This window comes from Panicum virgatum, chromosome 5K (assembly GCF_016808335.1).
Source record: "Panicum virgatum strain AP13 chromosome 5K, P.virgatum_v5, whole genome shotgun sequence".
Classification (NCBI taxonomy): Eukaryota; Viridiplantae; Streptophyta; class Magnoliopsida; order Poales; family Poaceae; genus Panicum; species Panicum virgatum.
The window spans coordinates 35,575,796-35,644,315 of record NC_053140.1 but is presented as its reverse complement, the minus strand read 5'-3'; the positions used below and the strand labels follow the sequence as shown (position 1 = coordinate 35,644,315).

The 68,520-nt window shown below is 46.5% G+C and overlaps 6 protein-coding genes and 1 long non-coding RNA gene across 20 annotated transcripts; 2 read left to right on the top strand and 5 right to left on the bottom strand.

Moving 5' to 3' along the window:
• Window positions 1–13,305: 13,305 nt before the first annotated feature.
• LOC120707167 (protein indeterminate-domain 7-like) lies at window positions 13,306–17,352 on the bottom strand. 2 transcript variants are annotated; one of them, XM_039991987.1, is made up of 4 exons: window positions 16,624–17,352; window positions 16,421–16,591; window positions 15,869–16,271; window positions 13,306–14,994 (listed from the first exon to the last, which is right to left on the bottom strand). In XM_039991987.1, the coding sequence occupies exons 2-4, from the start codon at window positions 16,515–16,517 to the stop codon at window positions 14,100–14,102; spliced, it is 1,395 nt and encodes a 464-aa protein (XP_039847921.1). In that variant the 5' UTR covers window positions 16,518–16,591; window positions 16,624–17,352; the 3' UTR covers window positions 13,306–14,099. The 2 variants fall into 2 exon arrangements, with proteins under 2 accessions (XP_039847921.1, XP_039847920.1); XM_039991986.1 differs by having other exon boundaries at window positions 16,421–17,352.
• Window positions 17,353–28,542: 11,190 nt separating this feature from the next.
• LOC120707165 (zinc finger CCCH domain-containing protein 7-like) lies at window positions 28,543–39,002 on the bottom strand. Of its 4 annotated transcripts, XR_005688846.1 has the most exons (10): window positions 38,567–39,000; window positions 37,257–38,430; window positions 36,830–36,892; window positions 36,602–36,724; window positions 36,258–36,308; window positions 31,211–31,351; window positions 30,551–31,117; window positions 30,178–30,285; window positions 29,242–30,005; window positions 28,543–29,119 (listed from the first exon to the last, which is right to left on the bottom strand). XR_005688846.1 is itself a non-coding variant. In XM_039991984.1 (8 exons), the coding sequence occupies exons 2-7, from the start codon at window positions 38,337–38,339 to the stop codon at window positions 30,557–30,559; spliced, it is 2,022 nt and encodes a 673-aa protein (XP_039847918.1). In that variant the 5' UTR covers window positions 38,340–38,430; window positions 38,567–39,002; the 3' UTR covers window positions 30,306–30,458; window positions 30,551–30,556. The 4 variants fall into 4 exon arrangements, 1 of the variants encoding a protein (XP_039847918.1); XR_005688845.1 differs by having other exon boundaries at window positions 28,645–30,005; window positions 37,257–38,481; XR_005688844.1 differs by having other exon boundaries at window positions 28,645–30,005.
• LOC120707166 lies at window positions 32,028–35,470 on the top strand. 4 transcript variants are annotated; one of them, XR_005688850.1, is made up of 6 exons: window positions 32,029–32,563; window positions 33,015–33,120; window positions 33,672–34,260; window positions 34,341–34,442; window positions 34,640–34,704; window positions 35,050–35,470. It is a non-coding gene; the product is annotated as an uncharacterized LOC120707166 (long non-coding RNA). The 4 variants fall into 4 exon arrangements; XR_005688849.1 differs by having other exon boundaries at window positions 34,341–34,704; XR_005688848.1 differs by having other exon boundaries at window positions 32,028–32,563; window positions 33,026–33,120; window positions 33,672–34,704.
• Window positions 39,003–43,181: 4,179 nt separating the features above from the next.
• LOC120709882 (heat stress transcription factor A-6a-like) lies at window positions 43,182–46,507 on the bottom strand. Its single transcript, XM_039995517.1, has 3 exons — window positions 46,504–46,507; window positions 45,581–46,092; window positions 43,182–44,254 (listed from the first exon to the last, which is right to left on the bottom strand). The coding sequence occupies exons 1-3, from the start codon at window positions 46,505–46,507 to the stop codon at window positions 43,517–43,519; spliced, it is 1,254 nt and encodes a 417-aa protein (XP_039851451.1). The 3' UTR covers window positions 43,182–43,516.
• Window positions 46,508–47,658: 1,151 nt separating this feature from the next.
• On the bottom strand, window positions 47,659–50,132 carry LOC120707164. Of its 2 annotated transcripts, none has more exons than XM_039991982.1 (3): window positions 49,767–50,132; window positions 48,208–48,304; window positions 47,659–47,939 (listed from the first exon to the last, which is right to left on the bottom strand). In XM_039991982.1, the coding sequence occupies exons 1-3, from the start codon at window positions 50,023–50,025 to the stop codon at window positions 47,867–47,869; spliced, it is 429 nt and encodes a 142-aa protein (XP_039847916.1). In that variant the 5' UTR covers window positions 50,026–50,132; the 3' UTR covers window positions 47,659–47,866. The 2 variants fall into 2 exon arrangements, with proteins under 2 accessions (XP_039847916.1, XP_039847917.1); XM_039991983.1 differs by having other exon boundaries at window positions 49,776–50,122.
• Window positions 50,133–57,767: 7,635 nt separating this feature from the next.
• LOC120709607 (zinc metalloprotease ZmpB-like) lies at window positions 57,768–62,581 on the top strand. Of its 4 annotated transcripts, XM_039995288.1 has the most exons (4): window positions 57,768–57,914; window positions 58,737–58,844; window positions 61,676–61,834; window positions 61,947–62,581. In XM_039995288.1, the coding sequence occupies exons 2-4, from the start codon at window positions 58,757–58,759 to the stop codon at window positions 62,300–62,302; spliced, it is 603 nt and encodes a 200-aa protein (XP_039851222.1). In that variant the 5' UTR covers window positions 57,768–57,914; window positions 58,737–58,756; the 3' UTR covers window positions 62,303–62,581. The 4 variants fall into 4 exon arrangements, with proteins under 4 accessions (XP_039851222.1, XP_039851225.1, XP_039851224.1 ...); XM_039995291.1 differs by lacking the exons at window positions 57,768–57,914; window positions 58,737–58,844 and adding an exon at window positions 60,771–61,093 and having other exon boundaries at window positions 61,656–61,834; XM_039995290.1 differs by lacking the exons at window positions 57,768–57,914; window positions 58,737–58,844 and adding an exon at window positions 60,771–61,098.
• A 342-nt stretch (window positions 62,582–62,923) lies between these two features.
• On the bottom strand, window positions 62,924–66,275 carry LOC120709605 (mitochondrial carrier protein CoAc1). Of its 3 annotated transcripts, none has more exons than XM_039995285.1 (7): window positions 65,119–66,275; window positions 64,929–65,014; window positions 64,622–64,832; window positions 64,282–64,411; window positions 63,741–63,925; window positions 63,515–63,646; window positions 62,924–63,291 (listed from the first exon to the last, which is right to left on the bottom strand). In XM_039995285.1, the coding sequence occupies exons 1-7, from the start codon at window positions 65,290–65,292 to the stop codon at window positions 63,187–63,189; spliced, it is 1,023 nt and encodes a 340-aa protein (XP_039851219.1). In that variant the 5' UTR covers window positions 65,293–66,275; the 3' UTR covers window positions 62,924–63,186. The 3 variants fall into 3 exon arrangements, with proteins under 3 accessions (XP_039851219.1, XP_039851220.1, XP_039851221.1); XM_039995286.1 differs by having other exon boundaries at window positions 63,741–63,868; XM_039995287.1 differs by lacking the exon at window positions 65,119–66,275 and having other exon boundaries at window positions 64,622–64,847; window positions 64,929–65,002.
• Window positions 66,276–68,520: the final 2,245 nt, after the last annotated feature.

Here is a 68,520-nt window from a genome sequence, read left to right as displayed (position 1 = left end):
CGGCATCAAGTGCCTCGACGTGCGCGGCGACTCGAAGCTCGTCATCGATCAAGTGATGAAGGAGTCCAGCTGTCACGACTCGAAGATGGAGGTGTACTGCAACGCAGTGCGCCGCCTCGACGATAGGTTTGAAGGCCTAGAACTCAACCATGTCTCGCGCAAGTACAACGAGGATGCGGACGAGCTGGCTAAGATTGCGTCCAGGTGGACCACCGTCCCCCCGAACATCTTTGCTCACGACATCACCAAACCCTCCGTCGATTTCAAGGATCCAGACGAGCCGGGCCCCTCGACTACCGAGCCCTCCGACGGGAACCCCTCGGCAGACGAGACCGAGCCCATAGAGACGGAAACCGAGACCTCCTCGGCAGACGAGGGTGAGGCCATGCAGATTGATGAGGCTCCGCTTTTGCAAGACTAGCGCGACCAGTACCTTGACTGGATCAACCGAGGGGTGCTACCCTCGGATCATGCTCAGGCATGACGCGTCGCCAGGCGGGCCAAGTCTTTTGTTGTGATCGATAGGGAGCTATACAAGTGTAGCTCCTCGGGAGTTCTGCAGCGTAGCATTTCTATTCCCGAGGGCAGGGAGTTGCTTCGGGACAACCATGCCAAAATTTGCGGTCATCATGCGGCGCCACGCACCCTCGTGGGCAATGCGTTTAGGCAGCGTTTCTACTGGCCCACGGCTGTCGCTGACGCCACAGAGGTCGTGCGAACGTGCGAAGGCTGCCAGTTCTACGCTTGTCAAATGCACCACCCGGCTCATGCTCTGCAGACCATCCCCATCACATGGCCTTTCACTGTGTGGGGATTGGACCTCGTCGGGCCGCTGCAGAGAGCGCCCGGGGGCTACACCCACTTGCTGGTGGCAATCGACAAATTTTCCAAGTGGATCGAAGCTCGACCCATTGCCAAGATCAAATCCGAGCAAGCCATGCAGTTCTTTACCGACATTGTCTACAGGTTCGGGGTTTCGAATTCAATCATCACGAACAATGGCACCCAGTTCACAGGCAAGAAGTTCTTGAGGTTTTGCGACGACTTCCACATACGTGTGGATTGGTCGGCTGTGGCACACCCACAAACGAACAGCCAAGTAGAACGTGCCAATGGCATGATCCTACAAGGCCTCACGCCAAGGATCTTCAACAAGCTGAACGGGTTTGGCCCGAAGTGGCTCATGGAGTTACCCTCGGTCATCTGGAGCCTGAGAATGACCCCGAGTCGAGCCACGGTTTTAGCCCGTTTTTCCTAGTTTATGGCGCCGAGGCCATCCTCCCTACTGACTTGGAATACGGGTCCCCGAGGCTCAAGGCCTACCAGGAACACCAGAACCAGCAAGCCCGAGAGGACTTGCTGGATCAGGTGGACGAGGCTCGAAATGTGGCGCTTCTACACTCAGCACGTTATCAGCAGTCTTTGCGACGGTACCAGGCGCAGAGGGTTCAACGCCGAGACCTCAATAAGGGAGACCTAGTGTTGAGGCTTCAGCAAGATAGCCGAGGGCGCCACAAGTTTACACCACCATAGGAAGGCCCGTTCATCGTCACGGAAGTTCTTAAGCCCGACACCTACAAGCTAGCTAACGAGAAAGGCAAAGTCTTCACCAACGCTTGGAATATCCAGCAGCTACGTCGCTTCTACCCTTAAAATTCCAAGTTGTTTGTACATATTTTGTACTCGTATCTTAAAATTCTCATGGTAATAAAAGAACTATGTTCTACTTACAAATTTCTCAGGAGTCATTCGAACCGTTGGGGGCTCGGACGCGCGCGCACCACTGAGTGAGCCTCTGTTTTGCCCACGGCAAAGCCGAGCCTCCCTCATGGGCTACAACGGGGGGAACCCCCGAACATCCCCAAAAGGCCACATTCTTTTCGGAAAAAAAATTGCATCCAAGTCTCCCGAACACTTAGAAAAACGGACGCAAGGCGTAAACAACTATGGCACGGGATCGGCCGAGCCGCGGGACCGCATACGCCTCCAGGATATGGCATTTCCACTCACCTCCCTGTGCCTAGGCAGTTTACGAACATGACAATCCCTGCAGAAGTTTATCTAAGCCACACGCGTGAGAGCGCGAAAAAATAAATAGAGTAAAAACAACACTCGAATACGCGCAAAGGCCTCAAACGACCACTCTGTTAAGATATTGTCTTTTTACAGCAAAACAAAAGTAAGGCAAAATCCTAACTTATCTACTTGGGCTTCAAAGCCCAAGCCATTTATAGACTGTCGCCCGCTCCCTTACGACGCTCTCCCTCGTCCTCGTCATCCGCGGCATCGGGGAGGAGGTCACATTCAAAGAGTCCGGTAAAGGTGGTGGCGGCACCCTCTGCACCGGCATCGGCCTGCTTCATAGCCTGGATCTTGGCGTCATCGTCGCCATCGGGGATGATGTAGCCAGTCGCCAGGTGCTCGAAGTCGACGATGTAGTGCGTCGAGACCACACCGAGGGCCTTCTGCACGCTGAGGCGGAGGGCGCCCTTGAGGCGCTCGGACACCCGATCGCCCAAGGACCTCAGACGACTCGCCAGCGAGCTGCCTGATGCGTCGCCCTCACCCACGGCCGCTTGGCACGCAGCCACTTCGGTTACCTCCAGGTCTTCGTAGTCCTTTTGAACGGACGTGCACACGGCCTGGAGGGCCTCTTTCACCGCGGTCTCGTCCGCCACCTCCTTCCGCAGCTCTGAGCAGAAACAAAAGATGAGTCTCGACAAAGCCAAGTAAACTAAATCAAGTCTCAGTACGTACCCTCGACGCGCTTCCTCCCCTGGTCTATCTCCGCCCGCGCGGCCTTGAGAGCAATCTCCGCCCGAAGGATGGCTGCTCCCTGTCCCTCGGCGAGGGCATTCGCCTGTGTGAGGCTGATAGTCTGCACCTTGAGGAGCTCCTCCTGTTGCTGCCGTTGAGCAGTGAGCACCCCCACCTGTTCGCGTAGAGCGGCTACCTGCAGCTCAGCCTCTCTGGCCCACTGCTCGGCTGCCGCCCTCTGCGCGTTATGTACAGTGTTGACGCAGGCGAGCTCGCGCCCCAGATCATAGGCGCGCACCTCCATCCGAGATGCCTGGGTCGTGGCCTCGTTCAGCCGCAAGCCCATGCTGGCGCCGTACTCGAGCCAGTCCACTCGAGAGTATAGCTGCGCCAGCTTGACGGTCTTGTCCCTCGACAACGCCATCAGCTACTGCGAACAAGGGACATGAGCAAACAGCTTACAAACGCAACAAGAAGTGAGTGGGAGCAGAAAGGGCTCCTACCCGGTTGACATTGTACGCCTCCTGCTGGTGGCGTTGCACGACACGCTGGAGGTCGGCGTCCGTCGCTGCGCCAAGGTCTAGCTACTCTTACCAGATCTCCTCCTCCTAATGCTCGGTGCGGATGAACTCCTCAGGGACGCCTCACTGGACGACCGCCCAGCTCACCCCTTCGACGGGCAGCCCGGACGAAATGGCCCCAAGACCGCCACCAGGGGCAGCCGCAACCTGGTCGCTGGCACTGGCCTCGCCATGCATGATGCTTGGCGCAACCACGCCGGAGCCCCCGTGCCACTCCGGCACCGCCGTCTCCAGCACCTCCACTACCGCCTGCACTGGCACCACCACCGGTTGCGCCGGCTCCACCACCGGCTCCGTTGGCAGCGTCTCCACCACCGTCGTTATGACCCCGACGTTCCCGGCCTCCATGGGCCCCGGGACGGGGCCTGTTCTTTTCACCTGACCGACACTGCTCCGGTGCAGCCCCGTCGGCCCTCTCCACTCCACCAGTGTCCGACCGGGCGACATCCTTCTTGCCGCCTCGGCCGGTCTCCCCCTCGGCACCTTGGCCGGTTTCCTCCTCGGCACTTGGCCAGATGGCGTTCCCCGCGCCACACTGACCGGCATCATCCGCGCCCAATTGCGCGCGGGCCGATGCGACCCCCTGCCATCGCCTCCCGGTACTCTTCGGCGACCTCCTTCGCCGTCCGAGGCCCCTCGGTTGGGGGGGCATGGTGCCGTGCTCGATGGTGCGGACCTCCCCGATCTGAGAGCCTTGGTGGGTGCCAGCGGGGGGGGAGGGGGGCGGAGCCGTGCCAACCTTCAAGCTAAGCCAAGAAGAAGGGAGTTCAGAACTGATGAGGAGCAGAGACGTCAGATTAAAACAAAACATGAACTAAAGGGAAACTTACCCCGAGGTAGCACCCAACTTACGCTTCCTCGAGCCGCCCTTCGGGGCCTGTGCCGACCCGCTGGCTCCCACCGCTCGATCACCAGGCGCCGTGCCTGGGCCCGTCTGAGGCCTCAGCGGCGACACCCGTTAGAGGGTCCACGTGTCTGGCCGCGCGGGCGACCTCCCCTCCAGATACCACGCGCGGGTCCCCGCCCTCGGTCTGTGCCAGGGGCTCGGTGCCGGCTCCCCGCTGGCCCGGCAATTGGCCTCTGGCCCTTTCTGTGCCGGGGTCGGGCAGCATGGAGTAGTCAACTACGCCCTCCACCGAGGACAAGGACTCCGGCTCCGGTGTGGTGTCGGGTGATGGAAGCGGCGACTAGCCCTCCTTCTCCCTCGCCCGGTTCTCCTTCTCCCTCGCCTCTCTCTCGTCCCTCTTCCGGTCGCACCGCCGCTTCTCCGCGTCCTTCCGCTCCTTTTTCTTTTCCGCGAACTCGTGGTTTGCGGCCCGGACTTCGGGGAGCGGGGGGTCCAAGGTGTACCCCTGGCCGCGCACCCCCTGCGAGTAGGGCTCGGATTAGGAAAGGAAACAATATTTTTACCGAGGCTCAGAATGGGACTTACCACATGGATGTACCCCTCGTCGGGGCGCATCACGGCCCTCCAAAAGTCCCCGAGGTTGGTTGGGGGCTGGGACACCACCCGTATCGCCCACTGAGCAGCCGCCTCATCGGACAGCGGCTCCGCCATCATCTGGGTACCCTCGGCCGGCCCCCCTCCGTTATCTTGAAGAGGGGAAGCACCCTCTCCATGAGGGGAAGCACCCTCCGACGGTTGAAGTTGGCGATGATGATGGCCGTTGTCAGCCCCTTATCCGCCAGGCGCTGGAGCGCGTTGGTGAACACCTTCAGCCTGGCTTGGCGCCCGAGGGGCGATACCCTATACCCCCAACCATCCGGCTTCTCCATCAAGATCTTGCCGGTATATGCCGGGAGCCACCCGCCATCGTTGCGAAGATAGAACCATGCTCGATCCCACTCGCGGTTGTTCGACGTCATCGTACAGGGGATGTAGAGGTCTTTCCTCGATCCCCGTAGCTACAACGTTAGGCCACCGATGCGGATGGGCCTCCTCACCCCCGGCGAGACAGACTCGGTGTAGAGTTCGCCCTGAAAGAAGTGCCTCCACAGGTCCTAGTGGACAGGGATCCCCAAGTAGCCCTCGCAGACGGCGACGAAGACCGCAGCCTGCGAGATGGCGTTGGGGGCAAAGTTATGAAGCTCCACCCCGTAATGGTGGCAGAGCGTGCAGATGAACGCGCCGGTAGGAACGCCGAAGCCCCGTTTGTGCAGCCGCGCTAGGCTGACGATGTAGCCGCTCGGGGGCATTGGCACAGTCTCCGACCTCGGCGGAATCCACACCGGGCACGCCGGATCGGTGTTGGGCGGCAACTGCCCGGCGGCGACCAGCGACTCCAGATACGGCCGGTCCGCGATGGACCTGCCCCAGGGCACCGAGTCGACTAGCTGCACTGGCTTCACCATCGCAACGGCGGAGGAAAATGAGGAGAGAAGGCTAGAACAAGGGGAAGGTGCTCTCTCTCTCTCTCTCTCTCTCTCTCTCTCGTCTGCTTGTTCGAACGAAGGACGGTGAAAGGAGGGAGAAATCAATGGCGAAGGTAAGCCAAACGGACTCAGCATGCCTCCTTATTTAACCGCAGTAACGGGCGGATTCGCCACGGCGGTTTGATATCTACCGCATTCAATGCGGTAGATACCGCTGTCACTGACAGCTGGGTCCCGTCGCCCTGCGGCCGCCCACGCCGTTTTGTCTGCCCAAGGATGCCGCCTCAAAAGGCGCGCCCACTCCGCACATGCCGGCCCACGTCAGGAAGCGACCCAACGGCTCTGCCCCTCGCGCCGAAGACCATGGCAGAATATTCCCCCGCGGGGCGGAGGTTTCTTACTAACTAAGGAACCGCCCCTCCGAGCCCTACTAATTAGGGGTTCGAAGGCTGGCCCGCCGAGGGTTCGACAGCTGCCCTAGATCGACCGAGTCAGGGGCAACCCAGGCATGCTCATACAAAGCCTAAGCCTCGAACGCGAGTTTGAGATGCCCGACGTTGTGTTCGAGGCCGGACAGAGGCGGCTAGAACGAGGGATCCCATCGAGGGAGAGCATCGAGCCCTCGGACCCAATCGAACGGATCCGAGCCCTGCCTAGCGAACCTTTGCAGGCGCTTCGTGGAACGTGTCTCCGGACCACGAGCCGACCCTTACCGAACGGGGCACGGACGTTTACTCGAACTACCCGCTAACAGTTTACCGAAGCATCATGACTCGCGGCCCGGGCAAGGGTAGCATAGTTTGTTTCACCCCTCCTCCTTGCGAAAAAGCAGATCGAGGGTCATAACAATAAGCCAAGAGTTCCCTTTGATCGCCCTCACATGGGCTAGGGCTCGGGGGCTCCGCACACGACTCGGCAAGAGCCACACCCTCGAACAAACTGGCTATCGCCCGATAGTGAAGCCCTACGTGTCAGATACACCCCCTTGCATGCTCAGTGAGCTGTTTGAATTGGTTCATAAGGGACGAAGGTCGCTCTACTAGCTGAAAGAATGCCGATGCCGGCTGGAATAATGCCGAGGCCAACTGAAACAAATGTTGTGTGGCCCTGCTACCCAATCAACCATACAAACACAATGCTCACAGCACTTGAACGAGTGTTTCCACTCCTCCAAGGCCTCGAGGACTACACCCGAGGGTGCCCTGACACACCCCAACGGAAAGAGCTTCACAAGTTCGAGGAACCAACCCCTGGTAAACAAGCAAGAAGCAAAACCACACCAAAGAAGTAAAGACTTCATTGCTTTTTGCGCACAAAGGTTACAAAGGGTTACCGGCTCAAAGCCGTCAAAAAATACAAACACGTTGCCACTTACGTGGCAATCTTTACTGTCTTGGGGAGGAATGGCCGCCTATAAAGGACACCAAGCCCTTGGCCGACATTTTGGCCGGGCTACAAGGAAAGCACGAGAAGCAATCTCCAGACCATGCAGGTCCAAAGGGATGCCCTTCTCGCAAGCTTTCTTCTAGCTTCTCCTCCACCAAAGACCGTGCAGGGGATCAAGCTGGCAGACAGCACCCTCGACACCACCTCTCTGAGAGCAACCTTGTCGCCGACGGGGACGGTGCGAAGAATGGCGACAAAACCTGACGCCACCACCACGCCCGAGACGCCTCGCCATCCCTACAGGCTGGGGGACATCACAGAAGCAGACCCTCCACGGGCCTGATGTTCTTCTGCTGATCCTACTGAAGCTGAGGGATGTCCAGCACGCCCTCTCCAGCTATCACCCGCCGCTCGCAAGCATTCTTCTAGCCTCAAGACCTAAGGAAGACAAACCCCCCAGTTTGGGGGTCGGCCACGGAAGAAGGGAGGAAACATTACGAGCTAAAGGGAGGTTAGGAGCGAGAGCAGGTAGGCTGGAGAAGCAAGGGAGTCCCTGGGCCCCTATTTATAGCCAAAGAAGGGCATCGAGCTCGACCTATTGCGGAAGCCATAGCTGGGGGCACCTGTGAAAAACACAGCGCAAGGGATGCCCTAGGATAGTGCGCCATGATGGAACGAGACGGGCAAGGCTGAGCCCCCGACTGCCGAGCAGCATAGTGACATCACTGCCCGCTGCCCTCGGTCAGTGAGTTGCGATGCGACCACACGGGGCAAAGCCAAGCCCCTGCCCGCTGGACAGTGTGATGTAGGCACTGGTCGCGGGGCAGCAAGCGCCATCATAACTCTGCCCCGCCCAGCGCGCTGACGGGTTCCGCCGCTAAAGAAAAAACAAAAAGGGGGGCACGCACCCCGGGGTACCTCTCCAGCGAAGCGCACCTCCCCCTACACGGATTGTCAAAATCATGCACAGGCTCGGGGGCTACACCCGTTGGACCACCTGCATGCAGCTGACAGAGAAGACCGCGTCGACTGGTTATTCTGAGTAGCAGTTACCCGACGGTCTGATCCTTTGATCGAGCCTCTGATTCGACCAAAGGCTCGGGGGCTACTGTCAGGTACTATAATTAGGGGCACCCTGGTTATGGACTAAGACACCCCTAGATAACGCAAATCACAATCAAATAATTCGGCCCAAGTCCTATCCCAGTGCGGGCGGCCCGAATATGCGCTGGGCCCCCAGCCCAGCACCATGGTACGGCCCCTCCGAGGCTCCTCCGGCCAAGGGGCAGCCTCCGACTCGCTCGAGGGTCGCCCGCCGAGGCCCCTCGATGCGAGGATGGACTCCGCCTCGCTCGAGGCCCCCCCGGCCGAGACCTCCGCATGGCCTCGGCACGGGCGCAACCTCCGCCTCATTCGAAAGCACCCTCGGTGGGCTGGGGCTGCATCCCAACCACTCGACAAGACAGGCGCAGTAATTGCACAACCACTCCACGGTATTGGGGGGGAGTCAGACGGTGTCAGGCGGCGTCAGCTGGCATCAGCCACCATGTTGCAATAGCAGATATGACCGGCGTCCCGTCAGCCTACGCCCGCCACTGTGCCGCTATTTCCGGCGCGGGGTAGGCTAGCGGCGCCCAGTGCGGACTTGCCTGACACCGCCCACCACTGTGCCGCCTACCCTTGTACTTTTCTCCCCTGCAGGACCCTCGGCGGGCATGGGCGGCGACCCTCGAACACAGTACGGCCTTTGACCGGGGCAAGACCGGAGTCTTCAACACCCTCGATGCCCCACCTCATCCGACGCAAGGCACTAAGCACTCAGCAGTCTTGCCACGTCATCGACTAGCGTCACAGGATAAGGACGCGCTCCGGGTATGGGCAGTAGGATTCGCAAGGACGACGACCACGCTCAACGCCATGCTCCGCAGCGCCCGGCAACAGGAGCGACCAACTATACTCCCCCAGATCGGGGGAAGAGGAGATGGCCCTGTAAACGTCCAACACGTGTAGCTTCCCCCTCCTTGGTCTATAAAAGGAGAAGGAGGGCCCCTTAGCACGGGGGACAGGCAACGACGACAAGAACTCACGCTCTCTCGACATTGGCACTCGCCTCAATCACCCCTAGCACACCCAGGGACTCTCTCTCGCTTAAGCTTGTATCCCCTACTACAAGCATCCGGTGCAAGTAATATACAATGCCTCCCTTTCTGCTGGACGTACGGCCTCCTTGGTCGGAACCAGGATAAATTCGGTGTCATTGTATTCCTCTTGCATCAACCATCTGGAGACAGGGACGCGCAGCACATTTACTAGTTGGTGCTAGACCGCGAGGTCCGGACACCGACGCTTATAATCATATAGTAAAATATATTTAATTATGAATCAATGCAATTATATAAAGTTTATATTATAAAAATAAAAATAAATAGTCAGATTATTGGTCAAAGATTGTAAAGTTTCAATCTTAATATACATGTACGCCTTATAAAAGTAGATGGATGGAATACCTCCACCTCCAATTCTAATTGGCTAGGTTAACCCTAACAACATCTTAAAGGGACGTGCAATTCCGGTAGCACTGCACGCAGCTGAGTCAAACAGGATTTTTTTTTTCTTTTCGCATGACAGTGTGAGGCTCCAACTTAGTCACTTAGATCATCAACTTCTTTCTATACGATAATGTACCTCCACATCGACTCAAACCAAATAAAGATCTAGAGTATCTGCCACCGTGCCAACTACAAGAACTAAGAGGGTGTTTGGATCACGTTGCTAATTTTTAGCCAACTACGAATTAGCATTAGCAGATCCAAACATGTTGCTAAAATATGGGTTAATTTTTAGGAAAATTACCTGCTACTCCCTCCATTCTCAAATATATGATGTTTAGGACAACAAAATTAGTTCATTTTGAACTAAATAACTTGTCCTAAACGTCATATATTTGAAAATGGAGGGAGTAATTGTTAGCACATTAATTGATTGAGGGTTACTAGTATGGACTAATAGATTTCCTGCAATCTATCAGCAATTTATTAGTCTTTTATCCAAACAACATGTGGCTAATTTTTAGCAAACTAATATCTAGCTCTAACTAAAAATTAATCTTAAACCTATCCAAACAAAGTTAAGTATAGTATTTGCTTACTTCCACTGCACCACTGAGTTGGTGATGGAGAGGAAGGAGGGAGAAAGCTCTATTGAAGTCTCAAAGCTAACCATTATTATTGCCTTCTAGGATCCTAATAAGACACTCTTAAAAAGAAATCTATTATATTTCTGAATGCGTGGTCATGAAAGAGTGCCATGCATATTGACTGATATGTAGTCAAACTATTTAGATTTTAACCTCGATATCTCCAGGGCCGGATTCAGTGTGCCATGTACCTCATGCAGCGCCCACGGAGCACAATCGCTCGATTTCACAAAGCAAAACACATTTTATCGTAGTCTCTCCGTTCCAAAATAAGTGTTCGTTTATTATAGAGTTTTAGAATTCAGACACACATTACCAATAGTGAGAAATGACCATGTTACAGCTAATGAATTATAGCTGTTGTGATTGAAAAACCACACTGTTTATTTGATTCCTTAGATCCTCAATAAATGCAAATATATTAGAAATAGAAAATTAGTAGCCTTTGTTTAAGCATTTGATTGGCTCCATATTCTTCTCTACATAATTTTTTCTTGATATTTGATATTGCTTTAATTAGATGGACTTCACTGTAATCTAAAATAACATTCTTTGTGGGACAAAACTTAAATAAATACTAAAGGAACAGTTATTGTGATACACAGGAAGTATTTTTAAATAATATAATCTACTACGAAGGTAATGTGTAACGATAACATTGTAATAAGCACATGATATATACTTTTACCGTCACACTCGTTGGGAGCCCTGAAATAAAAGGGCTACACTACTGGCGTGCTAGCTGTGATGGGTGCTCTTTGTCATGTCACCTTCGCGCCCTAACATGATCGACCTGTGCAAACTTAATTAGTGCCCATGTACCAGGGTTATTGTTTTCACTAAGAAACAAAATTCATACTGCGCACACATTTATTTAACTACCCCCGGCCCTTCGTAAAACAGAAGAAAGCGTGCGGTTAAGAGTTATCTATTTTTGACTATTTTGAAGTTTTTATTAAAACATTTAATTGATGAGAGAGTCTCATCAATATATATGGTTATCATTTAATTGATGCGTTGCATATAAGGCCCATGTTGATGTACAAAGTATCATAATTTACAAAGATATTATGATGAATAAGACATTATTAGAATCTCCAGGCACGACTTTACCATGCATAAAATTTTACAAATTGTGTCATACGTTACAAAGTTTGATTATTTTTTCCAAACTCTAATACGTCCTACATAAAGAAAAGGACAGAGTAACTACCAACGGGGTTCTCTCAAAAAAATTTTGAGATTAGTCTAATCATTGTTGGCCCGCGCAAAAGGGCGTGCGGCCGGGGCGGCCTTCTTCTGTAAAATTTTTCCGCGGCCTACATATCATGATCGAGCCCATTAATGAAATAATTACTAATCAGCTTCTATGTTGTTCATAACCGGCTAGCCCAATGTAAGTATGTAACTGACAGACACTGGACTCACGCTCTTGGCCAAAAGGTCAACAGTCTGCTAGCTTGCCCAATTGCCCTCGAGTCTTGCCAGTTGATGATTCATCCTCATGGAACCACACTGCGAGGACTCACACGCTCGAAGTCTACAAATGGCAGCGGTGGCTAGCAATGACGGCCGAGACACCAGGGCAGGCAGTAGGCTACGATCACGACAAGGCGCGGCAGCCGAGCCACGCGGCACCATGGCAGGCAGACGACGCTTTGAGGGGCATTCTGCAACTGCAAGCAATTGTCAATTAGGCTAAAGAGACAGCGGCTCAAGGACTCAAGGTAATTAAATATATAAGTTATTCTCCAAATATACCGATCTACTTTGTATCCTCTAAATCTTTAATAGTTCAAATTTTGTTCTTTTCATCTTTTGTGCCATAAAGATTCATTGGAGTCACGTTTTTTGCAAATCGATCTAGAAAATATGATTTTGGCAAATTCCACTTAATGATTTGTCCATGATAGCACTTGAGAGTGACATGTTGGAGGAGATGGATTGTGTATCATTGAAGATTTTATTTGAAGAACACAACAAGAATAAAGTTGTTTAAGTAAATATTATGCAACTAAGATTAAATAGGTACTATTATTCTTGATATGTTTCCTTTCCTATATAATATAACATATTATATCTAATATTTGATTGTTCTTTTTTTCGCTAGTCTATTAGACCTCACTTTAGAGTTTAGTTTTGCACAAGACCCCGGTTTATGCCAGCATGGCCCTGATTGTTGATGGAGAATTCTATCCTTAACTCAATGAAGAGAGTAAAATTTCCACCAGTATAGAGTAGCTAGAGATAAAAAAGACAAGAATTAAGGAACGGGGAAACACATCAAAGTGACTTTGATTTTCATTACATGTGGTACTAATAAGTTGCACTAGCATGGTAAAACCAACACCAAAAAATATGGAAAAAATATTTAAAACTATATACAGGTAAAAAGGCTCACGAATCGCAGACTGTCAAACCCCGACCCCCAAAGTACCCCAAAGTAAGGCTGTGTTTAGTTCGCGAAAAAATTTCAATTTTAGTACTGTAGCACATTTTGTTGTTATTAGATGATTAATGTCCAATCATGAACTAATTAGATTTAAAAAATTCATCTCGTATGAAACAATTATATTATGTAATTAGTTATTTTTTCAACTGCATTTAGTGCTCCATATATGTGTTCAAAGATTCGATCTTACTGGTATTGTAGGATTTTTTTTTTTTGAAAACTAAACAATGGCCTATGACCAACAACTTTGTTTTCTGAAATTTTGTTGCAGGAAATTTCAGCTCGTATCAAAAGATTGCAATAAAAACTTTTAGAATATTGGCTACAGTTGCTAAAGATTTCTCTGAAAGGTAGCTAAAGTTGCAAGCAACAAAGCACCATACTTTTCCAATATTCTTTCTCATTCCATCCGGCATCCAGAGCATGGAATAATGCGTGCCCATGACCAATAGGTCCAATACCAACAAAACCATGTCACGGGCGAACAGTAGCCGGCACTGCCCAGTACGTGGGCTGATTGCACGACACAGTACGCAGTACATATCAACAAAACAAAAAAATAAATAAAAATCTATCACGGCCAAGTAGGCCACATTTGTCTTGTAGACAATGCACACCTACTGGTAGTCTGGTGGTCTACAGTCTACACTACACACAAGGACTCCAGACTCCAGTTCATTCACAATCACACAACCTCTACTATACTCTCTCAAGTCATGTCACCAAATAAACATTGGTCTTCTTATAAAGAAAAATCATCTCAAAAAGTTTACTATTTACTCCATTCCAAATTATAAGATGGTTTTAACCTTTCTAAGTTCATACAGTAGCTTATTGCTATGTATCTAAAAAGGCTAAAATAATCTGCAATTTGGAACTAATGGAGACCGAGAGAGTATGTTTTGCTTAGACATGTAGAAATGTAATATGGATGCAATGAAAAACAAAAGAGAAGAGAGATGGATGCATGATTACTGTCACATAGCTATGGTTTCCCTTGATTCGAGCTTAGTTTACAGTTGATCGATCTCCTCCCCAACCACCCCAAACCCACCCCCCCCCCCCCCCCAAAAAAATACAGATTCCCTGCGTGCTGCTGTGCTGTCGTCGTCCATCCAGAGTATGGAAGGTTGATCGCTTGCATTTGCATGATCAGGTTGCAAGATCATGAGCTGACACCATGAACAGAAGCAAAAAGAGGAGCTTAGCGAGCTCAAAAGGCATGGTGCGCTGGCCCTTGCTACTGAATTGCAGCTGCGATAAGATACGGGCTAGAGGATGGTGGCTGATGACGACTGGTGAAAGGAAGAAGAAAGCAGCCGGCCGCCGTGGTAGCTTAAGCTAGCAAGGGAGCTTAGCTATGGCTGCCCATGCCGCCGTGCCATGGCTCGTTGCTGCTTTGTTGCTGCTGCTGCTGCTGCTGCTGCTGCTCCGCCTGCGCATGTTGCTGCGGCTCGTAGCAGGTCATGTTGGCGTTGGCGGCGATGGCGCCCATGCACGAGGAGTCGAAGCCGGCGAGGTCGAGGATGTCGCGGTGGGAGAAGGCGCGCAGGCCCAGGAAGTCCCTCGTCATGCCGTCGGCGCCCCCGCCGCCGGCGCCGCCGCCGGCGTCCTCGCCGCTGCGGCCACGGGAGGCGGTTCTCGCGAGGCCACCCATGACGCCGCCATCCACCGGCTGCTGCTGCGCGCTCAGGCCAGGGAGGCCGAGCCCGAAGGTGGCGCCGCCGGGCGCGCTCGCCGCGGGGCCCGCCATCTGGGAGTAGTGCGCGCCGGCGCCGGCGCCCGCGCCGCCGATGGTGGCGCCCATCTGCGCCGCCTTCTGCAGCAGCGCCGTGGCCGAGAGGTGAGCCGACGCGGCGGGCGGCGGCGGCGCGGACGTGGCCGAGCTCTGCGCGGCTCCGGCGGCGGCGTTGCATAGCGGCTGCAGCAGCGGGTGGGCGTGATGGTCGTACGCCATCGCCGGCCACGGCGGCATCTCCGTCTTCATGGCGTAGTTGCAGTGCTGCTGCTGCTGCTGCTGCGCTTGCGGCGGCTGCATGACCTGGCTGTGGTGGTGGTGGGGGTTCTCCTGCAGCGCGGCGAGGTCCTGGACCTGGTGCTGTATGACCTGCGGCGGCGGAGGGGAGAAGAGCAGCGGGTGGTGGTGCGCCGGCGCGGCGGCGGCGGCCATGGCGCCGAGGCCGATGGCCTTGGCGCTCTCCTCGGTGAGCGCGTCGCAGAAGGCGCGGTGCGTGATGAAGCTGTCCCGCCTACAGCATGCGATGCAAAAGAAAAAGAGATCAGAGCTGCTGGAGGAATGCTGCGGCGGATCAGAGCTCGATCAGAAGCAAAAAGGAAAAGAGAAAGCTAAAAGCAAAAGCTGCCCCCCCCCCACCCGGCCGTTTCATCTCATTCACCACCTGCCATGGCTATGCTATGCTGCCGTGTGTGACTGGTGTGAGGGCATTGGAAGAAGGGACAAGACAGGAGAGAGAAAAACAGTACTCGATCTAGTCATGCAGCTAGCTAGCTAGCTAGCTCTAGGCAATTAGGCACTGGAGGAATGGGTAGTAGCGTAGCATTGGGGCGGGTGATGGAGATGGTAAGGCACCCTAGGCATCGAGATTCACATGTCTGATGGAGAGGGGTTTCCTCCTCCCCTCCTCTAGCTCCTTGTCATCGAGGATCTCTTTCCGTGTCCTATGCGCCATAGCTTGGCTGTTTGTTTGCTTGCACTCTCTCTCCCCCCTGAAAGAAGAGAAATATTCACACGCTCACGATACCGACACGCGCATGCGCGCAAGCTGAGCAACCAGTAGGCAGCAGTAGCTCAACCCTGTTCGCCATAGGGTTCTGCACCATGCAGCTTCCGAATCCTCATCATCCATGGCCGCTGCCCCGAACAAAAAGAAAAGATCAAAGGGCTCAGAAAGTGGTCCATCTTTTATGGCAAGATCATCCCCGAACTGCTACCTGGCTGCACGTCTTCACCCAATATCATCCCCAAGAATTTTATGGCAAGAACTGAACCGCAATTAGAATAGCTAGTACTAGAACTTGAAGCTGTGAGAGCACACATGCATGATGATGTGCAGCAGCCTTGATCTTGATCGAGATGGGCAGAGAGAAGGAAGTCGGTCGGACCTGGAGAAGATGGTGCCGCAGTCGCACTTGTACTCCCTGGTGCCGCAGATCTTGGCGTGCGCCTTCCAGTCTGAGTGGACGGCGTACTTCTTGGAGCACTTGTCGCACTTCCACTTCTTCTCGCCGTGCTTGCGGAAGAAGTGCTTCTTGATGCCGGTGAGGTCGCCGAGCGCGCGGGCGGGGTCGTGGTGCACGCACGACGCCTCCGGGCACACGTACACCTTCTTCCGCTGCGCCTCCTTGCCGGCGGCCCGCTGCTTGAGCTTCCACGGCAGGTTGTGCCCGCGCCGGTGGAGCTGCAGGTTCTGGTCGCGCTGGAACCCCTTGCCGCAGATCTCGCACACGAACCGGTTCGTCGCCATCAGCGTCGCCGGCGACAGCGCCACAACCTCCGCGTCGGGGTCTTTTTTTTTGTTTTGATTCGGTTTATTTCCAGCACCAGAAAGAACAAGACACGAGAGAGACTAATGATCAGTCTACTAATCGGTTTCATCTTTCATGGATGAAGCAAGAAAAGAATTTACAAGGGAATTGAAAGCAGCCACCACCTACCGGGGTTTCCTGGGAGGCTCCGCTTGCGCTTGTTGCCGGCGGCCGGCGCCGCGTTTGGCCCGCCGGAGGCGGAGGAGGTGAGGTTGGAGCTGGACATGCTGCTGCTGCTCTCCTGATCCGCGGCTTCCGCTTGATCCTGTGACTGTCTGGTGGCGGCGGTGGTGACGAACACATAAGTGAGCGGAACCCAGCCCAAGTGGACAGGGGGCTTAGCTTTGCCTGATCTCGCCCTTGCACCTTGCTTGTATATATATAACGCTATCTAGCCATGGAATCTACCTATGCTGCTGAAACTGGAGGAGGAGCGAGCGAGTAGCAATAACTCATCGAGAATGGCGGAGGCGGAGGAGGATGGGGGCCGGACAAGGGGTATGTATCCGATCGCTCGAGCAGGCTCCTACCCAGGACCAGGAGGCCAGGCACAGGCTCTCAGGGAATAACGAGGAACAGCAAGCAACACAGGAATCAAGGAGGCGCTGCGCAGGGGACAAAACGAGGGGGGAAACTGAAACTGGGTGGTCAATGACTGGAAAGCAATTGCAGATTCTTTCTTTCTCTCCCTCCCTCCCTCCCTCTCTCTCTTCTCTCCTGCTGGCTTCTTGCTTTCTCTCTCTCTCCCCCACTCCTCTGTGCTGCTGTGCAGTCGATCAGCGGCAGGAGCGGATGGCCATAGCTGTCTATCTAGAGCTGGCAGCTGACGTGCAGCGCGCAGGGAGGGCTAGACCGCTAGAGACGGGGACGGGGACGGGGACGGGGACGAGGCAGCTAGCAGCAGCAGCAGCAGTCATGGCCAGACATGGGGGAGGGGGGAAGAGGAACAGTGTCAGCGGAGAAGCAAAGGGGATGGAAGGAAGGAAGGAAGGAGGCCAGCCGCTCGATCGCTTTGGGCCGGGAGAGAGAGAGAAGAGAGGCTGCTGCCACAAAAGATAAAAAGGCTCGGCAGCTTACCCCTCCTTCCATGCTTGTCCTCTCAAGGCAATAAAGTGAAAAAAAATACAGACAGGAAAGAGAACTTTTCTTTCTACGGAGCAGCTCATTTTTTCCTCTCTTTAAGGCTTATATTTTCGGAGAATGGTAGTTAGTACAAACAAATCAGTGACGGCGCAAATTAAATTTTCTTTTGGGAACAGAAACTAGTACAAGTTGATTGAATCAGCAGCATGAAGATTGAGGAGGAGCGAGAAATGGATAATAGGTGATGGCCACTACTCGTAGCTGTGTATTGCAGTAGAGTAGTATACACAGTAAGTAGCTCAGAGATTATGAGGAGGACACAGCACAAGCAAGTGTGCACTTGTCCAGCCGTTTCTATTCTACCACCGTACACACACATGCCACGGGAGGAGAGGTAGCAAATGGCAATGCTACACTGACGCTGAGCTTCCTTGTCTTTTCCCTTGTCTCCTCCACCCTCTCTCTGATCAACTCCTTTTTCTTTATGTACCCGGTTGGTACAATGGTACACCATAGATATACATACATCAACCCTCTCTCTCTCTCTCCACACACATGCATGGAAAATACACAGACTTTATCACTGACTTGTTTCCTCACATTATATTTTTAGAATTATTCCCAGGCCTGCCTGCATGATAATATAGCCCCTTTCCTACATTATATGATGTGGTGCGTGTACCTACCAATGCATAGTGTGCATGCATGTCACCCTGCATGTATTGTTCAGATATTTGCATACCATGTGAGTTATCTGCGCCTTCTTTTGGCAAACTTATTTCCCTTGATGAGTCACCTCGGGCCCACCCGTATCGTATCATGTTTGGCCCTAATTCAAAAATGGAATCCCTATCTTGCTTGTCATGAAACAGTGTGGGGGTTGGGTGGGTCTGCAGTTGATCCTACATAGGGATGTAAGTCCCATTTTTTTGGGTCACTAGGTCGACCTAAAATTTGATAAAATAAACTAAAATGACATGCTACGTAATTATTTTGAAAAAAAAATAAATTAAAACGAGAAAACCAAAAACACCAATGAGTACCCACTTGTATTCCTAATCCTACAGTAACGGCTGGCTCACCGTGCAAGCTCGGTCCAGTTCTCAATTTCCCTTTTCTCATTAGGGCAAGCACATGAGGTGAACAAAGCATTAAATAAGAAGTTAAAAACCCTCCTTTTCTGCTCCGTTACAGATGAGCAAGTACATCTCAGAATCATGAGGTTTCAAATTGCCTGCAGGACTCCGGAAACCGACCTAGGGAGGGCACAGCAAATCTTCATAGGGTTACATGTGGATACTTATTTATATATAGCAACCACAAAACACATGGAAAATCCTCTTCTACATGGGGGGGGGAGTTTTTGAAGAACTGTGATGATTTCAGCTTTCAAAGTTTTCTTTTCCTTTTTTTCTCTTTTGCTTTGCTTGTGCAATCACAGGTCATGTAACAGTGCCGTCTATGTACACACCAACAGTACAGTAGCAACAGTATCCAGAGGAGGCGAGGCCTGAGAGTTTTGTTACCTCAAAAAGATACATGCGTATTTTCCAAAGTTAGCCGGTGGCTGCCAGGAGCCTACCTCTCCCTAGGTGGAAGCTGTGCCGTCTACCTGTGCTGTGTGTTAGATCCGTGGAAAATGGGTAGAAAAGGTCACATCGGACACTGCAACGCACTGTAGCACTTTTCGTTTTTTTTAAATACTGTCCTACCATGACCTAACTAGACTCAAAAGATTCGTCTCGCAACGTACATCAAAACTATGCAATTAGTTTTTTTATTTAACTACATTTAGTACTTCATACATGGGTCATTTGGTATATTTAATGTTTCGATGTGATTTTGATGTAATGGAAAATTTGGATAAGTTTTGGGATCTAAACTACTCTCATGTGAGTTGTGACGACACAGGAGAAACGAAAACGCATAATAATGCCAGGTGTACCTTTTTACTGCAGGTAAAAACTTGGGTGTCGGTGTCCAACTGTCCCCAGCATGAACATCCTCCATTGCAAGGCACAGCACCACCACCAGCTGCCTGCAAGATCTTCAGAAGAGAATCAAGAAAGCTTGTTGGAGTGGTACTTCCACACTGCAGGGGCGTTGTGCAGTCAATCGAGCTCTGCCTCTCCTTTTTAAATTTTTTTGGCCTTGTGATCTTGGTCACCTTGATAACACCAAAGATTCATGGACATGCATGATTTGCTCACACTGAGCACTCCGGTCTGTCCCGAGAGACTGTTTGGGAGCTTCCCAAGGAAAAGATAATGATTTCATCATGGATACTAAAATATTGGTTGGTTCATAGGGTTTTCATTTTTTTCTCTCTCTAGATTCACTAAAATATGTAAGAGTCTCAAGAGTCAAGGCACACAAGAAAAGGTACATATATACCGTGCTTAAATTAAGCAACGTGAACACAGGGAGTAGGATTTTTCACCTTGATAAGAAATTTACCGGGCGGCCACTTTATGCATGCTACTGTTTTGGGTGTCAGTCGTGTGATGCTGCAAAATGCGCCATACAAACAGTGACACTGTTTCACCTCTTTTCGAGCCATGGTGTGCCGTGCGGTGCGGTGCATTCACGCGTAGACGGGAATCTCTCGGAAAGGCCAAATAGACTGCTCCTTGATGGGTCTACAGTGCACGGAGGGCTGCACACACACCATTTTTTTTCCTCAGCTCTTGATTTAACTATTTTCTCTTCATGTTAATTTTAGTTCTGAGCCTTCAACGACAAATGTTCGAGTGTGTAGCCCAAAAAGGGTATTTTTGAAGGAACTACATGCAAATACTGTGCAGAGTGTAGTTTGTCATGCTGGTCTAGTCTTCAGAGTTAACTTTAACGATTGTATCTTGTATTCGTGTATCCCTAAAAAGCAATTGTATCTTATAAAATATATTTTAAGCTACAAACTGAATAAGTCATTGTAAAATGCGAGTGTAGTGGTATGAGTTAATGCACTAGATGTGCTTATGTTTGGCTAAATTACGATTTGAATAAAATGTGTACAAATTGACTTTTTATTCAGAGACACTTGTGGGACATGGCCAATTCACTTGTGATACTGGCGGTATGGTGAAGGACACCACGATGGGCACGATGACGCCGATACGAATTCAGAGATGAACTAGAAACATAGGCGCGGCTTTGCCGCGCCCATAGTGGAGCTGACCAGCTCATAGTGTATACCTTATGATCCAAATGGATTACAAACCCCGTATATACTATTATTCGTCTTTAATAATAGTAGTTTTTTATTCATATTAATAATGGTAGGCTGGTAGCACATATTTCATCTTTTGCATACTTTTTATGCTACCTATTTTGGGTTTTAAGGGGAGAACAGCAAGCATCATGCAGTACTGTTTTGCTCATGGACGTGCCTTCTAAATCTAATCTTGTAATCTCTCCCTTGTTTGGATATGTCTTTCAAATCTGATAACAAGACGTGAAAACTATCTAACAACCAATGTTCCCTAATAATCTTTCCTTATTACTTTTAGTTGCTCAAAAAAAATATTTCCTTACTTTGTGAAACTATCTGCATGCTTTCCTTGGACGTACTTTCCAATTCTAAAAATAAAAAAGTGAGAAGAAAATGAAGACATCAAATGTTGGCTGAAACCTCATAGCTCCTAGGTGATGTTGCCCCGACACAATCTTATGTACTATAATACAAAATCTAAATAAATAACATGCCACCAAGCAGATAGATAAACTTTTCTTAAAATTTTAATCTATTCAGACTGAGAACATTGAGGTGATTTATTTATCAGAAGATAGCTGATGAGTATATATATGAATTTGGCAAGCACAGTTCATTATTATTACAAGATCTAAAGAAGTAGCATGCCAGTATGCCACCAAGCAGGTAATCTATTTTGAAAATTCTAGTGATTGGTAACAAAATATTTCTGACCAATAATAAGAAAAGAAAATTTCATCCTCATCAATGCTAGTGATTAGTAACAAAGTATCAATTAAGCCTACTTGCAAGAACAACAAAATTAAACAACGGTATAGAACATAGTCACATAGAGCTGCGGAAGAATCATATTCTAATTTATGGTGTTAGGATGAATTCATGTAACATATATTGTGATAGTGCCATAATGGTAATAATACTCAAATCACTCAATGCAAGCGTGGTGGTTCTTATTAGTTTGTATTGAGCATCTTGTACACAGCAGTTTGCTTTCTTCACCAACCAGAACTGAGCACGTATACGTATATATGGTGAAGGTTATTAACTTGCAGTGCATACTAATAGAGGAAACATGGGTAATTTTGGACTCTAAGAAGAGGGCGAGGCAAGTAAGCAACAGGACTACAGGAGGCGAGTGAGTTCATGCAGATTAAATTCTTCGTGTGGCTGTTACACGGACATTGCTGACTGGACGAACCGACGTTCTGTTTCGTGCGGGAGAGGAGGGTAGCCAGGTGCCCAGGTGGAGGTCTGGAGGAGGACGCGCGGCAGCAGTAACGATGGAGGAGTGGGGGTGCCGTGCGTCGTGCTGGCATGTCGATGGCCGCTAGCTGGAGCACTGCACGAGACAGGGAAACAGACCGCGCTCGAAACGGGCTAGTGAAGGCTCTGGAAACAACTGCAGTTGCCGTGCCCTTTTTCGGACGGTCCGATCAAGATCACATGGCGGAGAATACGAGACGATGTGGCCGAATGAGTGGCGAGAGCTGATGGAGATGATTTCGTTATGTAGAGATAAGACGCTAGCAAAACTGATGGATGGAGTCCCACGCCTAGAGCGGGTACGGTGGACGATGTCATAGTCAGTGGCGGAGCCAGCAAAAAAAAATTTAAGAGGGCCGGAAGACCAAGGAACCATGCCGTGATGGCAACGACGACGGTGCGGGCGCAGCTCCTATTAAAATAGCTCCGGTTGCAATTTTTTTGATGAAGTTAAAACTGAAGCTATTTTAAAAAAAATATTTAGTAAAATGACTTCAGTCGCTTAGGATCACGGTAGCCGCAGACGTTATAATTTTTTGCTTCAGTCGCGTAGACAAAGCCATTTTACGGCTTATTCAAGGTCCTCACAATGAAACTATTTTGAAAATAGCACTTTGACCGTGGTAAAGCTGATGAGAAAATTATGTCAAATAGGCTCTCAGAACGTTACTTCTTGTTTGCTTGTAGTTTTTACCTCTTGAGCTATCTGCTGGACCTTAATTGAAAGTGCAACATGAGCGATTAGACATTAAGTTTGTTGTTTGTATAATTATATTTGCCTGCAAAGAAGAGGAAAGATTAAAAAAAATTGCCCCCCTCCCCCCGGCTCCGCCGTTGGAACAGATGAATGCCAAGCATTCTTGTCACAAGAAAAAGATAAATTTAAAATATGGTTAACAAATAGTTTAAGGGATAGAGAGAGAGGCGGGACAGACCTCAGATCATATGTTTTAGGATTGAGACAACAGCGAATGAAATTGTCACTCCGCCGACGCATACTATTATTTTTTCAGTACATGCTTTCCAGTACAGACGACAAGTAGTAGTCCAGCGCATACTATTATTTTTTCAACAAGCGTTGGAACGTGCTTCTTGCGAAACTTTGCTATCCAAACCGCGCAACTACTTTCTTTTCCACGGAAAAAAAATGTAAAGGGGCACTAGCGCCAGTAATCCAGCAACTGCAAAGGAAATGGTGCAGACATACCCTATAATCTCCGGGTTTGTCATGCTGGTGGTGTCTGCTGGCTGCTGGCAGCTGTGGCAAGTGACGGAGGAGCCAGCAAAAATTCTAAGGGGAGCCAGAAGACCAAGGAAAGACGAGGCGATAGCCATGCTGCAACGGCGACGGCGACGACGTGGGCACGCGTGACGTCCCTGCCTCCGTACGCGGCACGCCTGGCATCGCCCTTCGCGACCGTCCAACTCCCTATTCCCGGGACCTTCTTCAATCTGCGGCTCCTATTAAAATAGCTTTGGTTGCAGTTTTTTTGATGAAGTTTAAGTTGAAACTATTTAAAAAATGTTTAGTAAAACAGTTTCAGTTGCTTAGGATCATGGTAGCCGCAGAAGCTACAATTTTTTACTTCAGTCGCATAGGCAAAGTCATTTTACGGCTTATTCATGGCCCCTACAATGAAACAATTTTGAAAATGTCACTTTGACAGTGGTGAAGCTGGTGAAGAAACTATACCAAATAGGCTCTCAAAACGTTACTTCTTGCTTGCTTGTAGTTACTACCTCTTAAGCTATCAGCTGGACTTTAAGTGGAAGTGCAACATAAGCGATTAGACATTAAATTTATTGTAGAGTTACTTGTATAATTATATTTGCTCTAAAGAAGAGGAGAAATTAAAAGATTTTTTTTTTGCATAGTTAGGGGAGGGGGGGGGGGCGTGGCTCCTACTAGCCCTCCCCCCTCCGCCGAGCTGTACTGTAAAGTAGGATTGTCTCATAAGGATCGGATTTGTATGCCCGATACAGATGCCACCATATAATATACTCCCTCCGTTCCATAAAAAGTGCAATCCTGAGTTTGAAAAAAATCTCACAAAAAGTGCAATTCTAGAGATTGAATCTCAATTACCTGCCTAATTAAGTGGTCAGATTTGAATTGCATGCCAAAACTAACAGTATGTGGCCAGTGGCGGATGCAGGATTGGAGGCAAGGGGGGCTGAAACAATAGAGATGTTGATTTGTGTGAAGATTTAATGGTGATTTGGAGGTCTTGCTACAGTGTTTTACGTGTAATTAGGGGAGCTTAGGGGGGGCTTGAGCCCCCCTAGCCCCCCTCCTGTATCCGCCCCTGTATGTGGCAAACAATTGAGAGCATGAGAGTCTTTTCACGCTACCACTAATCTGTCTGAAAACCCCAGAATTGCACTTTTTATGGGACGGAGGGAGTATAGTTTTTATCACTGTTATATTTAGTCGTCTGATATAAAGAAAAGAAAAAAAGATCGAATGCCATTATAGGTGAAGTTTCAATCGCATATGCCACATATAGTTTTTTTCATTTTTTATCCGGGCGTTGCTGGTTGAAAGAGGTGGACAAGTCGTCTTAGGGAGCACAATAGAGCAATCGTGAGACACAATTCGAATATGAAAACATAGTAACTTGTGATGTAAATAGTAGCTGAAAAGCAGTCGAGTTACTATAAGATCGATGCATGCTTGTGACTTTGATCTCATGTACTGCGACGATATGCCCCATTTGCCTTGACACAATTGACATAGACGTCAGAGTGTATAAGAAAAAATTAAACACCTAAGCTAGTTGCATTTGATTAACTAGTTAATTTCAAAAGGGATTATTACCGCGCATGCTTCAGTTATTCAATTTTAGTTTCGCTGTTTTTTGCCCAAATATCAATTGATCATGCATGCTCAGTACTGAGTGCACTGGCATATCAATTTAATTTGCCCCCACGTCACCCTCAGAAGCTCGAAGCAGCCCCGCCAGGCAGTGTATGGAAACAGCTGATAGGCGGACAGGCGGTGAAGTAACAAATGACGAGCTCCGCACGTAATCTACCACGCATTTTTCTAATAAAGTATTCGAAGATGTTCATAGGTGTAGAGTTTGCGTATGTATGTTTATAGAGATGTGCGTGCGTTGTCAGTGGCGGATGCAGGATTGGAGGCAAGGAGGGGCTGAAACAATAGAGATGTTGATTTGTGTGAAAATTTAATGGTGATTTAAAAGTCTTGCTACAGTATTTTACGTGTAATTAGGGGAGCTTGGGGGGGCTTGAGCCCCCCTAGCCCCCCTCCTGTATCCGCCCCTGGCGTTGTGGTGTCAGAATTGTACTGTGTGATTAAAAAAATATAGAAGGAAAGAAAATATAATAAATTCAATTAACTATGTGAACGGCTCCTTCTTCATTCACATAGGATACTTTGATTCCCCGACCCAACAACTGTCGCGTCGGAACCATTTTATTTATATATATACATAATATACTTTGTACACACTAGGAGTAGAATATTATTCTACACCCATATTCTATTATTAGCAAAAATATTCGTCAAAATACTGAACTAAATCTACCAAGTTAATGAATAATGTTCAACCGGTGGTTTACCGAACTGCTTAATTTGCTCAGTAATTCTGCTCAGTCTAGTTATTTGGTGTAGAATAAATAGGTACAAACTAAGAGGTAGAATAGCATATGAACTAGTTTATAAATATCTTCCCGTTTGGTAGATAAATAAAAAATATATTTATTTATTAAAATATCTCGAGACGATAATAATAGGTGCACGTAAGCATCACGCCCGCCCCTAGTAATAGTAAAAACAAAGCAGAGGTTGGCCGAGCCAGACCGGAAAGGCTAGCTAGCTGCCCACTAATTATTAATCATTTGGATTAATTAAACACGAGGCGATGGCGATCAGAACCGGGGGTGCTGCCTTTTTGGCGCCATCATGTCGCCGGCCGCAATCCACATCGATCTAAGCTACTATCACTGCACGGCCCCGGCGACTGATTAATCAGGAGATGGATGGATCATCGGGCCACCGATTAATTAATTAATTAGTGCTGATCAGAGGCTGATTAGCAGTGGGTCTCTGTCAGAGGCTGCTGCGGTTTTATTCTGTGGAGCAGGTGGTCGCGTCCGGACAAGCGTCGAGGGGGGCCGGTCGAGGACATGCCATGTGCCACCTCATCTCCCACGCTTAAAATTATCGCTTCGGTTTTCTTTCCTCTGCCTGTTGGGATGACATGTTTGTGTGCTGGGGGAGCCTAATCATCTTCTGCAGGGTGCACCTCGGATGCCATCCGTGCCCGGGTCCCAATTGTATTGCTCCCGCCCTGGAACTAGGGCACTTGCAATGCGCGAAATCTTAGGCCCCTCCTTCTTCGCAGTATTTGAATTTGGGGATAATGTATGAGCATCTAAAATGAAGTGTGTGTATTTGGGCAAGACAAGTGGTACCATGACATACTAGTTGTTCTGCTTCTTGTTATGTTCTGAACTTCAAACTGGAGGTTTTTTTAGCAGTCTGCATACTGCATCTTTGTTTATTGGGCTGTGGTCTCTCAGTTGTGAGAGGTCGAGGTCGGATTTTCCTTAATCTAAAAAAGTGGCTTAAAAGAATAATACAGTACCTTATACAGTAGCTTATACAGACGAATAATACAGTAGCTTAAAAGAATCGATTTTGCTTGTTCTAAACATCACATATTTAAAAGCGGATCGGAGGAAATACCTTACTCTAACTGAATCAGGATTCAAAGTGGCAACTAGTTGAATCACGGTAAGAGAACCATCTATTTCCATCTCTACTACTACTTTAGAAAAGAAAAGGAATGTGTCTCCACTACTGCTGGGGACGGACAATTACGGCAAACCATACTTACTTATAGTTATTATCAAATTTTTGAATCGGGAGCAGAAAACGGACACGCTGTGCCGACTGAGTTTCGAATTATTTGTCAGAACTGATGATACCAATACCAAGCAAGCACATGTATCTATTCACTCCGTGTCTTTAGCTTTGGTCCTTTTGGGCTGCAAAAGGCACTCGTCCACTACGCGACTTGCTGGTCTGCCTTTTCTCAGCACATCATTGACAGATCGCGGCAGCTCTTTTCTTTAGCATCGATCCAGAGGAAGATTAGATCCAGCCTTTTCCCAACACAACAAGACCAAAAAGAAGATCCACATGAACAACGCCATTAATGATTAACAGATAATTTGGCATCGTGTGCCAGCAGGCAGAGTCAGCAGCAAAGGTAGGAGGAGTATACTTGGTCCTTGTAGGTTGAGCCAAAATTGTGCAGCATCATGCACGCAAAACACAAACTGCATAGAGCTTCTCGTAGTAGATGCTTGAGATTTCCATTTGCAGGTAGGGCCATATATATCAGCATCAATGCACTCAAATTCTAATGGTGTATGATTTTTTAAAAAAAAGGCGGTCAAGGCGCGAATTATGAGCCCAAATACAGGCAATGTCTGTGTCATGAGAAGGACAGGCCTACCCCACTCTTGCAGACGTAGTTTTTGAATCAGAGAGCTGGAAGTGGACCAATTGGGAGAAGTAAGCTCGGGATTCAGGCAGCATGAGCCATGAAAGCTGGAACACAATCTGATCGACAGCGCAAGCACATGCTCCCCTGAATGATGAATTGCGCATTTTGTCGCCATCAGAAAAAAAAAACAGACCTGCTCAAATACAAAAATGGTAAGTTAGTTACTAGCTATCAAGTACAAGATTGGACAGAAAGATCATGAGGGAAAAAAAAGGGTATGCAGCATGTTAATCCATTGGCGAGGAGAAGCGGCCGAGTGTTTGCGTAGATTGTGAGATGATATATGATGAGCATGAGGACGAGGCACAATCCAGGGTTCAAGGATCGGCGTAGTTGCCTCGGTCGACATCGTGTTCTGGAGATTCTTCGGTGATAGGCCTTCGTTCCTGATCTTGACCGAAGCTGCGGTAGCAGGAGGCCGACAGGTACCTTACCTGCAAGCTTTGCCCCCAAGGGAAAAAAAATCGAGTTTTGGTAGGATCAAGAAAGCCATGGTGCCATCGTGTCTTCACCAAATACAGGATCAAGAAAGGGATGCACAACACAGCACAAGCTACATGGCACTGAAAAGGCCCAAAGGTCTGGAGGTCTCGAGCACCATAACTATCCCCCAATTATTCCTGCTCCTTATCGATAAGCCGCGACGGATAGTGATTAACCAGCTACTAAAGTTGCTCAAACACTAGATGATAACCTGAAGTCACATGAAGAATCGAGACCCTTATTCAGACATGTGGTGAAGTAGATAAAAAAATTACCTTTAGTTTGAACATCAACTGTACTTGTTATTGCTGCTGTCTGACAAGGCTGGGGAAAGAGACGTAAAGTCATGAACACGGGCTTATTCTCTAGCAACGGCCACGGTGGATTCAGTCTCAGCAGTCAAAGCACAACAGCTAAAGAACAGTGGAGTACACAATACATACAGGAGCCATCCTGTTAGGGGTTCAACTGCAGCAGAGGCGTCCCAGGAAGCGGCTGTTCAAGCTGAATCTGAATTCAGAGAGGGGCCTGGTCTTCAGACTTAGCGGTAGTTTACCCAGCTGAGGAGCTGTGCGACGCCTTTCCAGGATTCATACAAGTTCCAGTGCGAACGCGATATAACAGACAAAGAACGAAACGCCGCCAAACAGCAAGTTCAGATTGAGAGGGGGTGAACGGAACGCGCGGTCAGGCTAAGGTCATTGGAGAAGTGGCCGGTGAGCATGGCATTCTGCTCACGTTGCGGCTGTGGAAAAAACACAGCTAGTCGAAGATGAGGAAGCCAGACTGCTAGAGCATGTGCTCTCGTCTACCAACCTACCGGTTGAGTCCACTGTTGACTGGTGAGAGAGAGAAAGGAAAAGGATTACACACAAGACGATCAACCTGCCTCAACTGGTGGCAGCGTAAGATCAAAAGGAAGGTAACTGCCAAATATGATGAAATTTTGAAGGAGGCAGCTAGCTTTGTCTCGGCTTGAAATTCTAGTGGAGTTACACTTCCTAGCTACATATGGAAACATTTTGTTTCGGAGCTCGATGCGTGTGTGCAGCAGCCGCAGATGAGCTGAGCTCAGCTCAGCTTCTCCGGCGTGCGTGTTTGAAGGTGAGAAAAGGGCTCCTTCACAAACTTGTAAACGAGAATTCTTCACCAAGTAGCCAGGGAAAGCGACAGAGTAGCTGCCCTCACTTTCTCAGAGACGAGGATCTCTCACTGCCTCGTCGACACCTGAATCAGCTTATCCAGTTGCTGTGACACGAAACAAGGACACATGTTCAGGTGCACAAGTCGCCCAAACCATAATGCCGAGTCAGTTGCTTTCAGGAGGTAACAGTAATTCTCTGCCATCAAGGTAACATACCATGGCTTACCTCAGCTCAGATTCTTGGTAAGTGGTAACAGATCATGTGTCAATTACTAGTACGCCTAAACCACTCCTTCCATGCGCACGAGTCAGCAACATGAAAACAGAACTCAAGATGCGGATTTACTGCTGATGGCAATTTGTTCCGAGAGAGATGACACAACCTTTGTTCAAAACCGAGAGAGACGACACCATCATACGATCCACAGAACACACCCAACTGTTCCCGTGATATAGCATCAGTCATCTGGTCATGTGGCAGCAAGCCCAGCAGGAGTAGAGGGATACAGCTCACATGCGGACATGCCTGCTTGCATGGCAAGCTGCAGTGATGAATCAGCATGTGAGCCCTCCCAGTGACCATGTGAATGTAATTCTGAATCGATGCAACATCAGCAGAGATTTCGACAGCAAGTAGGCACCGGACATGCCCGAACCCGGTTTGAGACTAAGCAACAGCCACAGTCCAGCTCATGCCTGGGCCCCTCCAGCATCTGCCGTGGTGTACCATGGTCTCCAGCTAGTTCACAAGTAACTCTGAACACAAGAGATAGGATTGGATATCCCCGGGAGTACCGCATGAATGCAACTCCAGACCATGCACTGCACCAGGCTAATGTTGGTCGCCACCAAAGGACCCATAATTCTCTGCCACAGATGTGCTGGGAGAATCATGATGATGATCCAAGACTAATTCGCAGCCCTGGTAGCTGCCTGCCATTCTCATGTGGCAACCAACGCAAAGCTCTAGCATGGAGGAATCTGGGCTCCCTGGCATGAAAAAAGTTGACAAGATCACTTTTGTTTCCTCAAAATCTTTATAAGGGTAAGGCAGAAGCTTGATAGCAAAGCAGCTGGAGAAAATCGGCCCACATACAGTATGTTCCCATGGGGAAGAATCATTCAATCGACAGCTCAACAGAAAGAAATGTATGGAACCCACCTGACAGGAGAGGTGCCTCACAAAACAGTCCCTGTTAGGAACCAAAATATGACACATCAAGTCCCATTGCGCTACCTCGTGAATTGGAGTTCAACTTTTCCAAGACATCTAAACAAAGGAATCATATGTCAGGTTTCTGTGCCAAAGTTGAAGATAAATTCAACATTAAACCAACATTCACAAGGAATCAACTAAACAAGCCCTATTGTCGGTCATGGGACACTGGAGGCAGAGTATCAGAAGTATCACATGAGCAGAGGCATGAACTCAATCCTTATAAACTACAACCAGCAAAAAATCGTAGTGACTTGCTATATAACACAAACATAACTGTAAAATAGAGGTATGAAAAGGTAGAATAGCGCACACATACTTTCCTCTAACTGCCAGCACCGAACAAGAACTCCTGCAAAATCCTAGAGGCCTCTGAGATTTCAGGCTGAGTATGTACTGATGTTGCGGCAGAACTAATAGGTAAACTAGCTTTTTTTGGGTCTGAAAATGGAGGCATAGTAGCTTCATTTGATGAATTCTTCTCATCTAGCAGTGATTCCTGATCATTTTTCTTGGCAATTTTTTGCTTTTCTGCTTCATGTCCTCCAATGTACTGATGTTGAGTGGCATTAGCATTCCTAGGCTTCTCAATGGACAAAGCATCCAGGTGCGGGCTGCTCAAATTTGATCCACTTTTATCAAACGGAAGAAACTGCACGCCCTTTGGAATACGATTAGACACGTTTTGAGAATTGATAGAGAAGCCAGCCAGATTTTTCAGGACGGAACACTGTTGTTTGGTAGAAGCAGATGTCACAGGTTCGCCACTGTGAACTGTTGAGGTTTTCTGGCCGCTTGTATGCTCTCTGCAGTTGGTTTTCTCAAATGCCAGTGAAGCATCAGATGGCTTTGCATCTTGTGTAGGAGTACCTTCCGTAGTTCGCATCTGTGTATAATTAATAAATTATTTAACAGGCTGCCAAAAAAATACCAGGTATAAATAAGGAAAAGGTAGAAAAACATTAGGTCAATTACGTACCACATGAGAGAATTTGCATCTATCACCTCTGATGCACATGCCAGTGTTCTTATAGTTATGGCATTCATAGTTTGACAACTCATGATCATATGGACAATCATCTCCTTTCAAACAAGAACCACAAGCAAAATGCTTGCAGGGCTGTAAGAAAGAAAAGAAAAATGTATTAGAAAAACATGACATGCATCAAAACCAAGTAAGAGTAGTTAGATGCATTTTGACGTATCATGGGAGCACTCATAATTTTGTGCAAAACCTAAATAAGCATCAGTAGGGACATTTTGCTTTACCATCTTGCTCAAGTTCGAAATGGAGTCTTACTGAAATATAGAGCATGTGCAAATGTTGATGAAATGTGCTCATGTTTTTCTTTTCTTTTTTGAGTGTATTGGTATTTGGTATCCTATCTCTACTACTAAAAAGAGGCTAAGGGTGACAAAAAATTCAGTGGTCAATCTGCCCTTGATCTTTCGTCTTTCGTCATTTGGTTTTGGTCCCGTAAGCCCCAGCCCGCCCACCTCTCCCGCAGTCTCCGTTCAAAAAAAAAAACGGGATCTCATCCCTTCCGTCGCCTCCTCTTGTGCCGTCCTCCGCCCCCCGCCGCCTCGCGCGCGTCCGCCGCCTGCCGCCGCGTGCGGGCTCCTTCGCCCGTCGCCGCTCGCTCCTCCATCCGCCCCTGCCGCGCGCGTCATCCTCCGCCGCCGCCGCGCGCGTCGTTCAACAGCGCATCGCCGCGCGCGCCGTCCTCCTTCCTCCGCCAGCCCGCCCGCCCGCCGGCCGTCCTCCGAGCGTCGGACCTGCCGCCGCGTGCGGGCTCCTCCGCCCGTCGCCGCGCGCGCGTCGTCCTCCGCCGCCGCCTCAAGCTGGGGCTCATCATGGCGACAGCGGGCGCCTCCGCCCTCCGCCTCCCGCGTGACCAGCAGGGGCGGCTTCAGCTTGTTCTTAGAACCTGGGTGTGGGGGCAGTCGCTCCGCTTCTTGGACACCTCAATTCTTGCAGGCGCCTTCAGCAGACACCACCAGTGCAGCAGTACCCCACCACTTGCAGGCTCCTTACATCGGCGCTCCCATGGTTGTCCGCCTCATCCGAGAAGCAGCCCAGGTGGTGCTGCTCACCACGGCAGCCATGGGAGTGCTGGTGGGATGGCTACGGCAACATGTTGAAGTGGATGGCCGCCACATCCTTGTGATCTTGGTATAGGTGCGGCACTCCAGCTGGCTCATGTCTCTCTTGCCAATCGACTTAAGCTTGATCGCAAGAAAGAGAGACACCGAGTCATCAAGCAGAACAAGCTGCAAAGATGCACCCCTGCATCCTCGTCAACTGCAAGAGTAGTGAGACTCCAACAACAGGGTACGCAGCAGTTAATTGCTTGAACCCCACCTGCTTTTGAATTAACCAGCAATCACTCTAGCTAATCAATTTATTGCTATACTATATATGTTATATATGTTATGAATGCCGTAAATAGGCTTGTGCCTTATGGGAGTGAATTCTGAATGAGCTGCCTTATTGGGTTCCATTCGCATGCTGATGTACACTTAGATCTGTAATAATGGACAACCATGTATAGTGGTATTAGAAATTAAAATTGGCGGCATCTTACTTTTTTCAATCCCTTTCTCATTTTAAGTGATAATAAAGATTGCTCAAGCAGTTTAATTTTGAATAAATGTAAACCCCAATTTCAGATGAATATTGGATTTTCTTTAAATTTTGGATGTTTATTAATTGAGCAAGCAAGTAAATAGATGGTTTAATTAATTTGTCAATTGATTAAATTTTTATACATTTTATATTGTAGTGCTCTTTCAGATATATATACTGGAGTCATGTAGCTTCGAGTTGTTTTCCAGTACATTGAATTGTCAAACTTCGACATTGCTGGCAATGCTCTGAATACGTTCAAGGTAAATTTACAACAACAACAACATAGCCTTTTTTCCCAAGCAAGTTGGGGTAGGCTAGAGATGAAACCCGAAAGAAATAAATTCAAGGTTCAGGCACATTGATAGCTAGTCTCCAAGCGCTCCTATCCAAAGCTATCTCTTTAGAGATGTTCCAATCCTTAAGGTCTCTCTTAACCGACTCATCCCACGTCAGTTTAGGTCTACCTCTACCCCTCTTTACATTATCGACTAGCTCGAGGATCCCATTACGCACCGGCGCCTCAGGAGGCCTTCGTTGGACATGTCCAAACCATCTCAGCCGATGCTGAGTAAGTTTCTCCTCAATTGGTGCCACCCCGACCCTATCCCGAATAACTTCGTTCCGGACTCTATCCCTCCTTGTGTGCCCGCAAAACCACCGCAACATCCGCATCTCTGCTACACTCAGTTGCTGCACATGTCTTTTTGTAGGCCAACATTCAGCACCGTATAATATCGCCGGACGAATTGCTGTCCTATAGAATTTGCCTTTTAGCTTTTGTGGCACCCTCTTTTTGCTGCACATGTTCAAGGTAAATTTAAACTTCAAAATTTCTACTCCTATTTATTTGCATGCTTACTCTTGCATATTGCTGCATCAATCAGGAAGTTATGATTAAGTTGCACGTAGCAACTTTGCAACTGTGAGTGATTAAAACTTGGTTGGTTGGAATTTAGTAATTAGGAGGTTAAGCTTGTTAGTGGTTGAAAAAGTGTACATAAAGGAGGAACATGTGTTTCATTGACATCATGACCAGGGACTGATGAGTATCTATCTACAACTAACAGTTAACCTACTTATTTTTTTTGGAGGAAATTGATTCTGACTAGCAAGAATTTAGCGCAGCTGTTTCTGTTTGTATTCTTGTGGACGAATCAGCTAGGTTTTCCTCTCTTTTTTTTCCTGAATACCACCACATGTTGTTAGCCCTGACTTCCACGGATGCTTTTAAACTCATGCATAACGCTGTGTGCCTGTGTGTTTTTAGTTTGATGTTAGGTAGATGCTGCAATGCTTATTCCTTTTGCCAAGAAAAAAATGCTTGTGGAGGGTCAGAGGGAATGAGTTCCTGCTCACCACGATCTTGAAGCTGCTGGTCAAGAAAAAAAGGCCTTGGAAAGGTACACAAATAGGATGGTACTTACCTGATGATGGCATACAACAAATCTTTGAGCTCTGACAAATGGTTTCTATACCCCAGTTCTAACAGGTTTTAATGATTTCCATACAACAGTTCTGAACAAGTATCAGCAAGGAAATTTTGAGACACTTATGCTCAACTTTTGATCTTTCACAGCCTATGGTAACCTGAAGTAATCTACACTATCAGTGATATATGTCTACTTCTTTGTATATTCCGAACCTTATGTGTTTGTCGTTAATTTGTCAAGAACGTCTGTTCATATATAACTCTAACACATAGAAATGCATACTTCAGAAGTTACCCCATGCTATAGAAATCCATTGCGACGGCTTATCTACTTCGTCTTCCTTGTGCAGAAGTTTGAAAAGCGGAACTAAGCAATGACAGTGGGAGTCTCAGCAATAATAAGCTCGATCAATGGGTAAACTAGACAAAACATTCTGCATAGTTCTCGACCATGTTTGAAAAATAAACTCACAACTATATTTCATACAGTTGCTGCTCTGGATTATTTTCGTATAACTCAAACCTAGGGATAGTTAGGATGTTTGCTTTGTCTGGTAGTGAAGGATTGATGCATAGTTCGCATATTTCTTTCATTCTTCATCTAACCAATCTAAAAAGTACAATGTTCAAGCTGTCAGGAGCAGTAACTTGAGTTGGCAAGGTAGAAAGTTTATTGTTTGCATATTCCATTTCTAGACATATTTGTTAGCTAATAATTTGGTCTATTGGATTAGAACTAAAAATTTTGGGTGTCTTTCAGGTTAGGAAGGGATTTCGGAATGACAACAAGTCTTAGAAGCTTGCAAGTCACTTATAGAGATGGATGCGTGGTTCACCGGCTTGCTGGACGGCCTTAGGTGTTTCCGCTCGGCCTGCCAGGAACTGCATTACGTCAAGCTCTCAGGGTACAGACCTACTGTCTCGTTAATCCTGAGATGGAATGGTGTGCCTGGCTGCAGTGCCGCCACAAGTTGAGCGCGGTGTCCAAGGATGAGCTGCGGAGGAGGGAGGGAGGGAGGCTGCTCAGCGATGAGGTGTTCTATGCTAGGGGGAACTATAGCGAGGTGTCAAATGTCCTGTACTAAAAGTAATACATATGCTCATCATTCCCTGCTCTCAGTGTTTATTTCTCATGAGATAGTGAAAAATTTTGTTCTCAAGATTCACTTTGCTTTTGCTTTTGCTTGATCCCATTCATGATCCAAATGTTATTTATTTCTTATAATTTTCTGTGTTACATATTCGTGTGTGTGATATGTATGCATATAAGTTCATTGTTCACTTTGGTTTTGTTTTCATGATCTCCATCCATGATCAAAATGTTATTTATTTTCTGGTACTGTCGCTTCTTGTTACCTATTTGTGCGTCAGACATAGATGAACCTACACTTTTATTTTGTTGCAATTATTTTTGCATGTATTTACTGGCAGAATGTTGCAATTATCACGAACACTGCCCCCCAATGCCTATGTACGTCTTTGAGTATATTTTATTGTTCTTTATTCATGTTTTTTTTAGAGTTTTGTAGAATAGATATTTGTCATTGTGTGCATCTCAATAAATATTATGTTGCTAATATTAAATAAAATTGTGTTGTGTTTGGTGGTCACAACGTGCCAGTTCTCTAACCATTCTATTTTTTTCTTCCCGTAGCAACGCACGGGCATACACCTAGTTACTACATATAGGACTATAACTCAGCATGGACTGAGGGATGGCTTTGGAGAAAATAGGTCTATTTGAAGGATAAGCCCCTGTACAGAAACCCACTACACATAACAGTATAATTATTTTTTTTCTCGAACACACAGGAGAACTGCGTGTCTTTGTATTAAGAGGAAAAAGGGGTTGGTCCAATTACAATAGACAGCACATCACCTTGGACCAGAGTGAGGGCTGCAAACTCAGTAGACTGTTAATGCACAAGAAACACAACAATCAAATGATAAATTTGATATCATAGATACCTTAGATTTTGTTGATGGTGTAAAATCATGGGAGAACTTGCACTTACTTCCCTGCAAAAGAGAAAAGGGAAATCAGTTTATCTAATTATCAACAAAAAAAATCCACTCAGCATGAAATAGAAAATTATACACACATGAAACAACTTAGGTTAATATCTTCTTCATTTCATAAGGCTCGGCCATGATATCTAGCAATCTACAACTACATCACAATACAAAGGAACCAGCACCATACGTGAACTTTCAGCCCAAAGGATGGCAGAAAATGTAAAAAGAAAAGTAGCACAGATGAAAAACACAATGTGGTCCCAGTGAAATAAGTTAGGTGGCCAGATAAAACTTACCTGCTGGCACTTCCCATGGTCATAGAAGTGGCAAGGTTTTTTTGGCTTAGTAACATGTTGAAGTTTTGGTCTTTTTACTCCATCAGCTATCCGTTGTTTTGCTCGCTTCTTCCTTTTATTTTCCTGCACATCAGTTGACAATAACATTAGAAAGCAAATTTCACACTTCAGAAAACACAGTTCAGACAACAACAACGGAATTCAAATGGTGGCAAGACCATAACATACTGTCTTTTTAGCCTTCCTCTCTTCTGTCAAAGAGTGTTTTCTCTTCTTTCCAGGGTTGGTAGCCTGTAATAGATTTGAAGGGGAGATATTAAAAATCAGTATATCCAGACAAAACAATATCAGCAGAGAAGAATGTATTGTAATCATGGCACAAAGATAGCCATCTTTGGCATGGAGTTTTGTGCTTGTATTACAGAGTGTAAATGCTGTATGCCTGTATCATTGTAACTTGGGTGTGGAATTTAAAATCTAGACATGTATGATTTGTAAAAAAATAAGCTACTGAATTCAATATTGGGAAACATTGGCATCACATGAAACATTGAACCTCACTAGGTAAACAAACTGATACATTATTACACAGAAGAAGCAACAATAAGTAATGTTTGAAACTGATCTTTATATATAAAAAAGATGTATTCAATACCTCATTGCCAGGCAGCGGCGTCTCATTCCAATCCACAACTTCATCATAACTGACAGCTTGAGCCCTGGTAACAGATATTTGTTCATCACCCCTGACATTAGCATCCTTGTTCAGTGTAAGATGACCATTTCCTACAATTTCAGGTTTCGAGTGCAAATTTACAGACTGTATGCCATGGTCACAAGCCCCTGAGCCCTTGCTAACGGAATCGCCTCCCAAATTCTCATCTTCAGCATTATCATCATCGACAAGCTCAGAATCTCCAGATTCTTCTGAATCCAAATCCTGAAGCTCACCCTCAATCTCTCCTTCCTCGAAACCACCATCTATGTTCAGCTCACGATTTAAATTGCTCACAGGTTCTACATCTTCAATCCTACCTCCTGATTGTTTCAAATCCTCAGATGCTTTGCTATTCTGCAGCTCACCTCCGGAAACCACACAAGTCTCCACTGGTATCACGCCAGCACCAACATCATCAATCAGCCCAGTGAAGTTGGTCAACATTGCGTCAAGAAGCAGCTGCCCATCGTCATTACCCAATGCTCCCTCTAATGATTCGTTAACCTCAGTAGTCTCCAAGCAAGCCTTCACCAACTGCAGAGCATCATCCTCCACCACCACCGTTCCAGCTCCAATCCCTAACTTCTCAACCACGGCACTGGTGTTACCAGTACCACAGGTGCTTTCTACAGCAACTACCTCGTCCAAATCATCATGCGAGCGTTGTGGAGCCTCGGCTTCACAAGGGTTGCCGGTAGGGTTCGCCGCGGCCAGTTGCTCCCTCGCTGGTGAGACGGTCTCTTTCTCCAAATCCTTGAGCTGATCAAAATCGGCGCCTTCCGGCACCTGTGCGGAATCACCGGAGTGCTCGCCAGTAGGCTTCGCGACGGCGGGCCCACCCTCGGTCGGTGCGGTGCCCACTCGGGACGAAGGCTGGAGGTGGAGGCAGTGGGAGAAGAGGCGGGAGAGCGTGCGGTAGGAGGCGCTGTCGAGGTGCGACCGCCGGCGAGTCAGGACAGCAGCGGCTGCGAGGGGTGCAGGAGGAGGCGCCACGGGAGATGCAGCGAGGGCGTCCTCCATGGCAGGGGCAGGCTCAGGATTTGGGAGGTGGGTATTGAAATTTTCAATTTCAAATGGTGTAAAAAAAATTTTGACAGCCCAAAGTTCGGACCTACAAATTACAAGTATTCAAGTTTCAGAAAAAAAAATCCTCCCTGCATTGCTGCTAAGTTTTCACAAATTCATAAGTAATCACAAATTGCAATGACACATTTTCACGAAATATGGATAAATTCGTCAATCCTCACCTTGGTCCACTTCACTGGCTTGGTTTGAGGACGATACCCTCTGCCTGGTCGCCGGTCGGTGCCTCGGCGGTCGCTGCGGTCATACGGCCGTCGCGTTGCCGCCTCTGGCTGGCTTCCTGCTCTGTGTGTGAGCGACGGCGCGTGCACGGGGGCCCTGCGCAACTCAGCGGCACACCCCTGCGCGGCGTGGGCGCGCGGAAGACGGCCGGAGCCTGGCCCCTGTGCGAGCGCGGCAGGCGGCCGGAGCCTGGTCTCTGCGCGAGCGCGGCCTGGGCGCGGCGCGCGCGGGCCCCGGGGGCGACGAGCGCCGGGGGCGAGACGGCGACCGGCGGCCGGCGGGGCGACGGTAGCGGGCAGCCGGCAGGACGGGAGGCTAGGGCGAAACGAAACGGGCCGACTGGCCGACGGCGCGTCGGCGCGGCCGCGCGGGGGGCAATCGGGAGAGACGAGTCGGTGGAGGGGGGCGGCGCCGGTCTGGATGACTTGAGTTTGGGCCGTGTGGGCTGGCGGTGGGGAGATTGGAAGGTGGGCTGCTAATGTTTTTTTTTCCTCGAAGGAGAGATGAGATGTTTTTTATGAAAAAGTTCATTTTTTTGACCATCCAATTCTAGCCGCAGTTTGATTTTGGCCATTGAACTTCAAAACCGAATATCTTTGGCCATCCAACTATTAAAACCGTTTCAAATTTGACCATCGGGCTGTGTTTGGTTGGTGGTTTCGATTTTTTATTTACAATTAAGTCCTTAGATCTTAAAATGATTATTACTTTTTGCTTGTACCTCCGATTTAGGACATTCTTGCGGTCAAGCATTCGTAACGGTGAGTTTTATATTTTAAAATATTCTTCATACTATTTTATCACTATTTATTCTATTATTCTTATATTGTTGTGTAAACATAACAATATAAAAAAGTAAAATAAACCGTTACAAAATAATATAAAAAATATTTTAAAAGACAAAGCTCATCTTACAAATGCATGACCACAAAAATCACTTAAATTGGAGATACAAGAAAAAATAGTAATCATTTAAGAGCCAAGGACTATTTTATTTACAGTTTAGTCCTTGGATCTTAAAATGATTACTATTTTTTTCTCATATCTCCAATTTAAGTGATTCTTGTAGTCATGTGTTTGTAACAATGAGCTTTATTTTTTAAAATGTTGTTCATATTATTTTGTAATTGTTTGTTTACTTTTCTTATATTATTGTTTTTACACAATAATATAATAATAATATAACAAATCATGATAAAATAGTATGAAGAACATTTTAAAAGATAAAGCTCACCGTTATGAATGCGTGACCGCAAGAATGACCTAAATCGGAGGTACGAGCAAAAAGTAATAATCATTTTAAGATCTATGGACTTAATTGTAAATAAAAAAATTAAAACCACCCAACAAAACAGTTCGATGGTCAAATTTGAACGGTTTTGATAGTTGGATGGCCAAAGATATATGGTTTTGGAGTTCGATGGCCAAAATCAAACCGAGGCCAGAATTGAATGGTCAAAAATGGACTTTTATCACTTGTATATCTTGAGAAAGATTTTTTTCACCTTCTAGTGTTCGAGATTCGTACAATCATCTACCTTCGTTGGATCAACACACTCAACCCTAACTTTCACCCTCTCTCTCACTCGTGATCCCTCCCGTGCCCACCGCCGCCACCCCATGCGGGCAAGCGCCGTCGCCGCGCTTGCACCGGCCTTCCCTGACCCACCGCCGCCATTGCCGCTCGGCGCGCACCGTCCCCGTGGCCCTGTGTGGCCGCCGCTCCGCGCGCCCGCCCTGGCCCCCGCGCCGCCGCCGGCCGCCGTGGTCTGCCGGTGCCGCGTGACCGCTGCTCCGCCGCGCCTGCCTGCCCGCGCGGGAGAACCCGTGCCGGCGCTGAAGAGGAAGGGCCGCTCGCTCAAAAAAATGTTGAAATGTTGAAGTAGATTTGATAAATGTTGAATCTGTTATGTCAAAATATTGAAATAGTTTGTAAAAGATGTTGAATTCATTATGTCGAAATATTTTTCAAAAAAAATATTGAATCTAATTTGGGCCTAATGGACTTTATAGATACATAAGTTATCCATCTTCCAGAAGTTATATAGGAATCCCTGTCTTTTAGTGTGTGACATCTTATTCATTTATTTATTATTTATTTCTTATCTACTATATCTTTCAAGATGGGTAGTTTGCTCATCTGTTTTACTTTTGGTTATGAGTGGTTTAATGATAATAAACAATACTGACAAAACTGTTTATTGTTCCCATTTTTGTGTTGTTTTCGTTTATTAATCTTTTACATAGGATATACGACATATAAATAAAAAAATTGTCAAAAATTTATAGATGTTTAGCTGAATACCTTTGAATTTAATTGAGCCCAGCTAAGGAACTAGGTGGGACGCAACTAGGGTTTAGGGTCTGTGCGGAGGCTCCACAAAGAGGGGGGGAGGGGGAGGCCATGGAACTTCATGGAAGGGAGCGCGGAGGTGATGACAAGTAGGAGAGCTTTTTTAGGGGTGACAACTAGGAGAGCTTTTTTTCTTTGAGGGATGACAACTAGGAGAGCTGGGAGTACGGGTGCGATCACCAATGTTAGGAGTTGCTCGAGCTATTGGCAGTCAAATCATCGCACAAGGCCCAATAACTACTTTTTATTCCAGAAAAAAATATTCCCGAATAAATTTTTTGTATTGCTAGAACAATTAAAAATTTGTTCTGGAACAAGACTATGGGCCAGTTTGTAGTAGGTGACAGGTCTGCTGGGGTCACCTGCGTGACCCCCAGCAGCGCCGGGTGCGGTTTCTCCATTAACTCATTGGGTCAAAGTAGGCGGCAATTCAGCCTACTGGGCCTCGCGAGGCCTGTCTGTTGCTTTTCAAATTTCTATGAAATCGTGATCTCCCTTTTTAAATTAAAAAAAAGTTAACCAGCTTTTGTTAAAATATAAATCCAGCTATTGGATCGACATGTTGACTCCATCAAAGTATATCAAACATTCAAACTTAACTATACAAGGTTGGCTGCGTGAGCGCTGTACTTGGTGCTGCCCGTGGCGTGATAGAACTCCAACCATGAATTGCCAACAAATATAATGAGCGAAATCTATGTGCTTCAAGATGTTTTTTTTTATATGTATGAGAACTGCACATCTTTAAAAATATTAAATAGAAGAAATAAGGTTTGATTACATGGGAACCCAAGTGTTCTCAAGAACTGCACATCTATATATTTCGTGCATTTCTAGTCCAGTGCTCTACTACTGCTGCTAGAAAGTTGAAACTGCACTTGCACCACCAGATATGGGCAGTCATCAACCCAACCCTATACCAACATTTTACCGAGTGGCACACATAAGCGAGAGAAATAGAGAAAGAGGTCACAAGGCACCATCCACATTACCAAACAAACATTAGCTTTTTTTCGCGGAAAAAAAACCATTAGCTTTTGGACCCTCAACCCTTTTTACAGTTCAGCTTTCGACAATCTAAAATGTACCATCTGTTTTCCTGAATCCCTTTTGAACCGTCACCTTTCACAATTCATCTTTCGACAATCTAAATTATAAAAGTTATTTTTTTTCAATCCCGACTCAAACAAACTGGCCCAAAGTGCTGTTGACCTCAGTGATCAAGAGGCCGGAAGGCCGACGGAGCAGGCCCTTCTTTCAAAAATAAAAGAATATTTTTACTTCTAATTATACTTTTTTTTGAGGGGAAACATAGGGGGGGGGGACGATAAGTCCCCATCTGAATAAACTTCCATAGATGCCGGTGATGGAACTAACAGTGAAACTTCCACCTAATTATACTTGTTTGTTGGATGAAGTACAATTCTAATTATACTAACTACTGTTTAACAGATCATTGGACAATGAAACTAAAAGTCTAAAACGATCCATGTAGCCCCTTCGTAAACATGCAAGAAAAATACAAATAGCAGCTCTCACTTCCCCTTCTGTTCTGAGGGGTGCCCGTTTTCTCCCGGGGAGGCTATTTATCGCGCGAGCGGCTGGGAGGCGACGCGTCGCAGAGGCGCTGTTCATCTTCAACCTCACGACACGGGGGGAAAGGGGGAGGCAGAGCAGCGGCGGCGAGCTAGGGGAGGGAGAGGGGTGGCCGGGAGGGGTGGTGGGTGGGCGGAGCGGCCGGCGGCGAGGTCGCCGCCGGCCGGGGTGGCGGTGGAGGCGGCGGATCTTTAGGGTTCGGGGTTGCCGGGGTTTGGGGGAGCTCCGTGATCACCGGACCTAGAGGAAGGGGCCGGGGGTGGCGGCGGCCCGGCGGCGGAGGTGGTTCGGCCGGCGGAGGGCGCGGTGGCGCGGGAGCGCCGCCGGCCGGGCGGGGCCGGACCTCCGGTGGGCGGTGCCGGCGGCGGGGGCGAAGAGAAGATGACGCGGCGGTGGCTAGACGGCGCGGCGGCGGGCTCGGTTAGCGTGGCGGCGATGGAGGGCGGCGGCGGAGGCGGCGGAGGCCGCCGGAGCCGGGGGCGGCGGCGGCGGCGGGGGCGCAAGTCGCTTCTGCGATTGGATGAGTTCCAATCGCAGAAAGCGATAAATAGACGCCCCCGTTTTCTCCTGGCGTACACACCATCTGACAAAAGATAGAACAGATTCAGTTACCTATAGAGTAGTTCTTTCCTTGGCGCCATTGAACAGGCAGCAGAACAACAACATGATATTGTACTTCATCCAACAAACAAGTTCTGAGAAAAAAAAAGAAACTATCACCAAACTTTTTTCAAACTACCGCCTTGCAGAGCCAGAGAGCTGGCACTATGTTCGAGCTTAGATGTTCTCAGAACTTACGCTATGGACAGTAAATTGAGTGGCCCACAGTAGATGTGCCACTTGAATTGGGCTAGTTGGCTGATATACATACGACATTTAAGGTGGCAGAATCCTAATATGAACAATCCACTATTCCGCTCCAGATCAAGCTATTCTTGCACCTCTAGTGCTCCACAAACTGCATTTGCTCCACCAGATATGGGCAGTCATCAACCCAACCACAAGGCCGTCCCATGAACTCCTCGAACCTTGCTGCAGCCTTGTCTTCTTGGTCCATTTCAGCACCAGGTATGGCGTCCAGGTCGTCCCACACATCATCCCAAATGTTGTCCATCTCCTGATTATTCCACTCGGCCATGGGCTCATGTTTTGGAACTGCACCACCCTCACTGCTAGCAGCAGAAGCATTACCATCTGTAGCCAATGCAGGTTCCTTACCATTCTTCAGTGGCGTATCAACATGCTGCTCTTCATTTTCCGTCAGCCGCTGCCTTTTCACAGTGCTACACAACTCTTTGTTCACAGCATATTTGAGCAGGAACTGCTGCACGAAAGCTGGGTTGCTGAGCACCTTTGCGAAGAAGGCGACGACGTGCTGCTGATTCCTCTCGTTCTTCAGGATCCTATCCTCCAAGGCAATGAGTTGAGATTTACAGCTGATGTACTGCTGCTTCAGCGTGAGGACTTCGGCTCTGAGGGCAGCACGATCTCTCTTCAACCTCTCAACCTCGCTGGAATCCTTGGGCTGTCCGAAACAAATGCTTGCTCCATTAGCTGGCTGTGCTTCCATCTGAGGCTTGGGAGCGCGCCGTCTCTTGATGTTTCTCAGCAAATGCTTCTGGCCTGATAAGAAAGATTCGTGTGCAAACTCCCAACGATCTGGATTCACCTTCCTGAATCCCTGCACAACAGGAACAGAGTGATTAGCATTTGGACAAATGGTTTACACAATCAACCTATCGCTACCCCACATCAGCATTGGAACAACGCGGCCAGAAGCCCAGAAGGCCAAAGTTTTACGAGTAGAGATCAGAATATGATGTTTTTCAAGTTTTTCTCAAACATTTCTGCTATGAGTCACTACGTTCAAAAAGAAAATTCTGCTATGAGTCTAAACACTGATTATGTATTTTGCAATACCAACTGTGGTACAAAGAATAAGAAAAAAGGAGTGAATGGTATTGCTATTTAGCACACAAATAAACCAAACACACTGCAACTTGTAATTAGTTGCCATAAAAAACAATAAAGTGAGTCATGTAGGCCATGGAACAAAGGTCAGACACATACTAGAAAATTGCGGACCTCCACATCATCAAAAAAGACAAACCAAAGTACAAATTTCAGTTAGATCATGTTCCATCATCTTTTGCTTTTAAACTGTTAAAAGTCAGACAGATCATGAGGTTCACTCCTGATGAGCGGTGGAATAGAATTTGGTTGCGACATACCAACTGCTTCGACACTTGTCGTGCCAGGAGAAAGCATGCCATCCTCATTACTTTGGTAAATACTATATAACATGAGTATCTTAGATCGTACCGAGAGAAACTAGACATAAGTGAAACACAGACATAGTGGAGCAGATGAAACCTAAGAACATTTGACTCATCACAAAAGATTAAATCCCTCATCAAGGTTCTAGATGAACATAACTGAGTGGCATGATTAAACTAACATTTAGGTAGTATACACAAATGAAGACACATCACTGTTGAATTTTGGCTATATATATATTGCTGATGATTTCATTTTTCACGAGGACACAAATCATGCTACACCCAACAGCCCAATTTAAGGAAAATGGATCAATATAGGAGTGTGGGTGGTTCAGAACCACTCAATTACCAGTGTCCAGTGTTCCGGCACGAATTTGCTGACATGATCCAGCCGAAAAATTCAGGCAGCTCATACATACTATGCATTTGTTTGATAAGATTTTCATCTATTGCCTTCTCCAACACAGATAACTATGGCCAGCATTGACCAGACAACATTACAACAACTGGTAACGGGGTAAAAAACTGAGGCCGATGAATCACTAGAAACGGTTCTCGCAGGAAGACAAAGCATACGGGATAATAAACCCTTGGCCGCAAGAGCACCGCCCCCAGCACGACGCATCCACTACTAATTAAATCATACACCAAGCAATTTGAACGAACGGGGCTCCTAAGCTGGAAGAGCATGTAAGCCTGCGTGCGGGTGGGAAGGGGGAGATACGTACGTAGATGTTGAGCTGCCTGATGAAGGAGGCGAAGTTGGCGTGCTTGAAGAAGCGGGGGAGGATGCCGACGGCGAGCGCCTGCGGGTCCCACACCACGAAGCTGTTCCCCGCGCCGCCGGGTGCCCACGACACCACCGCGTCCGTGGCCGCGTCCGCCACCATCTCGTACGTCTTCGACACGAACGGCGCGGGCATCGGCGGGCCCTCCACCGGCCGCGGCAGCACCACCGCCGGCCCCGACTCCGGTTCCGCCGCCCACGGCTCCGGCTTCGGCTCCCGCTTCACCGCCGCGGGGGCCCGCGCCGCCATTGCTTCGCCTCCGAGCCCGAGCCGGAGCCCGAGCGTGCCGCCGCTGGCGCGCGTCGTCCCGGGCTTGGAGCCGCCGCTACCGCTTGGCCTGGGGGCGAGCGGGGACGAGGAGGAAGAGGAGGCGGCCCTCTGGCTGCGCAGAGGGCGGTGCGGTGTGAGGTGTTGGGGTTTCGGCATTTTAAACAAGCGGAAGCGACCAGCAGCTAAGGGCTTATTTGTAATTGTGCAGCGAATGAAAATAGAGAAGTTTGAAAAAGAATTGGACCACACATAAAAAGGAACTTCCGGTGAAGCATTTTGAATGCCTCTCCAAAATTGATGTAGAACGGCTTGTTTATAGAATGGAAAAACATCTCACTCTAGCATTTCTAAATCAAGCAATGATTTCGTATTTCGTTGATCGGAATCCTAATAAAAGTCGAACAAATCAATTCAAATTCTAATCGAAATCGAACAAATTAATCAAAATTCTAATCAGAACTCGTACAAATCAATCGGAATCCAAATCAAAATCCGGACAATCAATGCCTCGTGCGGTCACAGCACAGCCTGTCACATAGTGAAAAGATACAAAGTTAGTAGTCTCGTGCATGTCCAGGTAAAATTTATATTACCCATAGCAACGTACGGGCACCATGCTTGTTGTAATACAAGGTGGGGTATTTCTTCCATGAGCATGCTGTTTTTCATTTTAATATAAACCTTCATTCCTACACATGTTTTGCGTTTACAACTGTATTTCTACAAAGCTTAAGCTTCCCCTTTTTTCCATATATTTTTGCGTTTTAGAGAGCCAAATAAAAATTTAAATTGGCGTTTTGTACTCGAGAACATGTAGTCACGAAAACGTGAAATATATGTATCCAGATTTTAAGAACCGAGGATCATCACTATCTTTAATTAAATATGTAGATTAAAATGTGAAAAATCCTGTCTTGGAATGATAATATTCAAATAGGCAACAGTGGTCAAAGCTACGGTTAGGGCACCTTTTTTTCTTATCCAAAATGCAAGTTCTTCTAACCTGTTGGGTGCTGATTTTGTATTAGGATTCCCTCTCTCCATGTAGCGGATGCAAAACTTGCGCTGTGTGTTTGTTAAGGACCATGCCGTTTCCTAGAACAACAAAGTACTCTGGTTTAAGGAAGTACTGGCGCATACGAGCAGCAGACTGAGGCCCTGCTCTAGCGAGTTGGCGACTTTGGGACCTAACCGCAACACGTGCGAGCTCAGGGCCACGGCTCCAGCGCCGCGCGCCAAGTGCTAGCCCCGTTGGAAAGCATGGAGCCGCATGCATCCAAGCTCCAAAGGCGTATACACGACCCGATGAATTCGCGAACGTCTTCCTTCCTTTGCCGAGGGATAGTTTAAGGTATCCCAGGCCCTCCGCTTCAAAGCCGTGGTGCCAGGAGAGCGCACGGGCGTCCACGTACACGGAGGCTCGGGCCACGTCGCGCAGGGTAGGGGGGGACACGGCCCGATGAGCGGCCGCCACGCCACCGCGCCGGGCGGGGCAAGCAACGGCAACGCGTCCAAGCCTGCAATGATAGATAGCACCATCAGTTGACCCCTGCGTCACAAAAGAAAATGTTTACATGCCCATCTACTTCACTAGGACCAGTGATGGAACCACCTAACAGAGTAACAGGGAACCGAAACAGAGCCCCAAGTGTCCAGCAAGAGCAGCGTATAAACAGCTGGTCTTGTAAGACAACGAACAAGTGCAGCAGCCTCAGCAGCTGCACACACAAAATGGACACATCAGTCGGTGCAGATAAACTCGAGTTTATTTCGCGGAACAGTCGTTTTGACACGAAGAAAATCCACACACGGTCTGTTGCTTTTTGCTGGGGCTCGCCTTTAGCAGAGGGTTGGTACTCGTTAAGCATACATAGACTGAAACTCTAAGGTTTCATACAAGGAATAGTACAAATCTGCTGTGAAGAAAACAACGTCCAGAGCTGCTACGGGATCTCACTACACGGAAAGCCTGTGCCTGCCTTTGGCGATCCTCCGTGCGATCACCTTGCGCCCACCCTTGGTCGACTTACTGCAGAAGCAACATGATAGGGACTGTATCAGTGCACCGAAATGCAAACACATGAAATCAGAACCATGTATCAGGCCCCTGCCAGCCAAACTAAGACATTTCTGTAATTGATAGGTGTGAACAGGGTCAACATGTACCAAAAACATGTACAGTAGAGTGGATCGTTTAATTTATAACTTGAGGAGCCATCATCTTTTGCAATATACACAGAATACTAGTAAGCAGCACACAGTTGAAGTGGACGAGGGCAGGTAGAGAAGGACCCTACCGTGTAAGAAATCCATGGGTTCTCTTCCGCTTGATGGTACTGGGCTGGTAAGTTCTCTTTATTAGCAGAAGGGGTTCATTAACAACAGGATTCTCAACTGCAAATAGGAAAAGATAAGCAACAGATTAGTAGGCACAGAAGGCATTGAAGTTGATGGAAATAAAAAAATCATTGATCTGCTCCCAGATCACAAATCACCTAAGACACGATTTCAGCAGCAGAAGAAACAAGGAACAGTCACAGTTTGGCACCATGGAAGTAAACAATCCAGCATAGCAAAAGGAACGCGTGTGTACTTATTACTCAAGGCACTTTCTACCGAATTTTAGGACAATCAGCAGGAGAAGTAACAAGGGGCGGTCACCATTTGGCACCATGTAAGTAAACAATCCAGAATAGCAAAAGGAAACCTGTGTACTTGAGTATTTCTCAACCACTTTCTACCAAACCTTGTATTTAATTCAACATAAATCATATGTTTATGAACTAGGAGAAGTTCTCCAGCTCCACGCAATCCCAATTTTAGGCTTTCAAATGATTCCACATATAGCTGTGCACTGTACCAATATTTGAGTTCTACTACCAATCGATATTCCTGTACAAAAAGGCATACCATAAAATTGAAACAGTGAGGCAGTACAAACCATGCGAGCTTCAATGCACAACAGTGATCAAACTACAAGAACAACTTTTCTCGAGAAAAATATGGTCAGCCACTGCTCTACTTTTTAACATATGAATAACAGAGATCTAATGGACCTACTGCTTGTGAATCGCATAGACAAAAGCATGGGCACTAAACACTCGTCCAGCACATATTCAGAAACATTACACCAAGGTATAGGCCAAAACAAGTCAGGTAGGGGTGCCAATGGGTAACCCTTAGGGGCACCTCCAACCCTCCTTAGTTCAAAATTCTGTACTACTTTTTCAAATGGGATTCCATTTTGAAAAAACGGGTACAATATTTTGAACTAAAGAGGGTTGGAGGTGCACCTAAGGGTTATCCATTTGCACCCCTAAAGTCAGGTGTATCTGCTGAAAGACTCGAGCTACAAACAAGCACCATCACCTTAGGCAAGTAATATTAGCACATCACCGTTCACCGAGACTATCATGGGATTCCACAAAACAATCATGCATAGATGGGGAAAAAAATGAAGCACACTGTCAGGAATCATTAAATTCTTCCCAAGCACGCACAATCCAAGGCTTGGTCTATCTATAATCGATTAGTCGCAAATTGGTATAACTGCAGATCACATACATCGCGCACCACAACAGAAATCATGCGAGTATGAGAACTTACACGCTATAATCTGTGCATACAACGAATGGTAAGGTACCACAACATTTCCCCCCATTTGTACATCCAGCAGCCACCCCTGATCCAAGCCCAATCGAAGAACTTAACCACGGCCTAATCCATGAGCCCGCGCGGGGGGGGGGGGGAGAGAGAGAGAGAGAGAGAGAGAGAGAGAGAGGGAGAGAGAGGGAGAGAGAGAGAGAGGGAGAGAGAGAGAGGGAGAGAGAGAGAGGGAGAGAGAGAGATGCAGTACCAGCAGTACCGTCGTCGATGAAGAAGCGGAGCGAGGGGAGGCCGCAGGGGAACGAGATCTCGCCGGGGACCGACGTCAGCCTCGCGACCGCCTCCGCCTCGTAGGCATCCACAGACGGCGCCGGCGGCGGGGCGTGCGCCCGCAGCCTGGCGAGCTGCGGCAGCCCCGCGCGGAGGAGGGGCGTGGACGGGGACGCGAGGAGGCGGCCGAGGAGGGAGGACCCCGCCCGCGCGGCCAGGGCCTTCGCCGCCGACGCCATCGCCGAGCAACCTTAAACCCTAGCCTTCTTCTCCGCCCTCTCCCTTTCCCTCGGCGGCGCGAGCAACGGTGGTGGAATGGTGTGCGGGTGTGGGTCTCAAATGGGCCCAACCGTGATGTTGGTAAGGCCCAATAACTAAGGGCCGTGTTGGGCGGCCAGCTTTTTTTTTTGTTGCCGCTTTGCTGAAACCTGAAACAGCCCAGCCCAGCCAGCCTGAAGAAGGAAAATTCCGGCGTGGAAAAAGTCCTTTCCACCTCCTTCAACTATGGCCATAATTCGATTTACCTCCTTCAACTCGAAAACCGGATATTTATACTCCTCGAACTATTGAAACCGGTCGATTTACCTCCCTGAGCGGTTTTCAAAGCGGTTTTAGCTGATGTGGCACTGCGTCAGCTGTCCTACGTGGCACCACGTCAGCTCCGAGGGAGGTAAGTTGAACTTTCACGATAGTTTAGGGAGGTTTCTTAGACTTTATACCAAGTGCAGAAATACCATTTTTTCAAAAAAAAAATCCAAATATATGTTTTTGAATAAGTGTGCATTTAAAATACTAAAATGTTATTTAACATTATAAAAATCACAGAAAGTTTGTTTTAAATTAAAAAGTTAGATATGTGGCGACAGGGACAACCAGTGGCGGTGAGGGGAAGGGTGGGGCATTGGAGCTCGCCTGTTTAGCGCAGGGATATGCGGACATAAAATTCACTAATGATGGATGTGGCTGCCAAACCAACCATAGATTAATTAGCTAGAAATTGGATTTAATTAATGATCTTTTAAATTTACACGCCGATTCATAATTTTTTATTTAAAACAAACTTTCTAGGATTTCTATAATGTTAAATAACATTTTAGTATTTTTAAATGCACATTTATTCAAAAACAAATATTTGATTTTTTTTTGAAAAAAAGTATTTCTGCACTTGGTATAAAGTCTAAGAAACATCCCTAAACTATCATGAAAGTTCAACTTACCTCCCTTGGACCTGACGTGGTGCCATGTAGGACAGCTGACGCAGCGCCACATCAGCTAAAATTGCTTTGAAAACCGCCCAAGGAGGTAAATCGACGGTTTCAATAGTTCGAGGAGTATAAATATCCGGTTTTCGAGTTGAAGGAGGTAAATCAAATTATGGTAATAATTGAGGGGAGGTGGGAAGGACTTTTTCCTTCCGGCGTTGCTGGCACGCCACTGCTGCTGTGGACGACTTGGTCGTGGGCGGAGTCAACGGTCAACGCGGGTGAGGCCAGCTGGCACGGCGGCATATTCCGGCACCACATTGCTTAGGTGGAATGGATCAAATGTTCCATCCAAGAAGCAAAGCCGGTGAATTAGCTAGCTAGGCTCCCCTTCCTGATAATAATTATCCGATTAGTAAGTGCGCCCTCCGTTCTAAATTATATTATAGGTTATTTGACTTTTTTGAAATTAAGTTTGACCACTCGTCTTATTCAAAAATTTGTACAAAATATCACTTGTTTAGTTGTGACTTTTTTTATTAATACAAATTCTTCAAGAATGATTTACATTTGACTATATTTGAATTAATTTTTTGAATAAAATGAGTGGTCAAACTTGGTTTCAAAAAAATCAAACGACCTATAATTTGAAACGGAGGAAGTAATAGATGAAGTCTTGGAGGAGCTGGATGGATTACCCTTTCTTGCACGGCCACGCCCCTGGTCATCGTCAGCTCGTGTCGCCCAGCCAACCAAACACATTCGTGGCTATCAAAACTTCACGTGCAAGGCTGAAAGGCAGCGTTGTGCTCCTCATCCTGTAAATATCCTTGTTCACGGGATCACCATGGCGTCATCTCTCTCCAACTAGCCGGAGTTCATGAGCAAAGACTCGCAGAATCCATTGGTGTTTTCTGTTAGAATTTAATTATCCACCAAAATTTAGGGGAAACTTTAACTTAAAAGGGCTTATGAGACAACTTTATTATCCTTCCTTTGCACTTGATGAAGTGACTCACATAACTTATATCTTACTGAAGTATCCACATTTTGAGCACGCTTATTATAATTCTCTAGTAGAGAAGCCATAAGATATGACACTAGCAGATCATCAGAGATGAACCTGCCAAGTGCTTTCAACTCAGCAGCCATATTGTACATGCTCTTAATGTGTATACTTAGTCCATTGTGCCAATCATAACGTGAGGTAGACAGCTTATTTATGAGGAAATTGGAATAATTAACTTTAGAACTTTCCTCAATAGAGTTCATAAACTCCTTCACACTTAGTTCCCTATCACCCTTCATATAAGGAAATGCTCCCCTTATGGCATCTGAGATCGAATGTTTTATAACTAATTTTGCAAATTCGTTGGATTTTTGCCATTTCTCCAACTTGGAGTTGTACTCCCTTAATTGCTCAATATGATTCTCAGTACTTATAGAAGGATTAACAGTTTTATCCTCATAAAGTGCGTAATCAAAGTCCAGAACTCTGAGAACTGCACACACCTCATTATTCCACTTAGGAAAGTTGGTGCCATTAAAGGGCTCAATGGTACTTAGTAAGTCCTTATAATCCACTGAAAAATCATAAAATTGAAGTCTCAATAATCTTATACAATAAGATGCACATAAAGGCACAAGATTAACCCTACGATGGTCTGATTAAAATCATGCCATAAGTTTCAATTTGCATCACCGATGGGGAAAACAAACGAAACTTATCATTAACTCATAATTAAAACAACGATGGTCAGAATTAATTACAAGTGTACTCTAATCAAACTTCTCGATGGTTCCATTTGATTAGAGAGCATCTTAATTGTATATGGTGGAAAATATATAATTTTTTCAGCTTAAACAATGCGAACTAATGCAATATTCATCAATAAAAGCATAATGGAAACATTAAGGCAAATACACTTATTCTGGAATTTTAAACTTAAATTTAAACAGTGAAAATGACACATGAATCATAAAGAGATTAAATTTCACTGTAGATATAAGCCTTATAAAAATCTTAAACTTGCATTATATAATCAGTGCATAAAACCTTATTAAACTTAATTGCACTGAAAATTTAAACCTTATTGCACTTACATAAGATAAGGCTCATTAATCTTTAGATTCTTTCTCATTTAACAAGCACATCTAACATTATGAATTAATTGTGCTGAAAAACAAGACTCATCAATAGCCCAAAATAAACTCATTATTAATGATAATTCTCATTATCAGTGATAATTTCCCATAGTTACTCTTTAAATTAATCTTATAATATCAAAACTATGGAAAATATCACTATTCATACTTTGAGAAATATTTATCATAGATAAAATCAAGCAATAAACTTATTTGCGAAATTATAAACAATAGACATCTCAAATATGAAATAAATACTTATGGGCATTAGATAAACATAAGGCTGATGATTATAAGTGCAATAGTAATTAATTAAAGCCTTTAATCTTAAATAGTGAGGAAATAAAACTTAAATCATTAAAATAGTAAATACAAAGGCTTTAAAACATAAATTGGGCTCAAAACTAATTAAACAGAACAAAAACTCAATTCAGCCCGTGAAACGCTCCCCTTGCGCGCGGCCCATTTGCGCGCATTGGCCCAATTCGGCCCAACCCGCGGAAACCCTAACGCGGAACGATTTGGACCGTTCATCAAGATCCGGCGGCCAGGAACTAATCTGGTGCCATATAAAAGGTTGAGCTGGTGTCTGAGAACTCTAATCCAGCCTCACTCCTTTTCCTCCTCACTCTCTGAGCAGCCGCCGCAACTGGCACGGCTCGCCGGCTGCCTGATGCCCGCGCGCTGGTCGGTGCGTCTGCGCCGAGCCGTGAGTGCCGCGTGCTGCGCGTGGACGTCGGCCGCAGCCGCGTGCCGTGCGCCTTCCGTCATGCGCAGCCCGGGGCCCAAGCGCCGTTCGCCGGCCACGCTCGGTAGCGCCGCCGAGCGCCTGATGCGCGTGGGTGTGGCGCGACTCTCCTCATGCCGCTGAGCGCCGCCACACGGGGCCTCGCGAACACGTGCGTAGGCCGCACGGGTCCCAGGGTGCGCTGGGCGCTGCAGCCAGGCCACCGCTGGCCGCGTTCCACGAGGGCCGCGTGCCGCGAGAGCACGGGCCTGCAGGCCGCTGGCTGCATGTCCTGGTCATGCGCCGTATTGGGCCCCTCGTCGGCGAGTGCGTGCGTACTGATCGCGCGCACAGCCGTCGAGGGCTCCTAGCGGTGCAGATGGCCGGGCACATGCGCTCCTCATGCGCATGGCTGACGCGATTGGCTCATGCGCGTATCTGGCGGTGCTGCTCTCATCCGTGGGTGCTGGTGAGCATGTGTGGCGGTGACATCATGCCACACACAGTCCCAGCAGCCAAGGTAAGATTTTTTTTTTTAATTTTCAGGGTTAGGATTCATGAGGGATTTTGGGATTTCTTGATGCGATCTGAAATTTTATTTCCCCTTCTTCTAATTGCTGACTGATGCAACTAATCTTATGGATTTGACTTCAATTTTGCGGAATAAACATTAACAGTGGGCTAATTTTAGGGAAAACTTAGTAGCCGAAACCCTAGAACCCTAATTACTTAACTTAATCATGAAATTAACTTAATCATGCCTCGGTCTAGTCATAACTTAGCATTAACATAATTGTTTAGATCTAAACCGAGGTACTTAGTCTAATCAGATTAAGATTTGCATTAATCAGTGTCTAATCTGAACATAATTTAGACTAATGACTTCGTAAACATGCATCTTAATCTAATTCGCCCATTAAAACCTTACTGCAGGGACTAATCTTAGTTCAATCAAGATGATTACTTACATAATTTGCACATTTTCACACTGCAGAGGCTTAGTAGATCCAATCTACTAATTGCATCATACTGATTTGCATATAAAGTAATTATGCATAACAGATCTAGTCTGCTATTAACAGAGGCTTAAAACTTGATGGCTCTAGATATTAGGATCACGATAGAACTAAGTAGGCTCTTGATACCGATTGTTAGAATTTAATTATCCATGAACAGGATCTTAGCTTAGTCTAATCATGATCACTAATTACTTAATGCGGAATTAATTAGATTAATACTGACCAGAACCTTTGAATCCATGAACGCCTCTGTAGATGTAGTAGTAGGGCTGATGTAGATGAAGTAGAGTTTAATCTTCACCAATTAGAGAGATTTGGATCTCTTGTTGATGAAGATCTTGATGTCGATGATGACCAGCAACTCCCGCCGGTGCCTGCCACGAAGTAGATGAGGAAGTCGCGCTTCCAGTCCCTCCAGTGCCCTAATTGATTGGTGTTTTGCTAATCGCGAGATTAGCTGATTAGGGTTAGAGAGGGTTCCCCTCTACCTCATATTTATATACAGCACTGTGGGACCGGGGCCGACTTATAGATGGAAACGTTAGGTGTACCTGCCAATCATGGTACATGACTTATTTGGTATGTTATCTCTAATTTGTGGAAATTATTTGCCATGCAGATCTAAGTTGTTATCCTGAGATCACAAAATTTCCAACATTTTCAGCTAGCGAGCGAGTGCGATGTAGCTTGCCCTTTTCTTTCCTCCTCCCCACGCTGCAGGGGGGCTTCTTCCTACAAATCCACGGCCGTCGGCCGGAGGGGAGCGATCATGTGGTCAGATCATCAGGGGAGGGCCGGAGATCAGATCAGAGATGTGGGACGTCGCTGTCAGTCTCATTCTTGACAAACACATTGCCCTCGATGAACTGCAACTGCTCGATCATTCGATTCGAGATTCAACTGCCCTCGAGATGGAGCTGGTAACTAACTCCTACTGTTCGTGGTTGGCTTCATGGGGGAAAAACAGACATTTCTCGACAATGTCACCAACCACCTAGCACCGGCTAATCTAACTGATTGGAGGGACGTCTCACACCTTAATGATCCAACTGAATCGCCCCTCAATGGAACTGTTCTTTGCTTCTACTCATACAGCAGGTTGTGTTCCGTGATCAAATCGTGCTGAATGATAAAAACTAGCAAATGATGAAATGGAAATAAGTCAAACTGTTTTCTTTTGCGTGATTATTTGTGCAGTTTGGGAGCATCTACAATAATTATAGTAACCCTCAAGAGATGAAAATGCATTAAAATGGTAAAAAAGTTACAATAATTCTTTAAATAAAACGCTATGGAGATTATGTAGTAAGACAAATAAGCACTTAGATTGAGTTCGCTAAAAACAAAAAAATGAGATTTTTCTAATGAAGAAAAGCTCGTATAATTTTGGTCAAATTTAGAAATTTATAGTGTAAAATCACCTTGATTAGAGAGTTGGAAAGGTGGATGGTTCTCGATCCCGACGATCCATTGTGTTGCCTTTGTGATAATTTATTTTGAGCGGAGCACTTGATGTAGGGCAAGGAGAAAGAAAGATATGAGAATCAATTTATTTTGAGTGGAGCATTTGTTGTAAAGAAAGGAGATAAGAAAGACATGAAAATTAAATCAAAGTGATTATTTATTTTGAGTGGAGCACAGAAGATGTGTGTACTATGGGCACAAATAAAATTGGTATAAGGATAGTGTGACGTGATGTTCATGTGTAAGCTAATTAAGATTTTATTTCGTTTGCTTTGCTTCCTACATGCATGCATGACAATACATGTGTGTCTGTGAATAATCGACATGCAACTTTCAGGCTTGATTATATTGATTGCTGCCAGCTGGTGGAAAAAATACATGGGTTTTGTGATTATTTATTTGAGTGGAGCACTTGCTGTAGGGGAGGGAGATAGAAAGACGTGAGAACTAAAGCAAAGTGAACATTTATTTTGAGTGGAGAACAGAAGGTGAAAAAACATAAGCTAGAATGATGAATCAACATTCATGATTAAACTTGGGCTTAAGATCGAATGGACACAATTTTGTTGATGATGTGGCGCAATGTGAGTTGAGAGAAATTGAAGTTAATAGTTTGTAGTGGGGACCAACTATATAGATTTTATAGATAAGATTTGGTATATGGGGTCAATAGGGACCAGAGGCTACAATAGTCTTTACGACACACCTGGCTCGTGCCTGCCCCAAAAAAAATCAAGTGAGGCCGCCGCTGCATGGATTCGAACATACGGCTAATAGATTGCCTACATTCCTTCTTCTTTCTTATGAAGAATGAGCTTTATTAACTCAGTATAGGATTACAATCGGCAGAAACAACTTGCGCAGCAAAGTCTAGGGCTCGTTGCAACCAAACAATTGATGACTTATTAGCTATCAACCAACCGACCTTTATTTTCATCTCTTAGATAATAATGAACAATCTCAACCTCACATAGTGTTGGTAGATATGTCCAAGAGACAATCATAAGCAATTCAGATTAGATCCATATGCGGGCTATAATAAAGGCATATGAAATGAGGGTTTCCATACGCAAAAGAAAGTGTACAAGGTAGGCCAAAAGAATCTCCTTGTGTGACACTTCAGATCCAGTTTAAAACTAGTTACTCAATTCTAGTATACATGCCTGTCATGTGTTCACCTTTCTTTTGTGCAACAAACTCCTCTCCGATAACCATGAATTGCTCTGGTTAAGTCAAACCCAAGAAGATATTTGTCCACTGCCGTATCGGAAGGACAGAAACAGATAGTTTTGTTTCCCTTGTTGTTCGGTCAATAAAGAAATGAAGTGTGTTCAGTAAATTAAACAAGCAAAATTAAATAAGAAACAGATGATCAGTGGCTAATGGTTGCGGGGTGGGGTTACCGGAGGCCGACTAGTTGACATGCTAAAATTGTGGCAGCGACTAATAGATGGCTCCATAAAAGGAGGACCACGTTACATTACATGTCCCCCTGAAATACGCTTGTTCCCTCCTTCTCTTGTCTCCTCTGCAACAAACTCTCCATTTCCTGATCATTTCAAGGAAGATCGGTAAGATACACGCATATCCTAGATATGTTTTACATGCTTATGTTTTTCTTTTACACTAATGGTGATATTGGGCGTTGTTGATAGTTTGCTAAAGGAGTCTGTTCTTGTTAACTAGAAGTTACTTGGCACTGGCTGTTCTTGTTCTTCACCGCGTTAGATTGGCTCTCCTACTGCTTTCTTGTGCGATTATGCTCTTTACCTCTTCTCTGCCAACAAGCTTCATCACATTTGTTTGAGTTTTTTTTTCTCTCTCTTGGATCTCTATACCAATGAGCTGGTTGAAGTTGTCTCGAGGGTTGGACAATCAGGATCATGTTCAAGAAAGCCATATGTATCATTCAACATGTCCCTTTGTGACAAACACCATGAATTAGAACTACGAAGTTACATACAAACAGCCGTGTTTATTGTTGTCTTTGACATATATCCTTCTGCGGTGGTGATTGCTGAAGCAAAGGGTGCATTAAACTAATCATGCGTGCTTTTCAGAATAGCTTGTGAGGCAGAGAATATGTTGATACGGCTGATTGCTTCATCAAGATTAGCTGAAGTGTGCAATTATGTTCCCTGAATCTTCTATGGTAGATTGCTTAGTGATCATGCTCCTTTCTCTACCTCTCTTTAGGTTGTTTCTATTTTGTGTAAATTACAATCACGTACTCTAGTCTTTAGCATGAGTGCGAGCCACTCCGCGTCGTTGTAAAAAACTTTGTTTTTCATCATCTCCTCTTAATACAAAGAAACACATCTCTCCTGAGTTTTTGATTAAAAAATTTGGTAAATTGCTTAAGCTTTTTCATTACATATATATGATTATCGCAGTGTAAGAGGAGGAACAGAACATGATGTTCTTTCAGAGGAAGAACTCAAAGAAAGTCAAGGACTCTGAAGGCTCACAGAAGAAGGGAAAAGATAGCCGCGGGAAGAATGGTTAGTTATTTGCCTTCATATTTTAGCCTAATTTTTGTATGCACGAATGCCATCTAACTTCAGAGGTAGCTATTCTTCCGAGTTTTCCAGCCTCTCTAAGTACTTATCAAGATAGGAAGATACTAGTAGCGTGCCCCCTTCTGATCACAACAAGGCAGCTGTGATTTGGAGTTCAAGTTGTCATTGTTAGATAATAACACGGCAAATAGATGATTGATAGCTGCAGATAGACTTTTATTTGTCTACCTAGACGGTTTTGAAATTGCCTTGATTTGGACCTGAAAATGAAAGGCTTCATTTTTATGGTCACGTTTTCGGTCAACGTCAAGAAAATAGAGCGGCTGGTTCTGGTAATTGATAGATATACTACATTATGGAAACACAAAGAAATGTCTAATTCCCAGAACCTTTCAAGCTGAATTTAAATGAAATACCAGATCGTGCCTTGCATATTACTTCCACATTAGCTGTCCTAAATCCTAATAGCTGACAAACAGGTGACCACGTTGTACTTTTAATCACCGCGTTCGGCAGGCTGGAGCTGGAGGCTGGAGCTGGAGTGGTGTGAGAGAAAAATATTGTTACCTGGCTGGTGGCTGGAGGCTGGAGCTGGAGCAGTGTGAGAGGGAATTACTGTAGGGCTGGAGCCCTACCCACCAGCCGAACACGGTGCCGAGACAGCAGTTCGTGTACATTTGTGCTACTGCAGTTCAACTTCCACGTTAGATACTTTTCTTGCACTACAAATTAAATTAAGATCATAGAAGATATGAAGTGAAACCAATCTTTTGATAAATCTGCAGCACATGGCACATAAAGAAGAGTTGGTTTGCTTCAGTATGAGCAACCATGGGTGAGCCATAATAATTCTGCAGTAAACAACGCTTACAATGCATATAATTTGAAAACAAAGGCCCAGCCTTTTTCTTTTTCGAAACGAAAACGTGGACGCATCTGGACCGTGAAGCAGTTGAAACCTTTTTCCTAATTAGGTGAACTATCTTCTCGGATATGACCTTTTTGAAGGAAATACCCACGAGCTATGGGATTGAGAAAGCAGTGAGGTAACACATGGCGCATGGAGCAGAGGGTGATTTGATTTCAGTCATGATCGTGGAGTAGGTCAGTTTGGATCCTGGTAGAGAAACGGGCCATTTGGACATATGCAACCAAAATATCACACAGGATGTGAAAACAAGCCAAGTTTTCTATAGTGATGTCAAGATATAGTAAAGTTAGAAATTGGTAAAGAAAAAAATTGCTTTGTGTTTACTGAACATTTCATAGCTTGGAAGAACTGCATTTCTTAAAACCGCATTTCTTTATAGGCCTACCTTGGATTAGGTCTCCTGGCCAATAGGTTTGCTTAGCTTTCCTTCCAAGCAAAAGCAGCTTTATGCACACAATGATTCTCTAGGATGTTGGGCATGTGTGATTGATGGAGTACCTGATACCATTTTCTAGATTGTTTTTCTCCATGATCCACTCCTAATCCGAGAAAAGCAAGGAAACTGTCCGTTATGCGTTATAGATCATCCTGACCCGAGTTCAGGAAATATCTGAATATTTTTTTTGAAGAAATATATCTGAAAATTTTGGGGGAGACAGTTACAGCTCAAGCACCATGTTCCTTTGTCCTCTTATTAGTGGGCCTGCATCTGCCAGATGGCCATTACCTGACCCTAATACATGCGTACCACACAAACCAAATCCCATAATTCATCTCCATTTGTCCAGCCAGGAATTCACAGATAATAAACATAATAAACATCAACAAAAAATAATCTCATTACTGTGCCCTGTATATTCTTCTAGGATCAATGCAGCTATAACAAATACAGTACTGTTTCAGAATAAACAAAGCAGACTTTGATCGACCCAGCTGGAGCAGAGACACTCTGTCCAGGATCCTCTTCCTCGACCAACCACCATGAATGCCTGTAGTTTGCCTGTGTCCATTTCGCTGTCACTCCCCTGCGCTGTCCTACCATGTAGTATTATTATGCATGATGCTCCAGCGGCTGTCCAGCCAGTGGTGCTTGCGCGTATATAAAACACATAAAACATTAGCCTCCGCGTCAGTAATTTAGTCCATATCAAGGGGCTCAGATAGAGCCATAACCCTGCCAGAATTCTTCAGCTTCGCATAGTGCGCATCGAAAAGCCTGCGCCTTTTGGTTTTCGTCAGTTCAGCTTTCCCCATTCACTACAAACCTCAACGCCCTTCAAATCTGCAGTTTTTTCAATTCGTAAGGTCTCCTCTTTTCACTGTAAAAGTTTTGATTCGGCCGATACCTAGGATGACAGATCCTTGTTTTCCCGGTTTCTTGCAAGCTCGTGTGCATTTGTGTTCCTCGCTATGTCTTCATGATTTTGGTGCATGAATTTGTTTGGGGATTTGGCATCTTGCCTGCTGTCTAGAAGAATCCTTCCCTCTCGAATTGGTCAGCAAGAGGATGATTTGTTTCCCCTGCTTTGTGTCTTAGTTAACTGGGGTAACCGGAATGCGTACAGTAACTAGGGATTTATTAGAAGGGAAAATTGGAAAAAGTGTAATTAACCAAAGGATCTTGGTCAACGTAATTTGTAATTCTTATAATCTTATCAGTATTTCCTATGGTGACGCTTGAATTGGAGAAAGTGTAATTAACTGACAAATACTTCAGTTCTTGTTCATGTTCTCGTTCCCGACTTGTAAGGAGCAATTTTGACCCCAAACTTCTGACGCTGCCTGTGACCTGAAAATGCTAAATTAGACCCCCCCTTTTTTTTATTTTGTTCTCATCAAACCATATCCTTTTCTCTGAGAAGCATTCACGTCGATTTGGCAGAGCAAGGAAACGAAGAACAGGGAAACAAGGACATGGATGCTTTCCATGCTGTGATGGACAAGGTGAAGGACGAGGTTAAGAGCCACCCAGAAGTGGTGGAGAAAGTCAAGGACGAGGTTAAGAGCCTTGCTGATGCTCTCCATCTGCACAGGCACCATGGTGAAACATCTGACCTCCCATTGTTTCTTGGACTGTCTCTGGCAGTTTACCTGATTGCATTGGTGAAGACAGCCTGATTGTTGAACATTTGCATCATCCTTTCCTTGAACAGGATCCAAAGATAAAGACCCTGAGGCTGAAGCGAAAGCAGAGGAAGGCGAGGCAGGCCAGAAAGTAGAAGGTGGTGCCTCCGCTGACAAGACTGAAGAACCTAATGTGCTGGAGCAAGCGGTAGAAGAAATTCAGGCTGTCGTCGCAGCCGTGCAGCAGCAACAGGCCACCCCCACAGCCGAAACTGAAACTGAAACTCCGACTGAGACGGCTGAAACTTCAGCTGAAGGAGAGAAGCCTGAAGAAACAAACCGGGAGGTGGAGAAAGATGACCCGAAGAAGCGGCTCGATTTCCTCGGCTTCTTCGCCATGCTGTTTGAGAGGTTCTGCTCCCCTGCCAACAAGAAGAAAGATTAAGTGACATGCAGGTCAGGTGTGGATTTCTCATTTTGTGATCTTGGACTTGGAGAAGTAAATGGAGTGCATGGATTGTGGGTGGTGTACAGTTTGCAGTTGTATGCTTTCTCTTCAGACAAATCTGCCGTTGGTTTTTACTACCTTCTACCGTTCTACGGTGATGGATGCATGGATATGGTTTAATTGATGTAGTTCTTGTCACCCTTGTGGAATTGATTTTATTTATATGAACAAATGATTTATTTTTAAGAGCTTTGCGTACCTCAACTGTTGTAAACATTCTTGTTCTGTTAACATCATAGTGTCTGCATGTGAAGCATGAACATGTAAGATCCAATTTTGCTAATCGTGAAGTAAAAAGTTGGCTCAGCTCAAGTAGCAATTTCCGTTCCTTGGGTTGGTTCCTATGTGGTGTCAAGCTCGGTGAGTAATTTCAAACACGAAAAACAGAGCTGAATATATTACCAAATGAACTTCAGGGGTAAAAGTTCCCAGTGCTTCTGGTGCCATACCTAAAAGACTACTCAAATCAAATCAAGTTTTGGAGATTCTACTGTCAGAAACCATCAAGGCTTCATCTTCGCATTTGCTCCAAAAACATCATTCAGGCGCAGGTGGTAATACTGGGTTAAAAATTCCTGATCAAAATCTCCAATCATGGTACCAATCTAGTATAGTTAATGTACAGCAATATCTTGTTGTCACTGTATTTACGGTTACAAATTACAAGTACCATACTTGATGTTATGCAACATAAATCGACCAATATACAATGATCTCCATCCTATGCAACATAAATATATGATTAATAACAAGAACGATAATGCCACGGACTGGAGTTCCTCGAGCTCATTGGTCCTAACACAAGTAAGGCAAACATTGCTTCATTTGTTAGCACCTGATGCATGGATTCTCTCGCGGGGAGGAACTCCTAGCAATGCCTTCATCATGTCATATGTTGTGAAACCGATTGCTACGGAAGGGACAACCTGAAAAATTATTCGATCAAAGACAAAAACTTGAATGTATTAGTGCAAAATGAACTTCCCTGTTCTCGCTGTCACTCATTACAAATAAGCAAAAGAAAACAAGGAGCAACTAAACATGAGTGTATGCATAAACAGATCACATTATTTTTCACCTTGCAAAATTTGCAATTATTCATTTTTCAAATTTGGCTTTTGAAAAGAAAATCTTGGACTGACTTATTACCTTTACATAGTTAAGGCTCAAGCCAGCAAAGAGCTGTCTCCATCCTTGGCACCTAATGATGAGCAAGAGACCCTGGAAAGTTCCTCTTATACGGAAGCCATCACCTGAATTTTGAGGCTGCTTGCTCTGAACCTGAAGATAGAAAGTCTTGTGAGTAGTGATCAAACAGACAATGCAGTCAAAGCTACAGTTGCATATTGGAGACTGATAGAATACAGAATCTTACTTGCATTTGCCTCCGGACAACATCCAGTGGATAAGTAAGGGTTTGTCCAAATAGACCAGCTAAAGCTCCACAAGAGAGCTTCAGTATAACAGATTTCTTGTAATCTTCTGGAACTCGAGATTTCAGATCTTCATATATGTAAAATTTTAAGCCAGCGTATGGAAGAATACCAATCAGAGTTGGGCCTGTAATTGATTAATTTTTTTTTTGAAATCTCCTCTCATGCACTGTAATAGCATGGCCTAACTAAAAAAATGTAAATTTACTTAGAAGTTTCAGGATATTCATGCAGTAGCTCATTCTAACTCACATGCCTAGCCCTGAAAATTGTGTTTCAGATCACCTACAAAACCAGTATTTAACATTTATAAAGTAACTAAATAGTGATAGCCCAATGACACCAAAATAGAACTGAAAAAAGCCAGTTTGGCATCAAACTAACTCGATAAGCATAGTTTGCTGCGCTCACACTGATGAAGCCATAAACACGTTGGTCCGAATCACAGCAAAGGAAACACGACTATGAGAGGATAGTACATACCTACTCCACGATATAAAGATCGTACGCCACCTTCCTTATAAACAGTCTTAAAGACATCTTTTATGCCATTATATGTTTGTTGTTGACCAGAATTTCCCAAAGCATTGCCAGATTGGCCCACATTGGAAACCTTGGAGAAAATATGAAGAAATTAGTATAAACAGCCTTGAATCAATCACTGGTAGCAACAGTATATTATATACAGAAAACATTGCGTAGACAAGTAATATTGCTAAGAGAGTTGTCCCAGCGATGCATCTATTGATGGAGACCCTATGCTACAATCAAAGGAACAAAATGAAAAAAATAAAATGTATCAGTGGACACGCTAATTCAATACCTGGTATGCCAGCTTGGTCCTAGCCAAGTCTAATGGGTATGTACACAAAACTGCAGTCCCACCAGCAGCAGAGCCAGCTAAAAGATCAACGACGGGCCCTGTACCTACTGATGGGGCGAAATTGTTCAATATCCAGCACCTATACTGCTCATATGTCATGTAATGCAATGCCGCATATGGAACAATGCGAAGCACACTTGCACCGTTCCCTCTGCATGGTCAATAACAGGGCATCAAAATCAATAATTCAGTGCAGTTCATTCAGCAGTAAAATAAAAGCCTTGGGCATTTCCAGCAAAGCACTCACTTGTAGAAGCCTCGAACTCCCTCATACTGCCACAGCTTCCTCAAGGACTGGAGGATCCCCAGGGACTGGAAACCTTCAGTTCTCGTCTACAGAACAAAACAGCACGCGTGCAGCAAGTGAGCCAAGTATCCACACACAACCACTGCCGAACGACGAAATCGAGAGTGCGAGCACTCGAGCGGTACTGAACCTGTAATAAGATCTTGACCCTCTCCAGCGGTGCCACCGCAGTCTTTGCGAATGCACCAGCAGCGCCGCCTGCGATAAGCTCCTTGGCATAGACCGGGAGCAAGTCCAGCGCGGAAGCATTCACCTGCGCAGCGGCCGAGGCCGACGAGAAGGTGGACTCCTGCGAGGAACCCATGTCCCCAGATGCCCGGAATAACCAGAATGCGTGATATGTGCCCTCCCCACCACCACTACTATGAACATGAAAACATGAAACTAAACCCGGAGCCGGGGGATATCTTTACACAGGGTGGGAATGTCCCAAGAATATGTCCCCGAAACCGGCAATACAATCCCCACTTTGCCTCCCCACCACTTGCATTAACAGCACGGAACTGGAAATCAGTACATACGTCGGAATAATCCTGCGCGGCGATTAGCGTTAATCACCCGGAGAATCCGGTCTCTACCTCTACCGTCCCCGAGCAAGCGAAAAGTGAAAGGCAAAAAGGGGGTGAAAATCTAGCGCGAGCTGGATCCCCACCCAGGGCAGCGTTCACATCCCCAGGGAGCAGCAGCTGCACACTCGCGTCGCCTGGAAGCGCAGCACAGTACCCGCATCAGCGGGAACCTTATCCGCGGGCGGGCGAGGCTCTCCGGCCGACCCCGAGGAGTCCCCGGAGGTTCCTACCTAGAGCGCGAGGAGGAGGAGACGGCGGGCGGATCCCGCGGGCCGCCCCTCCGGTCGCGATCGCAGGAGGGCGAAGCACGGGCCCCCCCTAGCCCATGGGCCCGGTGAGCAGGGGGTGGTGGTGGTGGTCTCCCCGCCGGGCGGCGCGGCGGCGGCGGCGAGATCGGGGTGAGGTCGGCGGGTCGAGCCCGGGCAGGTCCCTCGCATCCACCAAGGGGCGGGGAGAAAAATACTCATCAAATGCGCGGGCTTTGCTAATTGGAGGGAACCGATCCCGGCGGCGGCGGCGGCGGCGGGCGGCTGGGCGGGCAGCGGATTCGATCCGCGCCGGATCTCCGCAGAAGAATCGCGACGCGCTTGGGGTGGGGAGGGAAGGGGAGGGCCGCTGGCGCTGCTTCGTGGAAGAACCAAGAGGAAGCGGCCGAGCGGGAGCGTCACGCGATCGGTGATGCTCGTCGTGGGCGGCACCAGACGAAGTGGGAGGTGACCCCCCAACGTGCGAAACGTTGTTGGAACAGGAAGAGCTTTCTAGTAGGTGTAGTCTACCTGTATCTACGAGGATAGAGTACGTAGTAGTACTCCACTGCTTTGGTGGATGGACACGGGCGCTGCCGACCGCCTCGCGTCACATCTGTCGACGAGAAAAAGGTTAGTACTAGGTAATATACGGGAGTACTCCCTCTCCTTCTCGACGTAACTGTCATTATCGCTTCTCGAAAAATAATTTTGATTAATTTTATATAAAAATATATTAACATTTATAATACATAATTGATATCATTAGATAGATCTTTTAATCTAGCTTTTTAACAAATTTATTTTGAAATATACTTGGCTACTATCTTTGATAATACTGTGGCTACTGGTCAGTATGCAAAGGGCTCAAATGACCCTTTAGACACAACAGGAGAAGATAGAGAAAATGAAGGGGACACAATGGTGCTACAGCACCCCTGATGATAATGGAGCAGGCAGACCAAACAAGAGAGCCAGAATTGTTGAGGGTGATGGTGATGGTTTGGTTGCAGCACTTAAAGAAGGCTTTGAAAAGCTATCTGATGCTATTAAGGAGGCTGCTAAAGCGGATAATGTGCTGCCATCAGAGTTGTTTGATACTATGAACAATCTTTCAGGTTTTGAACATGAGCACAAGTTGTTTTACTTTCTACACTTGGTGAACAATGCTCATATTGCTAGAGCTTTCAGCTCCCTGCCCACTGATCACAAAATAACTTGGATGGCCAAGTTTGTTATCGACAACTTCTGATGCACTATGGTATAGATTGTGGTTGCTCGAGCTTTTGGTTGTCTTACTAGTGGACCTCATGTTGTTTGCGCTTTTGGTTGTGTAGACTGGTGGACCTCTTGTTGCTATAGCTTTTGGTAGAACCTAGAGCTTTTAGTTGTATGGGCTGTGAACTCAAGTTGTTACAGCGCATGTCTGATGCAATGGTGGTATAGAATCTGGTCATTTTATACTCTAACTTTTGACTGTACCCATAAACAATGCACTGTGGGTTAATTAAATATATATATATATATTATATGTCATGATCTCTTAATTATATATGTAATTGTGATCGTAGGGGTAGGATCACAAAGCCGAAGGATTAATTCCTTTGTAACAATCGGCTTTTCCTTGTAATGACCTTTCTATTAATGAAATCAACTTCCCCTTTAATTCTGTGTGCCCGATTACTCTCCAAAAAAGCCGATGACAACGCATCAGACTTCTATAAATATTCAAGAGCCGACGAAATTCAAACTAGAAGCAACCCGCACAAGAGTAGAGTATCACTTCCACCTTGAACCGAACTCAACAAACTCTCAAATCCGAGCGTAATTCGAAAACCCAGCTCTACAAATTCGAGCAAGAACTCTCCAAGCACCCGGAATTCGAATCAGAACCCGCAGAAACCAAACCCCAAGTCAACGGATCTGTACCATGGCAGATTCTGCAGCTCAGATGACAAGCTCTGCAATCGATGACGCGGCAATCTGTAGCCTGAAGGTAATATTCGGCATAATCCTTTAGTTTTCTTCAGCTTACTAAGCCCCTGAAACACTAAATTCTGAAACATGACACCATATGCATACTTCTGAATTTCTGAACTTCAGGTGTCAGACATCCTTCTGCCGCACCCTTCCAATCCAAAATCTTTCTGTCTTGGCCCACGAACCCATGAAAACCCCATAGATTTGATCTCTTGTGAAGCAAATAGGATTTCTTTTGTGAGTCAAAACATCAATCTGAACCTCTGGGCCGACTGCTTAAGAGCCTGGCCTAATCCCCCTGAGAGCTGGATTACATGGTACAACAGAGTAGCAAAAACTTATATGCCCTTGTGGCAGGATTTGAATATAGCCGATGCACTTAGCTTATCACTATCACCCCTTGACATGAACCCATGACTCCTACTCTGCTGGATGTCACCATGATCACTGGCCTAGACATTAGTTCTCCTAATCCTGCTGCTCACAAAATGGCAGAAGTCCCCTTCAAACTTTCTTCCAAGGTTAACTGCACAAACTGGGGCACTTACATGAATCAGCACATGAAAACAAAAGGTCCAGTGACTGAGAAGGAACACACAACCTTCTTAAATCTTTGGCTAGAGCACTTCATCTTCTGTGGTCCTTCTTTAGCTCCAACTAAGAATTACCTTCCCTTGGCCTATCACCTGGCCCATGGCAATCACACCGGCCTAGGCAAACTTTTCCTTGGAGAAACAT

Excerpts from the sequence above, each read along its gene's own strand:
- LOC120707167 (XM_039991986.1), bottom strand. The coding sequence starts at position 16,517 with ATGTCCAGCTCCAACCTCACCTCCTCCGCCTCCGGCGGGCCAAACGCG. Across the intron at positions 16,272-16,420 it reads GAGCCTCCCAGGAAACCCCG|ACCCCGACGCGGAGGTTGTG; the intron begins GTAGGTGGTGGC and ends ACAAAAAAAAAG. Across the intron at positions 14,995-15,868 it reads TGCGGCACCATCTTCTCCAG|GCGGGACAGCTTCATCACGC; the intron begins GTCCGACCGACT and ends CGCATGCTGTAG.
- LOC120707165 (XM_039991984.1), bottom strand. The coding sequence starts at position 38,339 with ATGGAGGACGCCCTCGCTGCATCTCCCGTGGCGCCTCCTCCTGCACCC. Across the intron at positions 36,725-36,829 it reads AGAGGAAGGCTAAAAAGACA|GAAAATAAAAGGAAGAAGCG; the intron begins GTATGTTATGGT and ends ACTGATGTGCAG. Across the intron at positions 36,309-36,601 it reads ACCATGGGAAGTGCCAGCAG|GGAAGTAAGTGCAAGTTCTC; the intron begins GTAAGTTTTATC and ends TCTCTTTTGCAG.
- LOC120709882 (XM_039995517.1), bottom strand. Across the intron at positions 44,255-45,580 it reads TCAGGCAGCTCAACATCTAC|GGATTCAGGAAGGTGAATCC; the intron begins GTACGTATCTCC and ends CCTGTTGTGCAG.
- LOC120707164 (XM_039991982.1), bottom strand. The coding sequence starts at position 50,025 with ATGGCGTCGGCGGCGAAGGCCCTGGCCGCGCGGGCGGGGTCCTCCCTC. Across the intron at positions 48,305-49,766 it reads CATCGACGACGGTACTGCTG|TTGAGAATCCTGTTGTTAAT; the intron begins GTACTGCATCTC and ends TCCTATTTGCAG. Across the intron at positions 47,940-48,207 it reads ACCCATGGATTTCTTACACG|TAAGTCGACCAAGGGTGGGC; the intron begins GTAGGGTCCTTC and ends TTGCTTCTGCAG.
- LOC120709607 (XM_039995288.1), top strand. The coding sequence starts at position 58,757 with ATGATGTTCTTTCAGAGGAAGAACTCAAAGAAAGTCAAGGACTCTGAA. Across the intron at positions 58,845-61,675 it reads AGATAGCCGCGGGAAGAATG|AGCAAGGAAACGAAGAACAG; the intron begins GTTAGTTATTTG and ends TCGATTTGGCAG. Across the intron at positions 61,835-61,946 it reads CCATCTGCACAGGCACCATG|GATCCAAAGATAAAGACCCT; the intron begins GTGAAACATCTG and ends TTCCTTGAACAG.
- LOC120709605 (XM_039995285.1), bottom strand. The coding sequence starts at position 65,292 with ATGGGTTCCTCGCAGGAGTCCACCTTCTCGTCGGCCTCGGCCGCTGCG. Across the intron at positions 63,926-64,281 it reads ATCTTTATATCGTGGAGTAG|GCCCAACTCTGATTGGTATT; the intron begins GTATGTACTATC and ends AATCAATTACAG. Across the intron at positions 63,292-63,514 it reads TGAGCCTTAACTATGTAAAG|GTTGTCCCTTCCGTAGCAAT; the intron begins GTAATAAGTCAG and ends ATAATTTTTCAG.